We start from the raw sequence: 72,089 nt of genomic DNA on the forward strand, positions 1-72,089 counted from the left end.
TACTTCAACCCCTTGACGACAAAGGCCATATTATTACATTCTTGATCCACTAGGGATGTATGGAGAGGGCCCAGGAGCTAAGCTCCCTTCATATACGGTGTATTCCAGCTGTATAATACAGCCAGCACCCGCCGCTAACATTTTAGATACCGCATATCTAAATTGCGCAGACACCATCTTTGGCGATCTGCTGCAATGACAGCCGGGAGGCTAATAAAAGCTCTTATGCTTGTCATTACATTGGTTCTATTACTGCCATAGGCAGCATGTAATAGAAGTGAAGGGATTTTACCATTCACTACAATACATTAGTATTGTATGAGCGATCAGACCTTCTAGGGTTCAAGGTCCCCAGGGGGACTGACCGTAAAAGTAAAAAGACAGAGGGTGGGGCAAGGGATCTTCACTATTCGGTACACTCTTGGAGCCCATGGGCTCATTTCCCAAATTCCCTTTGTTTGTTTTTTTGACCTTTTTTGTCTCCCATGTTTCATGCTACACCCCTCTCGTTTTTTGTTTTTTTTTTTACTAGGGTTACTTAGATTTATTCTAGTTTTTCCTTCCCTTTCTTAAAGGGGCTCTATCATTAGATTTTCGGAATTTGAGATAAACATATGCCTGAATAGTCTTTAAAAAGGCTATTCAGGTGCTGCTAATCGTTTTAGAAAAGACCCCCTCCATTTTTATAATTTACCAGTAAAACGGATATGCTAATGATTCCCGCCATGCACCCTGGACATTCTGTGCACCCCTCCAGCGTCATACCTGCCTCACGCCCACCTCTGTTGCTTGTGCTCTAAGTCCTCCTCCCTGCGAGTAACCGCCTCCGGCGTGTATATTCTCGGCGGTAGTGAATTAAAATCTCTACGCATGCCTGAGTGCCATTTTCTTGTTTAGAACCAAATTGAAATCTCGCCACATGCCCGAGCGCCAATTTCTTGTGGAGAACTATGGAGTTCTCCACAAGAAAATGGCGATCGGGCATGCGTACTACATATGCGCAAGATTTCGATTCGCTACCACCGAGAATACACACGTTGGTGTCGGTTACTTGCAGGGAGGAGGAGGAGGACTTAGAGCGCAAGCAACAGAGGTGGGTGTGAGGCAGGTATGATGCTGGGGGGGAACAGGTAGGGACTTATTAGCATATCCATTTTACCAGTAAATCATAAAATCATGGGGGGGGGGGGTCTTTTCTAAAACGATTAGCAGCGCCTGAATAGCCTTTTTAAAGGCTATTCAGGCATAGGTTTATCTCAAATGCCGAAAATCTAATGATAGAGCCCCTTTAAGCTTTCTTCTTTCCTTCCCCGCTCCTTTTTTTATCTTCTTCTCCCTTATCCTCTCCCCCTGTCTTCCTCCATTCCCTTTCAGCGACAGTGGAAGCTTAATGTTTCGCTTCTTGATGATGGGACTGTCCTGGCTGACGTCAAGGCCCAATTGGAGGAGTATTTTGCGAGGGAAGAGATATCGGGGATTGATCCCCCCCACACACACACACACTGTTTGGGAGGCTCACAAGTGCTTGATCCACGGTATTCTGATGCAGCATGACTCTCGCTTGAAAAGAGAGCGTCAGGCTCACACTGCTAACACTCACATTGCTCACTCTTTGCTGCAATGCATCCTCTCTTTGGAGCTTCTCCATAAGCGCCAGGTTACTCCCGATGTCTACGCCCAGCTCTCTAATGAGGAACTGCGTACTTTTGCGCTTGATAAAGCTAGGGGTACTTTGGCTAAAAGCAGATGGCACTTTTACGAGTACGGTACGTAGTGTGGGCGTTCGCTGGCTAGGGCCCTGCGGGTTCACAGATCTTTTGCCTACGTCCCTTGCGTACGCTCGACTCAGGGCACCCAGGTGTATCAGCCTTCTGATGTAGCTGTTGCGTTCCGTGAATATTATGCATCCCTGTATTCGGTTGACTCAGATTCCCCTAATGTTTCCGAGACTGAGTTCCATGCTCATATTCACTCCTTTCTCCTCGTCGGGTCTCCCGACGTTGTCACCCACTGACTTAGAGATCTTGGAATCTTCTATAGTGGAGGAAGAGATTTCTTTGGCAATCTCTCGCATGGCTTCGGGTAAGTCTCTGGACGGCCTTCCTCTTGCCTATTATAAAAAACCCGGCCCCGAACTTAGACCTCGTCTGCTGAAAGTATTCAATTCCCTTGCCGACAGCTCGGACCTGTGCAGAGATTCCTTGCGGGCGCACATCGTGATCATCCCTAAGCCGGGCAAGGACCTTCTCCTTTGCCCAAGCTATCGCCCCTTATCACTTATCAATGTCCACCTTAAAAATTCTGGCCAAGATTCTTTCATCTCGTTTGTCCCCCCTGTTAGTTGATATTATCCACCCTGATCAGGCTGGATTCATGCCCGGTCGTGAGGCTAGGGACAACACTAGTAAAGCTATTAATCTCATTCATAGGGCTAGAATGTTGAACTCGCCTCTCGTGCTCCTTTCCACAGATGCCGAGAAAGCCTTCGACAGGGTTAATTGGCGATTTATGAAGGAGACTTTGCTGCATATCGGTCTTCAGGAGCGTATGCCGAGCTGGATTCTGGCTTTGTATTCTCTCCCGACCGAGATGGTCTTAGTAAACGGGTTGCTCTCTCAATCCTTTCCCATTCTAAATGGTACCAGGCAGGGATATCCCACGACTCCCCTAATCTTTGTTCTGACCCTTGAACCTTTTCTGCGGCATGTTAGGGCTAATCTGAACATCTCTGGTATTGCTCACTTTGCTTGTCTTTACAAAGTAGCGGCCTATGCAGATGACTTACTGTTCTTTCCTTCTTCTCCCCATGTCTCTCTGCCGGCCTTGATGTCAGCCTTCCAGGAGTACTCGGTGCTCTCAAATTTTAAGATAAACTTCTCAAACTCTGAGGCCCTCAATGTGACTCTTCCCACCCCACAGGATACCTCCTTGAGCCAATCCTTCCCATTAAGCGCCCTCTTTCCTTAAGTATTTGGAGATTTATCTCACTTCTGAACCGAAGGATCTCTTTCAGTGTAACTTCTCCACCAATACTGGCCTCTATCAGGGCTGAATGTAATAGGTGGTCCACTGGAACTTTCACCTGGTTTGGGAGATACACCATCTTCAAAATGAATATTTTACCTCGCCTCCTCTACCTAATGAAGACTCTACCCATCCGTATCGCTGTTCCTTTTCTTTGGTCTCTTACCTCCATTCAGTTGCAGTTTATCTGGTCGGGTAGACCCGTTAGAGTGGGCAAAGCTCTTCTCTTCCACCCTAAAAGTTGTGGTGGTCTATCTCTCCCGGACATGAAATCATATTATCTGGCTACCAATCTGGCACGCGTTGTTGACTGGTGTATGTAGAGTACGTCCAAGCCTTGGGTATGCATTGAGCAGGCATTCTCCTCAGTCCCGTTGCAGGTGGCTCCGTGGTTGGACCCTTCCTCTTAAACGTCCCTCTACTCGCTCCTAACCATTGGTCCCACTCTCTGGATATGTTCTAGAGGTTCCATTCGTTCCACCCTTCTCCCTGGGAACTCCTCCTTCTATCCTGTACTGGGTAATCCAGGGTTTTCTCCAGGACTTCTCGACCGAGTTTTCCACAACTAGTGTCGGCACAGGCTCTATTGCTTGTGCCACTTCCGACTACCTGTTGGCGTACATCGCCAGACCACCAAGCCTCTTCCGACTTACCTACCTTGAATGCATGGGGGAGATGCAACTCCGCCACTTCCTGAGTTCTCTTTCTGCCCCTGCGCAGTTTCGGTCTGAGCCCACGCCCTTGGAGATTTGTGTGGGGGATGGCCCCCTTCGTCATTCCCTTTCACTCACCTATCGACTCCTGATAGAACCCCCGGAGGAATTTGTGCCACTATTTATGCTGAAATGGGAGTCTGACTTGTCTCTTTCCCAGGATCAGAGGAGGCGTATCTTTCGTCTCTCACATGCTACCTCGATCAGCTCACACTACCTTGAGGCTAATTATAAAATTTTAAACCCATTGGTATAGGGTCCCTACGAGATAGCATACAATTTTTCCTCAGGTTTTTCCTTTGTGCTAGAGATGTGGTCAGGAAGAGGGTGACATGCTTCATGTTTTTTGGGCCTGAACTGTGTTGTCGTCCTTTTGGGATGGAGTCAAACGAATCACTCTACAACTCACTGTGACCCCACACCACTTAGGCCCTGCCTTGTTCCTCCTCAATCACTGCGAGTCTTCTGTGAAAGTGTATAAGCGCTCTCTACTTCGGTTTTTGGTCCTCTCTGCCCGAGCATGTATTCTGCTCTTTTGGAAGCGAGTCAAACCTCCTCCTCTGGATTTCGAAGGTCAATGAGATTATGTGAATGGAGAATCTTTCTTCTTTCCTGCACGGCATGACTGAAGCTTACACTAGAACAGAGGTTCTTAACCTTGTTTGAGGTACCGAACCCACCAGTTTCATATGCACATTCTCCGAACCCTTCTTTAGTGATAAATCAAATATGATTTTTTTCCAAATTCAAGACATAGGTATATATTTTTTTTACTGGTACACAAAATGAACCGTGCATAGGGCCTAGGGTTAGATCGAACCCTGGTTAAGAACCACTGCACTAGAACCTGGTTCTATTGGTTCGAGTTTCAGCACTCTGAGGAGTATTGGGCGCCTCTGGACCTTCCTCCTAGATCTGGATGGCGCACTTTGTTTGCGGTCACAAGTACCTGTTTTTCTTCACCATTGAATTTGATGTTTCTACCTCTTGTCTGGGGCCCATCAGAGGTGGATAATTTTGTTGGTCTGTCTTCTGTTCGCCCCTCCTTTTTTTTCTCTCTTCTTTTCTAATTTGCCTTTCTTCTTCTTTTTCCTTTCTACTCTTCCGTTCTCCCCACTACTGGCTCTTCCGGGGGTTTCCCCTGGTGGTTCAATGTCATTCTGTGTTATTGTCTACATTGTTGTTTATTTTATTGTGTCTATTTATGTCTTCTTACATTTTGGGGGCGTTTGTAGGCCCTGATGTTTGTTATTGTCTTTGAAAAAATTTGCAATAAAAAAAAAAGGTATAGAAGAAAGAAGAAATTCCTCAAGAACAGTGGCGGGATCAGAAAAAGAAAGGTAAGAGAAGAATAGCCTTTCTTAAAGCTATTCCTTAGTGTATTTAGTTAAAAATGGGATTCTAATAATAGAATCCCTTTAAATCTGCCCCTTCCCTAGATTTCCAAACTGAATAGAAAGTGATCAAACCATCAAATCTTTCCCAAAATGGTATAAATAAAAATGGCATCGTGCCCTGCTTAAAAATGCACAGCACCCAGCTCCATATATATATAAATATACAAAAGTTACAGGTGTCACAATATGGTGACACAAAAATCATTTTCTATCTTGCAAATTATTTCATTTTTTTAAAAACATTTGCTGACTTCCAGAATACAGGTTATGTCATTTTTACCACACAGAAAACGCCGTCAAAATTAAACCATTAGACATTGGTGTGAGTTTTTTCAGCTTCCCACTAAAGGATATTGAACGGTACCATTATAAAGTACAATTTGTCCCACAAGCAATAAGCCATCATGTGACTCTATGGACCAATAAAAAATAAATGATGGCTCTTGGAAGGTGGGGGGGGGGGGAGAAAAAAAAACCCTGATACGCAAAAACGAAAACTGGCTTGGTCTTTAAGGGGTTAAACACATCTCAGCCATTATAAAACTTAGAACAGTACAGTGGAGTCAAATGAAAAGAGATTCTCATCTTCTGTATAACACCAAGTTTACAGATTTTTCTGGATTATTTCCAGAGCCAACATCGGTTTAAAGCACGGCTGGAATTAGCATATTACTATGTAGCAGCTGCTCCCAATCCCGCATGATTTTTTGATACTAGTGATATCTCTGGAAATCATAAAGGTAGAACTGCAACCAAGAATCTCTTTTTCTATATTGCACCTAAAACAACTTTTTTATATTTCATAATGGCCGATGTAACTGCATAAAATGATTCCTAACAGGCTGTTTGAATGTTTCGGAACGCCGCTTTCACACTATCGAGTTTCGGACATGAGACTTGGTCAGTGTGTCCACAAGATTTACCAGCCTGGGATAGTATATTGCAAAGGCTCCTAGTGACATAGACAACTATAATACTACGGTAGGTATTGGTAGCACAGTGGTTTGCACTGCAGCCTTGCAGCGCTGGAGTCCTAGGTTCAAATCCTGCCAAGGGCAACATCTGCAAGGAGTTTGTATGTTCTCCCCGTGTTTGCGTGGGTTTCCTCCCACACATCAAAGACATACTGATAGGGAATGTAGATTGTGAGCCCTATATGGGACAGTGACTGACAATATCCGTAAAGCGCTGCGGAATATGATGGCGCTATATAAGTAAGCATAATAAATAAATAATAATAGGTGTCCTTCCCCCAGCATCATGCTCAGGCCAGTAAATTCAGCACACAGACAGACCGAGTTTAACACGTGAAACTTAGAAGATGTAAGAAGAGAGACCGCGGTCACAACAGGTAACACAGATCATGTAGGGGGCCATCCTTCACTTCGGCTCAAGAACCCGCAACGAGAAATAACAGCTGCGTGTCCGCAATGTGGGGCCTCGGCCTGAAGTACAGAAGTCACACTCCAGGGACGTTCCGTACAGATTGCGCCGCCCCGTTCCGCATGGACTGGGTCACCATGATAAATGGCGCCCCCTTCTGTAACACATCTCTATCACACTTTGCAGCATTTTGGGGTCCAGGTTGAGAATTGTGGCTGATCTGTCGGGGACTCACCCTCTATGCTGTCCACACACCCTAACAGGGTGCTGCTCATGAGACAAGCTAGTAGACCCCCTACCGCAGCCATGTTGAGTGATAATGGCGGCTCACTGTCTCTTTCATACACCCTTGTGGGCACACAATAGAACACTATGAGACTAAACATGAGCGCCCGGGAATCCTCCGCTATAGTAACCTCAACTCCTGTCTCCATAACAACCCAACTTCTATCAGGCCGCTAAAGAGAAGTGAAAGGTCACACTTCCGGCGTCTTAAAAGGCTCTGGCCACACCCACTTCCGCTTATTTCTTTCGGAGGCAGCTGTTCGCTCCGACCAATTAGCAACTTCCTTTCATTCCGTGCTCGCCTCGCCTTTATCCTGAGGCGTTAATGAAGACGGGCAGGTAAAAGACCAATCAAATCCTGGCTTAAAACCATAACGAGGCGGGTCCGTGTATTCTAAAATTCTATTGGCTAGGATTCCTAGAATGCTTAGATTTGGTCCAATCAGCGTAGACTATCGGTCGCACTGAGCTATGGAGGAGGAGCCCTGTGAGAGCGCAGAGGGGAACTTGACGACGGTCGTTATTGGTTAGTATTGCTAATAGGTCCCGCCCACTTTTCACTGTCTTGTGCTTTGATTGGTGATTGAACGCTGGCGAGTGATGTGGGCGGAGCGAGGAAAGAGTGGGACGTCATGAAGGAACTGACTGTGCGCTCCCCCTCCCCTACTCCTATTCTCCATGTGGACTTGCGCAAATTCTGTCACGTACCTCCGTTCTGTGCTCCTTACTTTACGTCATATAGCAAAGAGGGAGGAGAGCATTGCAGGAGAAAAAAAAAACCCGACAGGCAAATGCGGTCAGTCGGACGGAGAGTGACAAAGGGAAAGAGAACGAGCTGAAGGCGGAGACCGGGGCAGGAAACGGGAGACGTCTCCTCACTTCCCGCTGTTGTGACAGGAATCGCGGAGAATCCAGTCAGAGGCGGCGCCGAGCGGCCGTTATCTGCCGTGTGACAAGCCCGGAGAGCGCGAAGACACGGCCCGGGGCCGCACCGAACCGACCTCCACTCACGGCTAACGGGCTGATTGTGTGGCAGCGGGCCGCCGGGAAACAGTGTGAGGGCGCCCTGTCAGGAGGTGAAGGCCGGGCCTGGACCTGGGGAAGAAGCCGCCATGACCGCTGTGTGTGCACTGTCTCCTCCTTCATCTCGCCTGTAAGAGGCTGTCAGACCCCAGAGACCCCCCGACATTACTGGGCCCCCCAATATTACTGATCCCCTATACTGGGACCCCCAATATTACTGGGCCCCCCAATATTACTGATCCCCTGTCCTGGGCCCCCCAATATTACTGATCCCCTGTCCTGGGCCCCCCAATATTACTGATCCCCTGTCCTGGGCCCCCCAATATTACTGATCCCCTGTCCTGGGCCCCCCAATATTACTGATCCCCCTATACTGGGCCCCCCAATATTACTGATCCCCTGTACTGGAACCCCTAATTATCACCCCCTAGTTCTACAAGACCCCCACTTGGGTGGCCCCTCGGTGTCATTGGGCCTCTGCCATATGACACCACCACCAAATATCACTAGCTAAAATACTTGATATCTTATTGGAAGGACCCCCGACATAGGTAATACACCTGATACCTTATAGCAAGGACCCCCCCCCCCAGTATCATCTTATAGGAAGGGACCCCAATATCATTAATACACCTTATAACAAAGCCCCCATATCCTCCGTCCTAGGTCTATGACCCCCATCATCTGAAGGAAGCCTCCGCCTAGAGCTGCATCCTCTTGTCAGTGGGGTCCCTTTTATTTCCTGCTGTCCCCCCTCCCTCATGGGCTTGTGATACCCCCACATCTGCCGGAGGACGGACCCTGTGGGATGCTGGATACGAAGTGACCTGGACAGAAGGATACGGTGACTGTTACTGAATTCTAAAGGCCTCCTTTTCCAGAGTGGGGTGCGAGGTTTGCTGGTCGCCCTCCGGGAGCTTCATGTTTTTGTCCTCTATCCGGTTTTTATAACGACAAGAGAGACGCAGGAGGCGCAGCATGTCGGGGAGGCCGCGAACCACATCCTTTGCAGAGAGCTGCAAACCGGTGCAACAGCCGTCATCATTCGGCAGCATGAAAGTCAGCCGTGAGTACCCCAAATGTCCTGTCCCCTGTGAGGGGCGCCGTACTCTGCAGTGGTGGGCGCTCCTCACTGCCCGCTACCTTCTATGTGTCTAGTGATGTTACTATAAATACCGCATATAAACCGGTATATATACACATGTGACATTCACCCATTTGGAGTGGGGGCGCTCTGGTCCATACTATGTTACCATGGCAGAGGTGGCTGCGGTACAATGTAGCAGAGTGATTCCTGTCAGCTGCTACATGGTGTAGTGTGACCCAGCTCGCTGCAGCAGATGCGGTATAATAACCCCCCTCCCCTTTTATTTTTTTTCCTTTTCTTTTTTGACTTGGGATAATGGAGCATGAGGTGCAGATCTGTAGTTTTGTTGCAGTGTTTCAGAAATATGGGAATATTACCGGTTGGGAGATTAGCATAGACCCTGTATCATGAAACCCCCCCCCCCTCCTTCTGCCCTCCTCCTTTGCGTTCTGTATTACGGCACAGCTGACTTCGGCCACGGTCTCTTGTGAGGAGGAGCAGAATCCGCCATTGCTGCAGAGATGGTGACGGCAGCTGCACGGTTAATACTATGGTCGCCGCTCGGTGTCTTCATTGTGCAGCTGTCTCCTCCGGCTTGCAGACAGCCCCACCTTAAATGCAGGCTGCAGCACACAGCAGCGGCCGTGGTGGTAGATGAGCACCATTTTCCAGCAGCCTTCCTCCCAGCCGCCCCACCCTTTTTCACCTTCAATAGGCGGAAAGAATAGTGACCCCATAGCTGCAGATCTGTCTCTTACCCTTCCCATGCAGGAGAGGACTACCACCCCCCACAGCCACACATGAATCCGCCCCTCATTCACTCCTCACACATGTGACAGGGACCGCTGCAAACGCCACATTATACTGTGCATCATCCTTAAAGGGACGGCACAGGGAGGTGTCCATGATGGCAGTGTCCACTCAGTTCATTCATTTTCTGCACATGACAAATGAGGTTTTGTCTCCTCTGAATCCACTGGAGGCCGACGCTGCTGTTACTGGGGGAGACTCCATATTGTGGGAGTATATAGCGGTGTATTGGGAGGAGGAGGAGGTGTTATAACCCCGATAGTTCTCCTGTGTTGTACAGTTACATTCTTGTAATAGTCTTAGGGTGCTGCTGCTCTCCTTCTTCTGGTCTTAGCGCTCGGTGGGGTCACCGCCGTTTCTGCAGCTGATGGATTTCTTATGCTGCATATTCCCCATTAATTATTAATGATTCAGTAAAGGTCTGGAAGGGAATGTCTGCAGGCGACGTAACCTGGGGAGGGCCCGGGCCTTTCATCTTCATATTATGCAGCCCTGGTCTGGGCACCTCTCACCCCCACTTCTTGCTTTATAGAGGGGTTGTCACTGCTCCACCCCCTGCTGTCTGTGCACCATGACAGGAAAGCCTCGGATGACCACTGCAGTGAAAAATGGGCTTCTATAGTGGGAATGTTAGGGGGCATATTATAGGGTGTCTCCTATGGGGGGTATATTATACATATGGGGGTCTATTATTGGGGCATGTTATAGAGGGTAAACTATAGGACTGTTATAGAGTGTCTCCTATTCAGGGTCTGTTGTAGGGAGTATATTATAAGGGGTCTCATGTAAAGGGAATATTATAGGAGACAAATTAACATGTCCTTTGTTGAGGGGTCTCCTTTAGAGGTTCTGTTAAAGGGGGTATATTATAGGGTCTCCTGTAGAGAGAATGTTAGACAAGGTAAGGGGTCTGTTCTAGAGGGAAGTCTCCAATAGAGGGTTTTTTCTTAAGGGAGGTCCCCAACAGGGGTTCTATTCTAGACAGGTCTCCAATAGGGGCCTTATTCTAGAGGGAGGCCCCTATAGGTGCCCTATCCTATAGCAGTGTAGAACATGACCTGTCCTTATTCCTTAGACCTTGCCTCTTCACACTAAGGGTTTGGGGACACACAGGGATTGCAGTTTGGCGCAGGTTTCCAATACGTTGCTAATGCTTATACAATTTTTCAGGTAAATATAACTTACCTTCGGAACCCTGCGACCGGCGGGTATTTACCTGCAGATTTAAGTGGCCCTTTACAATCCTTTATATATATATATATGTATATATTCCAGTCTACCGCAGTTTTTGGCCTCAGTATGGATGGGTCTCGGCTGCCCGGGTCTCACTACATGCGACTATTTCTTAAGATCGTCATCCTCTTATCTGATTGGCAGTCACATGTAGTTGTCCCAGGGTTTTGATTGGGTGTAGTCATTAAGGGTCGCCTGCATTGAGGTGGATGATAACAGAGAGCAATAGATTATATTCAACTGGGCGGGAATTGGCCCCATGTGAAAATGATGGTGTCCCTCTGATTCCTGTCCCCTCTTCTTTTTGCCTCTTGACATCTTGGGCACATCCAGCTTCAGTTATAGTTACGGCCGTTGCGGTTGTTGTTCAGGCTCCATTTTGGCAGGACATTGGGGGTTAGGTGAATTCACTCCTCTGTGCTGCTGTCTGTGAATCGGAAGCCATAGTGGTGAAGCAGAGTTGACAGTCTCCGGTGATGCCGCCCTTGTCCTAGGATTCAGCAGATCTAGTCGGACCATTGTGGGCTTATGCTGGATTTATTACGACATGAAGTACAGAGATGGATCAGTAACTACTGACGATATGCAGTGGTTTAGTGACGGCTCACTGGTTGCCATTGTGGGCATCAGTTGGCCTCCCATTGCTAGCCTTTCTGATGCTTGCCTGTGTATATCCTGGGATGGAGGCCTAGAGCTGTATGTATCCTGCTGAGTAGTGGTGTGCAGCCTGGGGGACGACAACTTCTAGCATGACCCCAAAGCCATCATTTCTGTAGGGCAGTGGTCTGTATGCTGTGACTTGTAGCTGATGACAGATTACTTTCCCAGCATGCTCTGACTGGCACTTTCACTCTCTATTGTCCTGTTGCTCTCATGGCACGCTGGGAGTTGTAGTGTGTTGGCGGGTGCTATAGACGACCATGTATAGGGTTGGTTGGGGGAGGCAGCCATCTTTACACCCTATTTCTGAAGCCCTCTCTTGCCTGGCTCCTCCTTACCTGCCCTGAGTGGATTGTCTGCCGCAGCCTCAGCTGGCTTTAGGACACCGTGACGCCATCTTTTCAGACGGTCTGAGGTCACAGATCACTCACAGGCTATGACTGGATCAGATCATTACCGGAGTGTCATCCATGAGTCACATTTCCGCCTGAGTTTTGGACGCCCGCCATCTATATAATAAACTCTGCTCCTCCCACTTCAGCTATTTTAGTTGTCTTTCAGTTGCTGCTCAGTCGTACGTTACCTAAACCGGTTCATAACCTTCAGGAGACTCTGCACCATGAGAACAGGGACCAAGACTGAGGCTGATGTCACTGCACCCGATGTGATGACATCATCTTATGTACAGCTGGAGCTAATGTCACCTGATATAAGGCTGGAGCTGATCGTGTCACTGCATCACCTAATGGGAGGCTGGAGTTCATGATGTCACTGCATACCATGTGACAATGTCATCTCATATGAGCCTGGAGCTGATGATGTCACCCAATGTGAGGCTGCAGAGTGATGTTTCTTCTAAATTCAGCCGGGGTCCTGGACCTCACTAACAAGGCGGGGGTGTACGGTGGTTTTTGGGGATTTGAGGGTCAGTCTGATAGAAGTGAAGGCAGCTATTTAGGATGTAGAATGATCCATATAAAAGATATATAGACAGTAAATCTTCCCTGATCGTTGTAGCTCAGTAAGATAAAATGGCGACAAAATTGTGACAGTGAAGTGCGTGCGGAGATGGCGGTAACTTGCGCCTTTTAGTAGATTTACTTGGAACAACTTTCCATGTAATGGTTGAGGTCGGGTCACTTCATATTTATATGGCCGCCATCGGGAAGGACACAGCAAGTTAGGTTACCACATGTCTCTTTAGGGTTTGGCGCATGTAGAAATTCAATAGATAAATGGCGTAAGTGAACAATGGTGTGGTGAACCATTCGGCCTGTCATTGAAGGGTTAATTGTAATCTCCGCTGATGATCTGCCGATCCCAGTGAATGGATTTCCTGTTGTTCTGTTTGTACGGGGCGTCCTCTTTGTGTTTCTTGGGGAGGGGACAATGGCTCTTTAGATGTTGGGGGTCATGGCTGGGGCTAACTATTTTGGGGTTTTGTTTGCGTGAGAAATGTATTAAAGGTTTTTTTGATTGTCTTTATGTTATAGGGTTTGGGCGGAGTGTATCAGAGGCCTCTGTTGTCTGCGGGACCTGGCCTGCTGGGACTTGTGGTTCTACAGCTATTATAGGCACCACACGGGGAGTCCGGCAGAGTCACATTGACTTGTCATTGGTTTTTGTGGCTACCTTTAGAATTTGTGTGTTCATATCGCTCTGTACAGGGGCTGTGCCCATATGGTATTCTGTTCTTAGTGTATGCTATATACTCGGGTTCAGCAACCTTCAGCTGCTGCAAAACTACAACTCCCAGCATGCTCCATTGATTTCTGTAGGAATTCAAAAAACAGCTGAGCAAGTCTGCTGGGACGTGTAGTTTCACAACGAGAAGGTGCCCAACCCCCATCAAAGGCGCAGTCAGGTTCTCCCACCGAAACTTCAGACTGGAAGCCGTGCTTCCTATTGTTCCCCTGATCTGCAGTGCTGTGTAATCCCCCTCCCCCACACAGACCTGTTCAGCACATTCACCAGGGTAATAAGGTTCACACAGGCCGATGACCGCAGCACTGCTGCCGCCACTTACGTAATACGCAGCCGCTCGTATCTCCTTCCGCTGGGTCGGCCTGTAGTTTGCAGATGTCCGATCCATTCAGCTGATATTTGCTTTACTTATTAATGGACTTTTTTTTTTTTCTTAGAAGTTAATTCTGAGGCTACCCATATACTGTATATAGCCTTGAAGAGCAGGGGAAGCCAACAGCTGCTCCCTAGAGTCTGGACATCAGGGTGGCCATGATATGAAGACCTCCCCCATGTAGACCTCTATATAGTCCCTGTGTGCTCATACCGCCGGTCACTTCGCCTTCTTGAGGTTTCCTTAATAGTCATTTAGAAGATGTAGAATTTATTATCTGGTTGACGTTTTGTACCCGGGCCTAGTACCCAGTGATGGGATGAGCGTGCCAACTGCCCCTGTAATTCTCCCCCCACCCTCCCCTTTGGTGACCTCTGTTCCCCATTTACAGATACCAGTAGGGGGCATCAGGATTGCCATGTGGAGGAAAAGACTGTGTGTAATGGCTGGGCTGTGGATGCCAGGCAGATCTGCACCGACCGCCGCTCCGCGCCACATCTGGGTCTGTTTGTCAAAATGAAAAGGAAGTGGCTCAGCTGAGAACTCAGTATATACCAGTGGAGGAGGATGACGCTGAGTATATACTACTGGAAGAGGAGAAGAAGCCCACTGAGTATATACTACTGGAGGAAGAGGATGCCACTGAGTATATACTGCTGGAAGAGGAGAAGGACGCTGAATATATACTACTGGAGGAGAAGGTGGGCACTCAGTATATAGTGTTGGCCAAAAGTATTGGCACCCCTGCAATTCTGTCAGATAATACTCATTTTCTTCCAGAAAATGATTGCAATCACAAATTATTTGGTATTATTATTTTCATTTAATTTGTCTTCAATGGAAAACCACAAAAAGAATTGTCAAAAAGCCAAATTGGATATAGTTCCACAGCAAACATAAAAAAAGGGGGTGGACAAAAGTATTGGCACTGTTTGAAAAATCATGTGATGCTTCTCTAATTTGTGTAATTAACAGCACCTGTTACTTACCTGAGGCACTTAACAGGTGGTGGCAATAACTAAATCACACTTGCAGCCAGTTGTAATGGATTAAAGTTGACTCAGCCTCTGTCCTGTGTCCTTGTGTGACCACATTGAGCATGGAGAGAAGAAAGAAGACCAAAGAACTGTCTGAGGACTTGAGAAGCAAAATTGTGAGGAAGCTTGAGCAATCTCAAGGCTACAAGTCCATCTCCAAAGACCTGAATGTTCCTGTGTCTACCGTGCGCAGTGTCAGTAAGAAGTGTAAAGCCCATGGCACTGTGGCTAACCTCCCTAGATGTGGACGCAAAAGAAACATTGGCCAGAGATTTCACCGCAATATTGTGCGGATGGTGGATAAAGAACCTCGACTAACATCCAAATAAGTCCAAGCTGCCCTGCAGTCCGAGGGTACAACAGTGTCACCCCGTACTATCCAGTGTCAGCGTCTGAATGAGAAGGGACTGTATGGTAGGAGACCCAGGAAGACCCCACTTCTTACCCAGAGACATAAGCCAGGCTGGAGTTTGCCAAAACTTACCTGAGAAAGCCAAAAACGTTTTGGAAGAATGTTCTCTGGTCAGAGGAGACAAAAGTAGGAAAAGGCCTCAACATAGAGTTTACAGGAAAAAAAAGAGGCCTTCAAAGAAAAGAACACGGTCCCTACAATCAGACATGGCGGAGGGTCCCTGATGGTTTGGGGTTGCTTTGCTGCCTCTGGCACTGGACTGCTTGACCGTGTGCATGGCATTATGAAGTCTGAAGACGACCAACACATTGTGCAGCATCATGTAGGGCCCAGTGTGAGAAAGCTGGGTCTCCCTCAGAGGTCAGGGCTCTTCCAGCAGGACAATGACCCAAAACACACTTCAGGTCAGCACTAGAAAATGGTGGTGAGAGAAAGCCCTGGAGACTTGTAAAGTGGCAGCAATGAGTCCAGCCCTGAATCCCATAGAACACCTGTGGGGGAGGGGGAGAGATCTCTTGGGGGCAGTTTGGAGAAGGCCCTCTTCACATCTCAGGGGGGACCTGGAGCAGGAGCCAAAGAAGAAGGGTCTAAGATTCCAGCAGAGCCTTGTAAGAAACTCATTGCTGGTTAGCGGAAGCGGTTGTGCGCAGTTATTGTGTCTAAGGGTGCATGCACACTACGTAACGCCGGGCGTGTATGAGAGCCGTACACGCCGGCATTACGGCAGACTGCCGAACACTTCCCATTCACTTCAATGGGAGCGCTCGTAACAGCGGCGTTTACGAGCGCTCCCATTGAAGTGAATGGGAAGTGTTCGGCAGCCCTGCTGTAACGCCGGCGTGTACGGCTCTCATACACGCCCGGCGTTACGTAGTGTGCATGCACCCTAAAGGTTGTGCTGCCAAGTATTAGGCTGAGGGCACCAATACTTTTGTCCGGCCCATTTTTGGAGTTTTGTGTAAAATGATCAATGATGTGACTTTTTTTTTCATTCTCTTTTATGTTTTTTCATTGCAAGCAAAATAAATGAAGATATTACCAAAGAGTTTATGCTTGCAATCATTTTCTGGAAGAAACTGAGTATTATCTGACAGAATTGCAATGGTGCCAGTACTTTTGGCCAACACTGTATACTTCTGGTGGAGGAGGCCGCTTGGTGTATACAACTTGAGGAGGAGGCCACTCTGTATATACTAGTGAATGAGGAGAAGGCCGCTCAGCATATAATAGTGGAGGAGGAGGGGGAGGCCGATGAGTATATACTACTAGAGGAGGCCGCTCAGTGTATAAGATAATCCTTTAACAGTCCCACTATGGGGAAATTCAGTGTGTTATAGCAGCCTGGATAATACAGTAATTCAAGAAAGATTACAGTTCATAGCAGATAGAAAAAGATTCTAGGAGTCATAGCAGCTAGGAAGTAAAAAAATAAAAATCATTTAGTAGGATCATTTAGTTCTCTGTGCCGAGTGTCTCCGCTTGGTCTGATGTTGATTATACAGCCTGACCACAGTTGGAAGGAAGGACCTGCGATAGCTCCGTCTCACACTTGGGGAGAAGCAGTCGGTCACTGACAGTACTAACAAGTTCTATCAAGGTCTCATACATGGGATGGGATTTGTTCTCCCGCATGGAGGTCACCACAGACAGTATCCTTCTGTCACCCACCACCTGTACTGGGCCCAGGGGGCTCCCCAGGACAGAGCTGGCCCTCCTGATCAGCCTGTCAAGTCTATTTCTGTCCCTGGTTGATATATTACTCCCCCAGCAGGCCACTCTGAAGAATATGGCGGCTGCTACCACAGAATTGAAAAAGTCCCTAAGAAGTGTCCTCTGGACTCCCGGCCCTCGGCCTCCTGATCAGGTAGAGTCTGCTGTGGCCCTTTCTGTGCAGCGCCTCCAGGTGATCGGCCCAGTCCAGCTTATTATTGAGGAGCACAACCAGGTACTTATAGGTCCTATCTCATTGCCTGTCCCCTGGATGTCCACTGGATTTGGGCACTCCTCCACTTACTAAAGTCCACCACCATCTCCTTGGTCTTCTCAGCATTAATCTGTGGTGGTTCCGCTGACACCAATCCACAAAATCCTGGTTTAAGTCTCTGTACTCCCTGTTGTCTCCGTCTGCAATGAGGCAGACTATAGCAGAGTCATCGGAGTACTTCTGTAAGTAACAGCTGGATGAGTTGTACCTAAAGTCAGCAGTGTACAGTGTGAACAGGGGCAAGAACTGGACCTTGTGGTGCCCCCGTACTACAGATCACAGTGTCAGACACACAGTCCCGGGCTCTCACATACTGAGGGCGGTTTGTCAGGTAGTCTAGGATCCAGTTGGACAGGTGATGGTCCACACCACCAAGGTTCAGCTTCTCCCTCAGTAGCCCTGGCTGAATGGTGGTGAACGCACTGGAGAAGCCACAGGACATTATTCTCACAGTGTTCCCGGGTTTCTCCTGTTGAGAGAGAGCTCTATGAAGAAGGTGGATGATGGCGTCATCTACCCCAATGCCTGGCCGATAGGTGAACTGGAGGGGGTCCATGGCAAGGCTCACCAGAGGCCGGAGATGTGCCCGGACCAGTCTCTCTAATATATACTACTGAGGAGGAGGATGCCCCTTGGTATATACTACTGGAGGAGGATGAGGAGGCCACTGAGTATATACTACTGGAGGAGGAGGAAGCCGCTGAGTATATACTATTGGAGGAGGATGAGGAGGCCACTGAGTATATACTACTGGAGGAGGTGGAGGCCACTGAGTATATACTACTGGAGGAGGTGGAGGCCACTGAGTATATACTACTGGAGGAGGTGGATGTGCTGAGTATATACTACTGAGGAGGAGGATGCCGCTGAGTATATACTACTGGAGGAGGTGGATGCCACTGAGTATATACTACTGGAGGAGGTGGATGCCACTGAGTATATACTACTGGAGGAGGTGGATGCCGCTGAGTATATACTACTGGAGGAGGAGGATGCCACTGAGTATATACTACTGGAGGAGGTGGATGCCACTGAGTATATACTACTGGAGGAGGTGGATGCCGCTGAGTATATACTACTGGAGGAGGAGGATGCCACTGAGTATATACTACTGGAGGAGGTGGATGCCACTGAGTATATACTACTGGAGGAGGTGGATGCCGCTGAGTATATACTACTGGAGGAGGTGGATGCGCTGAGTATATACTACTGAGGAGGAGGATGCCACTGAGTATATACTACTGAGGAGGAGGATGCCGCTGAGTATAAACTACTGGAGGAGGTGGATGCCGCTGAGTATATACTACTGAGGAGGAGGCTGCTCAGTATATACTAGTGGAAGAGGAGGAGGCTGCTCGGTATATACTACTCCCTGTCCTCCCCTTTGGTGACCTCTGTTACCCATTTTTTGAGAAATGGGTACAGATACCAGTAGGGGGCATCAGGATTCCCATGTGGAGGAAAAGACTGTGTGTAATGGCTGGGCTGTGGATGCCAGGCAGATCTGCACCGACTGCCGCTCTGCCACAAAATAAAGTGGCTCGTCTGAGGACTCAGTATATACCAGTGGAGGAGGATGACGCTGAGTATATACTACTGGAAGAGGAGAAATATAGTACTAGAGGAGGAGGAGGCCGCTCGGTATATACTAGTGGAGGAGACCGTGCTATACGTACAGAGCTAGGCTAAGGTTTTAGGGAAGTCTGGCTCATTTGCTGCAGTAAGAAAGCTTATAGAAATAAAAGGGTTAATAGTTTACTTTTGTGAATGAAAGGAGGAATATAAATGCCATCAATATTTGGTGTGACCTTTGCCCCTTGGAGGAGGAGTCCTGGAAGTGATGATACCCCCACAGATATAACCCTGATCTCATCATCGTCCAGTCTGTCTCGGGTGACTTGTAAATATAGTAGGATTGGATAAGCAACATCCACCAAAGATCTGTGCATAGTTTTCCAAGATGGCGACAGGAACAATCTCCCTACCAAAAACTGCACCTAGAAGAAGACAAAGGTCGAAGATCATACCAAATTTTGATGGGATTTAGATTTCCCTTTTTTTCATTGACCGGAATAATCTATGTATAAGGAAAATGTTTGTTTTTGTACCGTGTTAGCCAGTGGGTATGAAATATAAAAAACCCAAAAAACTTGCAAGTCTTCAGTAGCCTTTTTTAATGGCTAACTCATAATGATGACAGAATATGACGTTTCGAAGCTCCCGGCTTCTTCTTCAGATATATCTAAAAACACTTTCTGAAAGCTGCATATTTATGTACAACAGGACACATAGGGATAGGATTTCAAGAGGCTTATTACTATATACATATAAAAACAAATAATCAGTTCCCAGGTTCTTTATCTTTATGGCTGTCTTAGTTCAGTGATTTGTATAGGATGCCATGAACCCATGTGAAAGGTTCATTCCACTATCCAGAGTGTTAAATAGGGTCATGCACTTGTACTCCTAAATCCGTCTCTGTTTCCTTGATTTAAAATTCCCTCTTAAAATCAAAATTTTTATGTCATTGGTGATATTATGATCTTCCTGGCAGAAATGTTTTGGCCCGGGAAGGTCCAGTCTTTGTTCTCTAATCGTATGGCGATGTGAATTGATTCTCATTCTAAGCTGCTGTCCGGTCTCTCCAACATACAGATTTTCAGTGGGACATTTGGTGCACATTATTAAATACACTACATTAGGTGTGTTACAGGTGAACGTACCTGGGATTTTATATTCCCTGTTAGAGTTTGGGATCTCTGTCCTGTCAGTGGTCAGTATGTGAGGGCAGGTTTTGCACCTTTTCTGTCCACATGGGAATGTTCCTGAGTTAGTTGGCGGTGACCGTGAGCTGCTGACAACCAATATGCAGCCTTCAGAAATTGTTTTTAGTTATATCTGAAGAAGAAGCCGGAAGCTTCGAAACGTTCTATTCTGTCATCATTATGAGTTAGCCATTAAAAAAGGTATCATCTACTGAAGACTCGGAATAATCTATTAACCCTTCTATTTCTGGAAACTTTCTTACTGCCCAGCAATAATTTTTTTTGCCATACCTGCCTTAAACTTTTCCACAGTACCGTGCCCCTGGGGGAGGGGGCTTGGGACACATAGCTGGGGGTGTTCTTCCCCTTATCGGCCATTATGGAAACAGACAGAGTCTCTCTGCATGTCGTTACAGCACTCTGAGAATTGTTGTGACATCTGTCTGAGGGGGAATCGTCCTCCGTGGGCCCGGCTGCACATACATGGTCTTGTCTTCTTAGCCCCCTCTAGCGCCTTCCACAGGTGGAGTTGTATGCGGTGCGTGCTGCCATATTGGGTAGTGTAGTAAATGGACCACAGCAGTGCTGGCTGGCTACCTGGTCACGGCTCTGAATAATACAGTAGGACAGGATGGCACCTGGGCACATCTGGGTAACACGCGCTTGTACACAATGAATGGGTGGAGTTATCCTGTGAGCTACATGCAGGAATGTGACATGTGCGGTGACTTCACTGGAGAGGATTTGTGTCACCCATGTGCACCGCATTGCACCTGGACGGTGATGAGTCAGGCTGTAAACAAGGGGATGACTGACACGTGCACTGGCAGGTCCGGCGGGTACAGGCGGGTGCTGTCACTGTGTATGATGTGGTGACTGTAGTTCTGCCGTGTCTCGGATGCATCAGGCCTGGGTTATGCGGGGATTTATGCTGCTGCGTTTTTTAGGTTTGAGTCATGTAAGTGTCTTGTTCTGACCTTGTATTGTGAGGCCGTTGCTGCTGCCCTGTGTGCACAACATCCTATGACAATCTCTCATGGGTAGATGTGGTACATGTAGTGCTGGGGTCCCCTCCGGTGGTCTGGGGGGTGCTGTGCCCCTGGCATGTCTTGCTCTCAGTGTAAATAACACAAGACATATAGATGTGCGGTGCGTTCTTGGTAAATGTCTCCATTTTAGTCATCTATAACACAACAAGCAGCTTTGGCTGACACCAGCGAACTTGTCTGACTATTCACCTGAGATTAATAAATGATGCCGCACTTAAAGGGCCAGTGACCACAGAACTGCTTGTGGACATAGGTGGAACAGGTACTATATATGACTCCTTACTACAGCACAAGTAGGTCTCGCAGGTTGTTTTGGGGGTCCTATGGAGATGCTTTGTATGTTGCTGGATTTAGGGACTGTGTCCTTTACCACTTGTCCTGATGACAGTTCTGTAAGCCGTGACTAGGAGGCCGCAGAGTGATCTGGATGCCTGAAAATCTGACGTTCTGTTACCTCCAAGGTGCGGCGCCATCATCCTAGGGGTTTGTATGTTGGTGCTGTGAATCTCATTGTGTAGACCTGGGGTGTCTTCGCCTGTTTCTGGCTTCCATGTTGGCTCTCTGCCATACCGGTGTAGTAGGGTCTGATGTAGCGCTGTGCACCTGCTGCAGCTTGACTGTACGGTCTGCCCTCCTCGTGCTGCCGCCGCCGCGCCGCCGCTCTCTGGCATGTTTGTCCCTCAGATGTTTTGTGTTAGCGGCAGAGCTTGGAGGGGTTTCCAGGAATTCTCTGTGCATTGTGTACAGGGCAGAGCCAGGAAGTAGGAGGCAGCCATTGCCAGCCCCCGGTGCCCCCGACATCTGCCGAGCTCTGTCAGGAGCAGTCACTCCATAGATTGATGTGTTGCAGGTGCGGCTTTGTTGAGGAGCGTTCAGACAATGCGTTTAAAACCACGTCAGAAATCTTTGCACGTTTTAGCTATGGTTTTTGATGCAGTTGGACTTTGTAAATACATTTTTACATGTTTCACCTATAAAAGCGAAAAAACTAAAATCAAACACGCCGTGTATAAGAGACTTATAGATCTGTTCATCTTGGCTTTCTAAATTGTGACTAGAATACTATAACCACAGTGTAGACTGACACAGGCTGAGCAGTGCAGCGGGTGGTGTGGCAGGGATTTTAAAGGGACCGTGACTTTTAACCTCATAGGAGAGCGTGAGCGTTATGTACGGAGCGGCTCATTCTGCTTTCTAACCTCAGAATGGAGGCTGTGTAACATTTACACTCAGACTGACCTATGACCTGGTTTGGCTTGCACAGCTGATAGGTGTGTTACAGTGTATCGCTGCAGGCTGTGGCTCTGGAGTGTTTGTGTGCCTGTCTCTTTAAGGATGTTGGGTGTACTACTCTCCAGTCCTCACCTGGTTTTCTCTGGCACTCTCCACAGGGTTTTTGGTTTCTTGGGATTGCCATTTTGCTGTGTCATGTCTCCAGCCTGTCCTTCTGTCTGTTCCTTCTGTCGCCCCGGGCATGTGACGTGCTTTTATAATCCCCCCCCTTCCTTCCTGGGCACCTTTCACCCACTGGTAATCATTCCATTAATGCAGTTAAAAATTACCCTGTAATCTGCAGCTATAGCTCCGGGGTCAAGGATGGAGGGTCAGAGCAAAACCTCTGCGTGTGATAGTACCTATAGAAGCCCTGACCCCGATTTATAGGGCCAGTAACCCTCACAGCACTGGAGATATGGGGCCTAAGGTAAAGGTTGTGGGGCAGGTTAGGTTTCATCCTATATCCAGCAGGTTTAGGAGCTGTGTACCAGCTTGCTGGTTGTCGGGTCCTGTTGTGTGGGGAGCCATTACAAGTCTTTGCTTTGTGGGTGTTGGGGATCCCTATTGTTTACCCTGCCTGATGCTGTATCGCTGTGTCTAGGGGTGCAGGGGACGCCGCCTGGTGCGCTTCTTCCTGTTATTGAGGATGCAGGGCTGCAGCGGGTTTGATGTCTCAGGAATGCGCCCGGACAGCAGACGCTTTGTCTTCTTCATCCTCAGCCGGGTGGGCTGTGTCTGAGGCCTGCGAGACACGTGGTAGGATCATCCCACTGATGTTCCCGTTACCACCACGCTGTGGGCAGCCACATGTGTGGATGAGACGTGTTGTGGAACTGTCATGTCCGCTCAGGCTTCTGTAATCTAGATCTACTGAATATATGACAATGTCTGTAGAGCGCTGCACTATATGATGGCGCTATACAAGGAAGCAAAACAAAAATCTGACTTTGCACCCGGTGTGGTTTGTATTGACTGCTGTACACAGTTCTGTCTAATGCTGGACTTTCTTCTTGGGCAGAGTTCTGGCAGGAGATTCTGGTGATCTGGGATCTGATTTGATTGTATGTTGTGGGAATTACTAAATCTGTCCGTATCTCGGCACCGTTCTCTTGCACGCTGGTGTTGTTCGGGGTGTCCGTCCATTCCCTGCAGACACCTGCTCTGATGCTACTGCAGCCTCCATGTTGGCTGCCCCTCCCCCAGTCCTCGTGGTCCCCTCTCCTGAAGATCAGCTTTGGATTAAGTGATGTTTGTCACTAGTAACCCTTTCACATCCTGCTGCCGTCCTGTTACATAAAGCTACTTCATGTCATTAGCCGGCTGACCCGGCGCCCTGCGTGGTGCGGTATTTTCCAGCTGTGCCCACCAGGAGATGGAGATCTGTAGCTAATTAGTACCAAGCAGGGTAAGATTGCCCATGGAGCCCGCCCAGCTCTGGCACACTGTGTCCTCCTCAGCTGTCTCTATGGCCATTTATCTGTTTCCGGGAAAGCTGAGTGACAACCAATATAGACACCGTTATCGTTCCCACAACCCTGAATAGTAACAAGTACAGACTTACAGGTTGTCATGCTGTTTTCCCAGAGTTGTTGTTTTTGATTTTTGGGCACCCCAAGGTGATTGGACCCCTACCCTCCCCTCCATCTATAGCCAAGGATTTCTGAGGGGTCTGACTGCCAACTGCTGTCACTCATCTACGTCTCTCCCTATCGGTCACTGCTCCATGCTCCTAGGCGGCTGTTCAGACTGCTCTAGACAAACAATAGGCAGATTTTGTAGGTGAATCTCTTGTTCATGTAATGTTGGCAAATGGCTTTCCTTATACTCTAGTCACTTCCAAAGCTGTGTCTCAGATTCTGCAGTCCCCCTCATAGCTGTGTTCTGCATTGTGCCATCTCCTCTATCCGGCTAGCTTCTGCGCCTCGTGCCTTGCTGATGTGCTGCAATGTTGGAGATGTTCTCAGATAGCGGGTGTACAGGACCTAATAAGTCTGCTCCCATATAGCTGTGAGGCGCTGCAGTGGCCCTGTGTGCTGGAGGGATCAGCCCCCCTGATCTGGCCGTGCGGCCGCCCCTCACTGCACCCAGGGTTTCTTCTTGTGGTTTTGTTTCTTTTCTTCATTTCTTGCACATTTCTCACCTTATGTTGCTTTTGTTTTTCCTAGGAGACAAAGATGGCAGTAAAGTTACCACTGTGGTTGCCACCCCGGGGCAGGGTCCGGACCGACAGCAGGAGGTCAGTTACACAGACACCAAGGTGATTGGCAATGGCTCCTTCGGCGTGGTTTACCAGGCCAAACTCTGTGACTCGGGGGAGCTGGTGGCCATTAAGAAGGTTCTGCAGGACAAGAGATTCAAGGTAAGCGCATGTGGCCGACAAGTCTCCCCAAGTAACATCCTAACTCATAAGGTGCTCAGTCTAATGCCTGGAGGAACCATAGTGAGGTGCAGTGTGTTGAGCACATGGTACCCTAGTCTGTGCACCCCTGAGCTTTATTCATATAGTCACAGCTGTTGTGTGGGGCTCCTTGGGGTTGCCCCCCCCCCCCCCCCCCCCCACTCATGACCTCTCCTAAGCTTAGACCATCTATATGGAAGTGCCAGAAATTCCTTTAAAGACGACCTTTTGTGTCCTCGCGAAAGTCCGGTTTTATATACTGCTAGAAAGCAGACAACGTGCGTCCATACAGCCTAGCGATGACGCTGAGCTATGAGGAACGCCCGTCTGACAGTGGGGAGAGATCTGTGTGATATTATCTCCTCCACCGGGGCACATACCGGGAAAGCCGACGCTGAATTTGGGCTTTCTAGGGGTAAATAAAACCGCACTTTCATGAGGGCACACGTAATTGTGATGAGGTGCCGCTCTCCGCAGTGTGATCACATGACTTATTGTATTGGTTTCTTTGATGGGTCCTTGTGTGTGGTTGTCCTGGACATGTCCCTATAAAACTAGTGCACATTCCTCTTCTGAAATACTCTGTGCTGCATCACTACCACGTCAAAAAGCCGTATGAAATGTGGTTTTGCCCCCAGTGTTGTGTCTGGCTCTGCCACTTTTCCTCCTGTGGGGGCAGTATTTTGCTGAGTGGTCACTGACTGCTCCACTTCTGGCCTGTGTTCGTGGTGCGCTGACGTGGGCGGCCGCGTCGCTGCTATTAATATGCATGTTGTGTAATAGACGCTGGTTGATTTGTGACATGCTTGAAATGGGTCCAGACGCTCTCCCCTCCTCCTCCGCCGCCTCAGCTTTGTCTTTCCTTGTGGCAGTGAAGGTTCAGTGCCAGGGATGCCAAGACCCGGGAATAGCTGCAGAGGGGGAGGGCCAGGTCTCTGGTTTCAGTTGTGGGCCCCTCTTTGCCCCCTTGGTTCGGGCCATCAGCTCAGAGATCAGTTGTTAGTAGGTGTTTTCTGCAGGACATACATGGACCGGCCCTTGGCGTCTGCTCCCCCATTGTCATGTCCATAGTACACTGGGTATTGTCTTAGACATGGCCTCAGACATACAGAAAGCTGTCAGGGGGGGAGGGGGGGTGACTTTAGTCCCATGCAGGCCATGGATGCAGTGCTCTCTACTGCAGACTGGTTGCCAGTGACTAAACCTGTGCCGATTGGGAGCCATATTTGCCACTTGGACGCTGACGTTCATCCATATTCCATGTCTATAGAGCTGAGAGAGCTGCCCTATACATGGATGTGTAGTCAGTTGTGATATGAAGTCTTTGCTTCTCCCATAGATTGTGTTGTGGGTGGGGGGTGACCCCGTGAGGAGGGGGTTTCTGGCAGTCCTGGTTATGCAGCGCTGTGCCAGAATTAGGGCAGCGGAGTAATAACAAAAGCTTTTAATATGCAGCTCCCCTCCATCCAGGACGTGTGTGACCTCTGTGACCACAGCTGGAGCTGCAGATCCTGAGACGTGACAGACCCCGCAGCAGCCTCCTGTGAGGAGGAGACGCTGCACCTGAGGGAGATATGGCGGGAGCTGTCTGTACATGACAACTAACCGAGCACACTGGGAGCTGCAGGCGAGATATGCAAAGCAATATGGAGGCTGGGGATAAGTGCGGATATAGGGGTGCAGGTAATAATGGGCTGTGGATAAAGGGGTACGGGGCTGGGTGTCAGTTCAGATAATAATGGGATGCGGGGATGGGGATTAGTGGGATTAATGGGGTGCAGGGTTTGGGGATTAGCGAAATTAATGGGATGCAGGGATGGGGATTAGCGGGATTAATGGGGTGCAGGGATGGGAATTAGTGGGGTTAATGGGGTGCAGGGCTGGGTATTAGCGGGCATTAGTGGGGTTAATGGGGTGCGGGGCTGGGGTTAGTGCAGTTAACGGGGTGCGGGGCTGGGGATCAGTGCAGTTAATGGGGTGCGGGGCTGGGGATCAGTGCAGTTAATGGGGTGCGGGGCTGGGGATCAGTGCAGTTAATGGGGTGCGGGGCTGGGGATCAGTGCAGTTAATGGGGTGCAGTGACTGTTGTTGGGACCGGTGCAGTTCATTGGGTGTAGTGTGTGGGGTTTGGGGCAGTTATTGGGGTGGGTTTGAGGTGTGGAGTGGTTCCTTTGCTCTCAGGCCTTGCAGCTAATGATGTAGCGGAGGCCGCGGTGACATCCGGGGGCAGCAGCTGGGGTCGGACACATTGTAGCAGGGGAACAGCTGTGAGGACAGACAAAGCCTCGGCAGCCAGACCCTTCCCCCACTCCTCACATCCCTCACAGATCTGGAGCTGGGACAAAGGAATTCACGCAGGTCACATGTCAGGCAGAGAGCGCCTTAACCCTTTCTTGCCGGGACACTACTTAGTCACGTGGAGACTTCTCTGTCTGGCACTGGGGTGGGGTGGGGGCGACTTATCGGGTGCTCGTTGATGGTTTTCAGGCTGTGTTCAGCTTGCACATTGGAACAAACCTTCAGCCATATGAAGAGCTCAGACAAGATTTTATAACTGAGCTTTATTTACAGAAAAATGCAGTGACGCGTATATGGCGTATACAGTGTCTACTACTGTATGTGGAAGTGGCGTGTGTACACATTAGGGCAAGTGATGGGCACAGGAGGGGGGAGGGTTAATCTGTCTTTTTACAGTCTCTCTCTTTCCAAACATGTGCTTCCCCTTAGTGAGGTCTTCAGGACCCCCTTTAACCAATATACACCCGAAAAAGGGTGAAAAAATAACCCGCTGCCCACCTAGTACTGACCTCACTGGGGAAATGGCCACACACGAGATCCTGTGGGACGCTGCAGTTGTTGGTCCCAGTCATTACAGTCCTGGTAGCCCGGGTCTTGGTCCTGGCGGCTGCTGATGTTGAGACCTGAGCTTCATGGATGTTGGTCCTCCAGACATGCATTGTGTGAACAGACCCTGAGAGCTGTGAAATGCCTTATTTGTCCTGTGGGGGCGCTGCAGGGGAACTGAGCAGCTGCTGCTACAGATTGTAGCTGGTCTCTGAGGGTAGAGGCGCGCTATCATTTTTTTAATCACAGGATGAGTGGACAACCCATTTTAGGAGGGGGGGGGGGGGGTTTTGTTTTTTTTGTGCCGGGTTATTGTGACATGTTCTCTGTGTCCTCACTGCAGGGTTATGTGCAGTGCTCGGCTCCTGTGTGTATTGGGTCATGTATGATGCCAGGTCGTCTCTTCTCTACCAGCGTTTGTTCTGGGTTTCAGGCAGATGTTATTTTTATTCCATGTTGTGTTTGTGCAGAGCAGGTGACTCCAAAATCCATGGTGGTTATTGGGCCCCTACTCCTTGTGTAGACTAATCTTCAAAGCAGCCGGGAAACAGCCGCCCCCTCGCTGTGCAGCCACAAGTCACATGATCACAGGCTCCCTGCCGCACACCATGTGCTGGAGATTAGTAAGGTGGTAGTGAAGGCTGGCGAATACGCAGCCGGGAAATGGAGGCCGCAGGGCTGGCAAATATGCAGAAGGGAGGTGGAGGCCACGGGGCTGGCGAATACGGATGGGGTGGAGATGGAGGCCGCAGGGCTGGCGAATACGCGGCCGGGAAATGGAGGCCGCAGGGCTGGCAAATATGCAGAAGGGAGGTGGAGGCCATGGGGCTGGCGAATACGCAGGAAGGGGGGGAGATGGAGGCCGCAGGGATGGCGAATACGTAGGGGGGAAGATGGAGGCCGCAGGGATGGTGAATACGCAGGAAGGGGGGGAGATGGAGGCCGCAGGGCTGGCGAATACGCAGGAAGGGGGGGGAGATGGAGGCCGCAGGGATGGCGAATACGTAGGGGGGAAGATGGAGCCCACAGGGTTGGCGAATACCGGGGGGGGGGGGGGGGGAGAGGTGGAGGCTGCGGGGCTGGCGAATACAATATTAGAGATTTAGTGATGTTTTTGGGATTCTGTCTGTCTGTCATTTAACCTCTACCTGCACTTCTGGACATTGTATGCATTGCTGTTCCTCTCCATGACCTGTGGCGCCCCCTGCTGCCGCCTTCTCACTACTCTTTCCGGTCGGTGCGGTTCTGCCGCCGTGTCTTACTATCAGCTATAATTACTTTTTATAAGCTTTGGCTCACCGTCATGGCCTAAAATAGCAGGAAGTGATGACACCGCGCGTGTAAGATGTAAATCCCTGTCCCGTGGCCGCCATAGGGCCATGGGCTGAAATCTTCATTGTATCATAGAATTTCTTCCCTCAGCTTTGTTGCCGGCGGCCGCGTGTCCGCGGGATGAGAGGGATTACCTGATGTTTTATTAATGGCGGCTTCTATTTTTGGGGACAGTTTTAGATCCTTGTGTAATAGACTAATAATACTGAACCTGTTGTATATGGAGGGTGGGGGCGGGGATGTTACAGGCGCTGCAGCACATTCATGGACTTGCCAACCTCGTCTACACATGATGATTGTGTATTGGAAGTATCTGTGAATAAGAACATTGTGACATTCTGTCCCGACCTTAGATGCCTCACAGCTGAGGGTTTGTAACCATTGTAGTCAGTCTAGACAGATGCAGTTGTGAGAACAGAATTAAATCAGAAAGCCCAGGCTAGCCGAGATCTTGTCAGTGATGAAGAATGACTTGCCCTTGTTACCTGTGTGGTTGAGGTCAGTGCTGCCCATCACAGATGTTTCCATAGACCCCCGGTCCACCTACCTCATACCCCAGAGCGGTCACCCAGCACGCTGCGTCATTGACATCTGCTCTGAATACATCATTTACTGTGCTGGACTCCTGACACTTTGTCACTGACTGAAGATGATTATTTGATTATTGATATACATCATTTTTTTTTTTTTTTTTTTTTAGAACCGAGAGCTGCAAATAATGCGGAAGCTGGATCACTGCAACATCGTGCGACTCCGCTACTTCTTTTATTCCAGCGGTGAGAAGGTGAGGAGAATAAAGGGGAGGTGACAGGTGTAATATGTGATGTATCCTGGATGTGACGGGCGTAATATGTGATGTATCTGAGAGGTGTAATATGTGATGTATCCGGGATGTGACGGGTGTAATATGTGATGTATTCTGGAAGTGACAGGTGTAAAATGTGATGTATTTGGGAGGTGTAATATGTGATGTATCTGTGAGGTGTAATTTGTGATGTATCCTGGATGTGACGGGTGTAATATGTGATGTATCCTGGATGTGACGGGTGTAATATGTGATGTATCTGGGATGTGAAGGGTGTAATATGTGATGTATCTGGGATGTGAAGAGTGTAATATGTGATGTATCTGGGATGTGAAGGGTGTAATTTGTGATGTATCTGGGAGGTGACAGGTGTAATATGTGATGTATCCTGAATGTGACGGGTGTAATATTTGATATGTCTGGGATGTGACCGGTGTAATGTGAGAAGTATCTGGGAGGTGACGGTGTAACATTGATATATCTGAGATGTAACAGATGTAATATATGATGTATCCGCGATGTGACGGGTGTAATATGTGATATATCTGGGATGTGACGGGTGTAATATGTGATATATCCAGGATGTGACGGGTGTAATATGTGATGTATCCGGGATGTGAAGGGTGTAATATGTGATGTATCTGGGATGTGAAGAGTGTAATATGTGATGTATCTGGGATGTAAAGGGTGTAATATGTGATGTATCTGGGAGGTGACGGTGTAACATTGTATCCGAGATGTGACGGATTTAATATGTGATGTATCCGCGATGTGACGGGTGTAATATGTTATATATCCAGGATGTGACGGGTGTAATATGTGATATATCCGGGATGTGAAGGGTGTAATACGTGATGTATCTGAGATGTGACAGGTGTAATATGTGATGTATCTGGGATGTGACGGGTGTAATATGTAATGTATCTGGGATGTGACGGGTGTAATATGTGATGTATCCGGGATGTGACGGGTGTAATATGTGATGTATCCGGGATGTGACGGGTGTAATATGTGATGTATCTGGGATGTGACGGGTGTAATATGTGATGTATCCGGGATGTGACAGGTGTAATATGTGATGTATCTGGGATGTTACGGGTGTAATATGTGATGTATCTGGGATGTGACGGGTGTAATATGTGATGTATCCGGGATGTGACAGGTGTAATATGTGATGTATCTGGGATGTTACGGGTGTAATATGTGATGTATCTGGGATGTTACGGGTGTAATATGTGATGTATCTGGGGCATGACGGGTGTAATATGTGATGTATCCGGGATGACAGGTGTAATATGTGATGTATCTGGGATGTGACGGGTGTAATATTGATATATACAGGATGTGAAGGGTGTAATATGTGATGTATCCGGGATGTGACGGGTGTAATATGTGATGTATCTGGGGCATGACGGGTGTAATATGTGATGTATCCGGGATGTGACGGGTGTAATACCTGTATGTGATGTATCCAGGATGTGACGAGTGTAATATGTGATGTATCCAGGATGTGACTGGCGTAACGTGATGTATCCGGGATGTGACGGGTGTATTATGTGATGTATCTGGGATGTGACGGGTGTAATATGTGATGTATCCAGGATGTGACTGGCGTAACGTGATGTATCCGGGATGTGACGGGTGTAATATGTGATGTCTCCGGGGTATGATGGGTGTAATATGTGATGTATCTGAGATGTGACGGGTGTAAATTGATATATTCGGGATGTGACGGGTGTAATATGTGATGTATCCAGGATGTGACAGGTGTAATATATGATGTATCTGCGATGTGACGGGTGTAATATATATATATATATGCAGGATGTGACGGGTGTAATATGTGATGTATCCGGGATGTGACGGGTGTAATATGTGATGTATCCGGGATGTGACGGGTGTAATACCTGTATGTGATGTATCCGGGATGTCACAGGTGTATTATGTGATGTATCCGGGACGTGACGGGTGTAATATGTGATGTATCCAGGATGTAATATGTGATGTATCCAGGATGTGACTGGCGTAACATGTGATGTATCCGGGATGTGACGGGTGTAATATGTGATGTATCCAGGGTATGATGGGTGTAATATGTGATGTATCTGGCATGTGACGGGTGTAATATGTGATGTATCCGGGATGTGACGGGTGTAATATGTGATGTATCAGGGATGTGACAGGTGTAATATGTGATGTATCTGGGATGTGACGGGTGTAATATTGATATATACAGGATGTGACGGGTGTAATATGTGATGTATCCGGGATGTGACGGGTGTAATACCTGTATGTGATGTATCCGGGATGTGACGGGTGTAATATGTGATGTATCCGGGATGTGACGGGTGTAATATGTGATGTATCCAGGATGTGACGGGTGTAATATGTGATGTATCCGGGATGTGACTGGCGTAACATGTGATGTATCCGGGATGTGACGGGTGTAATATGTGATGTATCCGGGATGTGACGGGTGTAATACCTGTATGTGATGTATCCGGGATGTCACAGGTGTATTATGTGATGTATCCGGGACGTGACGGGTGTAATATGTGATGTATCCAGGATGTAATATGTGATGTATCCAGGATGTGACTGGCGTAACATGTGATGTATCCGGGATGTGACGGGTGTAATATGTGATGTATCCAGGGTATGATGGGTGTAATATGTGATGTATCTGGCATGTGACGGGTGTAATATGTGATGTATCCGGGATGTGACGGGTGTAATATGTGATGTATCAGGGATGTGACAGGTGTAATATGTGATGTATCTGGGATGTGACGGGTGTAATATTGATATATACAGGATGTGACGGGTGTAATATGTGATGTATCCGGGATGTGACGGGTGTAATACCTGTATGTGATGTATCCGGGATGTGACGGGTGTAATATGTGATGTATCCGGGATGTGACGGGTGTAATATGTGATGTATCCAGGATGTGACGGGTGTAATATGTGATGTATCCGGGATGTGACTGGCGTAACATGTGATGTATCCGGGATGTGACGGGTGTAATATGTGATGTATCCGGGATGTGACGGGTGTAATACCTGTATGTGATGTATCCGGGATGTCACAGGTGTATTATGTGATGTATCCGGGACGTGACGGGTGTAATATGTGATGTATCCAGGATGTAATATGTGATGTATCCAGGATGTGACTGGCGTAACATGTGATGTATCCGGGATGTGACGGGTGTAATATGTGATGTATCCAGGGTATGATGGGTGTAATATGTGATGTATCTGGCATGTGACGGGTGTAATATGTGATGTATCCGGGATGTGACGGGTGTAATATGTGATGTATCAGGGATGTGACAGGTGTAATATGTGATGTATCTGGGATGTGACGGGTGTAATATTGATATATACAGGATGTGACGGGTGTAATATGTGATGTATCCGGGATGTGACGGGTGTAATACCTGTATGTGATGTATCCGGGATGTGACGGGTGTAATATGTGATGTATCCGGGATGTGACGGGTGTAATATGTGATGTATCCAGGATGTGACGGGTGTAATATGTGATGTATCCGGGATGTGACTGGCGTAACATGTGATGTATCCGGGATGTGACGGGTGTAATATGTGATGTATCCAGGGTATGATGGGTGTAATATGTGATGTATCTGAGATGTGACGGGTGTAAATTGATATATTCGGGATGTGACAGGTGTAATATATAATGTATCTGGGGTGTGACGGGTGTAATATGTGACACATATGGGTGATTTTATTCTTTTTTTTTTTTTTTTCCCCTCTTCCTTTCCTAGAAAGATGAGGTCTACCTAAATCTGGTGCTGGACTATGTTCCCGAGACTGTGTACAGAGTGGCCAGACATTACAGCCGAGCCAAGCAGGCGCTCCCCATGATCTACGTCAAGGTAAATATTGGTGGCACAGCGCACCCACCACCATACTTTACAGCATTGTAGATGAGCTCTGATCTCTATATGCCCAGTTGACACCCTCACCCATTCTGCATGTTATATACTGCATGTTATATACTGTGTGAACTACAATATCCTCTTTATTGATCCTACTCCTATAACCTATGGGAAATGCAATGCAACATCAACAGAATGGGTCCTGCTGCTCCCTAGATTAAAGGGGTTGTACCAGCTATTGCCACCTTTGATGAGATAGCTTTGTTATCATGGGGGGGTGGGTGCCAATAGTTAGGGCTAGTTCACACGTGAGTATAAGGGGAGGTTTTTGACAGCGGATTTCGCGTCCAAAACCTGCCCTTATAATGGTGGTCTATGGAGACCGCCGGGCTTCTGTTCTCCGCTAGCGGCGAGCTGCTGCTAGCGGCGAAAAGAAAGGACATGTCCTTTCTTCAGGCGGAAGCCGCGCAGGCTCAGCCGCGCGGCTTCCGCCCCCGGCAGCTCCCTCCTATGTCGGCTCATTCATTTGAGCCGACAGCAGAGGGTTAAGCCGCGACAGCGATGGTCGCGGCGGGCGGGTTTTGACAAGAGAGAGACGCGGCTCGACGCGTCTCTCTCTCTGTCAAAACCCGCGCGGGCAGTTCACGTGTGAACTAGCCCTTAGAGCTCCCCCAATCATGACATTATACCCAATCCAATTGACATGGAATAACTTCTGAGTTGGTACATCCCCTTTAATGTAGGGATCCATTATGATTCCAAGGATGGGTCCAGTTCCATCATTCTCATGTTGGAGTGACTGTGATCTTCATTTGTTCTCTGTGGCAGCACCAGGGACAGTCACAGGGCAGCACTTGCCGGTCTCCAACGCTCCTATTGAAATGAATGGTGCATTACATAGGCTGCCCAATCAACACTACATATAGAGCAAAGCAGTATTATGGCAGTGCTCTGTATTAGGTGGGTGAGGAGACCACTGGGCAGTATTATGGCAGTGCTCTGTACTAGGTGGGTGAGGAGACCACTAGGCAGTATTATGGCAGTGCTCTGTACTAGGTGGGTGAGGAGACCACTAGGCAGTATTATGGCAGTGCTCTGTACTAGGTGGGCGAGGAGACCACTAGGCAGTATTATGGCAGTGCTCTGTATAGGGCGGGTGAGGAGACTACTAGGCAGTATTATGGCAATTCTCTGTATTAGGTGGGTGAGGAGACTACTAGGCAGTATTATGGCAGTGCTCTGTATTAGGTGGGTGAGGAGACTACTAGGCAGTATTATGGCAGTGCTCTGTATTAGGTGGCTGAGGAGACCACTAGACAGTATTATGGCAGTGCTCTGTACTAGGTGAGTGAGGAGACTACTAGGCAGTATTGTGGCAGTGCTCTGTATTAGGTGGGTGAGGAGACTACTAGGCAGTATTGTGGCAATGCTCTGTATTAGGTGGGTGAGGAGACCACTAGGCAGTATTATGGCAGTGCTCTGTATTAGGTGGGCGAGCAGACCACTAGGCAGTATTATGGCAGTGTTCTGTACTAGGTGGGTGAGGAGACCACTAGGCAGTATTATGGCAGTGCTCTGTACTAGGTGAGTGAGGAGACCACTAGGCAGTATTATGGCAGTGCTCTGTATTAGGTGGGTGAGGAGACTACTAGGCAGTATTATGGCAGTGCTCTGTATTAGGTGAGTGAGGAGACCACTAGGCAGTATTGTGGCAATGCTCTGTATTAGGTGGGTGAGGAGACTACTAGGCAGTATTGTGGCAATGCTCTGTATTAGGTGGGTGAGGAGACCACTAGGCAGTATTATGGCAGTGCTCTGTATTAGGTGGGTGAGGAGACCACTAGGCAGTATTATGGCAGTGTTCTGTATTAGGTGAGTGAGGAGACCATTAGGCCGTATTATGGCAGTGCTCTGTATTAGGTGGCTGAGGAGACCACTAGACAGTATTATGGCAGTGCTCTGTACTAGGTGGGTGAGGAGACCACTAGGCAGTATTATGGCAGTGCTCTGTATTAGGTGGGTGAGGAGACCACTAGACAGTATTATGGCAGTGCTCTGTACTAGGTGGGTGAGGAGACCACTAGGCAGTATTATGGCAGTGTTTTGTATTAGGTGAGTGAGGAGACCATTAGGCAGTATTATGGCAGTGCTCTGTATTAGGTGGGTGAGGAGACCACTAGGCAGTATTATGGCAGTGCTCTGTACTAGGTGGGTGAGGAGACCACTAGGGAGTATTATGGCAGTCTTCTGTATTAGGTGGCTGAGGAGACCACTAAGGAGTATTATGGCAGTGCTCTGTATTAGGTGGGTGAGGAGACTACTAGGCAGTATTATGGCAGTGCTCTGTATTAGGTGAGTGAGGAGACCACTAGGCAGTATTATGGCAGTGCTCTGTATTAGGTGGGTGAGGAGACCACTAGACAGTATTATGGCAGTGCTCTGTATTAGGTGGCTGAGGAGACCACTAGGCAGTATTATGGCAGTGCTCTGTATTAGGTGAGTGAGGAGACCACTAGGCAGTATTGTGGCAGTGCTCTGTATTAGGTGAGTGAGGAGACTACTAGGCAGTATTGTGGCAGTGCTCTGTATTAGGTGAGTGAGCTGACCACTAGGCAGTATTGTGGCAGTGCTCTGTATTAGGTGGCTGAGGAGACCACTAGGCAGTATTATGGCAGTGCTCTGTACTAGGTGGCTGAGAAGACCACTAGACAGTATTATGGCAGTGCTCTGTACTAGGTGGGTGAGGAGACCACTAGGCAGTATTGTGGCAGTGCTCTGTATTAGGTGGGTGAGGAGACCACTAGGCAGTGTTGTGGCAGTGCTCTGTATTAGGTGGCTGAGGAGACCACTAGGGAGTATTATGGCAGTGCTCTGTATTAGGTGGGTGAGGAGACCACTGGGCAGTATTATGGCAGTACTCTGTATTAGGTGGCTGAGGAGACCACTAGGCAGTATTATGGCAGTGCTCTGTATTAGGTGGCTGAGGAGACCACTAGGGAGTATTATGGCAGTGCTCTGTACTAGGTGGGTGAGGAGACCACTAGTCAGTATTATGGCAGTGCTCTGTATTAGGTGGGTGAGGAGACCACTAGGCAGTATTATGGCAGTGCTCTGTACTAGGTGGGTGAGGAGACCACTAGGCAGTATTATGGCAGTGCTCTGTATTAGGTGGGTGAGGAGACCACTAGACAGTATTATGGCAGTGCTCTGTACTAGGTGGGTGAGGAGACCACTAGGCAGTATTGTGGCATTGCTCTGTACTAGGTGGGCGAGGAGACCACTAGGCAGTATTATCGCAGTGCTCTGTATTAGGTGGGTGAGGAGACCACTAGGCAGTATTATGGCAGTGCTCTGTATTAGGTGGGTGAGGAGACCACTAGGCAGTATTATGGCAGTGCTCTGTATTAGGTGGCTGAGGAGACCACTAGGGAGTATTATGGCAGTGCTCTGTATTAGGTGAGTGAGGAGACCACTAGGCAGTATTATGGCAGTGCTCTGTATTAGGTGGCTGAGGAGACCACTGGGCAGTATTATGGCAGTGCTCTGTATTAGGTGGCTGAGGAGACCACTAGGGAGTATTATGGCAGTGCTCTGTACTAGGTGGGTGAGGAGACCACTAGGCAGTATTATGGCAGTGTTTTGTATTAGGTGAGTGAGGAGACCATTAGGCAGTATTATGGCAGTGCTCTGTATTAGGTGGGTGAGGAGACCACTAGGCAGTATTATGGCAGTACTCTGTACTAGGTGGGTGAGGAGACCACTAGGCAGTATTATGGCAGTGCTCTGTATTAGGTGGGTGAGGAGACCACTAGGCAGTATTATGGCAGTGCTCTGTATTAGGTGGCTGAGGAGACCACTAGGGAGTATTATGGCAGTGCTCTGTATTAGGTGAGTGAGGAGACCACTAGGCAGTATTATGGCAGTGCTCTGTATTAGGTGGCTGAGGAGACCACTAGGCAGTATTGTGGCAGTGCTCTGTATTAGGTGAGTGAGGAGACCACTAGGCAGTATTGTGGCAGTGCTCTGTATTAGGTGAGTGAGGAGACCACTAGGCAGTATTGTGGCAGTGCTCTGTATTAGGTGAGTGAGGAGACCACTAAGCAGTATTATGGCAGTGCTCTGTATTAGGTGGCTGAGGAGACCACTAGGCAGTATTATGGCAGTGCTCTGTATTAGGTGGCTGAGGAGACCACTAGGGAGTATTATGGCAGTGCTCTGTATTAGGTGGGTGAGGAGACCACTAGGCAGTATTATGGCAGTGCTCTGTATTAGGTGATTGAGGAGACCACTAGGGAGTATTATGGCAGTGTTCTGTATTAGGTGGCTGAGGAGACCACTAGACAGTATTATGGCAGTGCTCTGTACTAGGTGGGTGAGGAGACCACTAGGCAGTATTATGGCAGTGTTTTGTATTAGGTGAGTGAGGAGACCATTAGGCAGTATTATGGCAGTGCTCTGTATTAGGTGGGTGAGGAGACCACTAGGCAGTATTATGGCAGTACTCTGTACTAGGTGGGTGAGGAGACCACTAGGCAGTATTATGGCAGTGCTCTGTACTAGGTGGGTGAGGAGACCACTAGGGAGTATTGTGGCAGTCTTCTGTATTAGGTGGCTGAGGAGACCACTAAGGAGTATTATGGCAGTGCTCTGTATTAGGTGGGTGAGGAGACCACTGGGCAGTATTGTGGCAATGCTCTGTATTAGGTGGGTGAGGAGACTACTAGGCAGTATTGTGGCAATGCTCTGTATTAGGTGGGTGAGGAGACCACTAGGCAGTATTATGGCAGTGCTCTGTATTAGGTGGGTGAGGAGACCACTAGGCAGTATTATGGCAGTGCTCTGTATTAGGTGGGCGAGGAGACCACTAGGCAGTATTATGGCAGTGTTCTGTATTAGGTGAGTGAGGAGACCATTAGGCAGTATTATGGCAGTGCTCTGTATTAGGTGGCTGAGGAGACCACTAGGCAGTATTATGGCAGTGTTCTGTATTAGGTGAGTGAGGAGACCATTAGGCAGTATTATGGCAGTGCTCTGTATTAGGTGGCTGAGGAGACCACTAGACAGTATTATGGCAGTGCTCTGTACTAGGTGGGTGAGGAGACCACTAGGCAGTATTATGGGAGTGCTCTGTATTAGGTGTGTGAGGAGACCACTAGGCAGTATTATGGCAGTGCTCTGTACTAGGTGGGTGAGGAGACCACTAGGCAGTATTATGGCAGTGCTCTGTATTAGGTGGCTGAGGAGACCACTAGGCAGTATTATGGCAGTACTCTGTATTAGGTGGCTGAGGAGACCACTAGGCAGTATTATGGCAGTGCTCTGTACTAGGTGGGTGAGGAGACCACTAGGCAGTATTATGGCAGTGCTCTGTATTAGGTGGCTGAGGAGACCACTAAACAGTATTATGGCAGTGCTCTGTACTAGGTGGGTGAGGAGACCACTAGGCAGTATTATGGCAGTGCTCTGTATTAGGTGGGTGAGGAGACCACTAGGCAGTATTATGGCTGTGCTCTGTACTAGGTGGGTGAGGAGACCACTAGGGAGTATTGTGGCAGTCTTCTGTATTAGGTGGCTGAGGAGACCACTAAGGAGTATTATGGCAGTGCTCTGTATTAGGTGGGTGAGGAGACTACTAGGCAGTATTATGGCAGTGCTCTGTATTAGGTGAGTGAGGAGACCACTAGGCAGTATTGTGGCAATGCTCTGTATTAGGTGGGTGAGGAGACCACTAGGCAGTATTATGGCAGTGCTCTGTATTAGGTGGGTGAGGAGACCACTAGGCAGTATTATGGCAGTGCTCTGTACTAGGTGGGTGAGGAGACCACTAGGCAGTATTATGGCAGTGCTCTGTATTAGGTGTGTGAGGAGACCACTAGACAGTATTATGGCAGTGCTCTGTATTAGGTGGCTGAGGAGACCACTAGGCAGTATTATGGCAGTGCTCTGTATTAGGTGGCTGAGGAAACCACTAGGGAGTATTATGGCAGTGCTCTGTATTAGGTGAGTGAGGAGACCACTAGGCAGTATTGTGGCAGTGCTCTGTATTAGGTGAGTGAGGAGACCACTAGGCAGTATTGTGGCAGTGCTCTGTATTAGGTGGCTGAGGAGACCACTAGGCAGTATTATGGCAGTGCTCTGTACTAGGTGGCTGAGAAGACCACTAGACAGTATTATGGCAGTGCTCTGTACTAGGTGGCTGAGGAGACCACTAGGCAGTATTGTGGCAGTGCTCTGTATTAGGTGGGTGAGGAGACCACTGGGCAGTATTATGGCAGTGCTCTGTATTAGGTGGCTGAGGAGACCACTAGGCAGTATTATGGCAGTGCTCTGTATTAGGTGGCTGAGGAGACCACTAGGGAGTATTATGGCAGTGCTCTGTACTAGGTGGGTGAGGAGACCACTAGGCAGTATTATGGCAGTGCTCTGTATTAGGTGGGTGAGGAGACCACTAGGCAGTATTATGGCAGTGCTCTGTACTAGGTGGGTGAGGAGACCACTAGGCAGTATTATGGCAGTGCTCTGTACTAGGTGGGTGAGGAGACCACTAGGGAGTATTGTGGCAGTCTTCTGTATTAGGTGGCTGAGGAGACCACTAGGCAGTATTATGGCAGTGCTCTGTATTAGGTGGCTGAGGAGACCACTAGGGAGTATTATGGCAGTGCTCTGTATTAGGTGAGTGAGGAGACCACTAGGCAGTATTATGGCAGTGCTCTGTATTAGGTGGGTGAGGAGACCACTAGACAGTATTATGGCAGTGCTCTGTATTAGGTGGGTGAGGAGACCACTAGACAGTATTATGGCAGTGCTCTGTACTAGGTGGGTGAGGAGACCACTAGGCAGTATTGTGGCAGTGCTCTGTATTAGGTGGGTGAGGAGACCACTAGGCAGTATTGTGGCAGTGCTCTGTACTAGGTGGGCGAAGAGACCACTAGGCAGTATTATGGCAGTGCTCTGTATTAGGTGGGTGAGGAGACCACTAGGCAGTATTATGGCAGTGCTCTGTATTAGGTGGGTGAGGAGACCACTAGGCAGTATTATGGCAGTGCTCTGTATTAGGTGGCTGAGGAGACCACTAGGGAGTATTATGGCAGTGCTCTGTATTAGGTGAGTGAGGAGACCACTAGGCAGTATTATGGCAGTGCTCTGTATTAGGTGGGTGAGGAGACCACTAGGCAGTATTATGGCAGTGCTCTGTATTAGGTGGCTGAGGAGACCACTAGGGAGTATTATGGCAGTGCTCTGTATTAGGTGAGTGAGGAGACCACTAGGCGGTATTGTGGCAGTGCTCTGTATTAGGTGAGTGAGGAGACCACTAGGCAGTATTGTGGCAGTGCTCTGTATTAGGTGAGTGAGGAGACCACTAGGCGGTATTGTGGCAGTGCTCTGTATTAGGTGAGTGAGGAGACCACTAGGCAGTATTGTGGCAGTGCTCTGTATTAGGTGAGTGAGGAGACCACTAGGCAGTATTGTGGCAGTGCTCTGTATTAGGTGAGTGAGGAGACCACTAAGCAGTATTATGGCAGTGCTCTGTATTAGGTGGCTGAGGAGACCACTAGGCAGTATTATGGCAGTGCTCTGTATTAGGTGGCTGAGGAGACCACTAGGCAGTATTATGGCAGTGCTCTGTATTAGGTGGCTGAGGAGACCACTAGGGAGTATTGTGGCAGTGCTCTGTATTAGGTGGGTGAGGAGTCCACTGGGCAGTATTATGGCAGTGCTCTGTATTAGGTGGCTGAGGAGACCACTAGGGAGTATTATGGCAGTGCTCTGTATTAGGTGAGTGAGGAGACCACTAGGGAGTATTGTGGCAGTGCTCTGTATTAGGTGAGTGAGGAGTCCACTGGGCAGTATTATGGCAGTGCTCTGTATTAGGTGGCTGAGGAGACCACTAGGCAGTATTATGGCAGTGCTCTGTATCAGGTGGCTGAGGAGACCACTAGGGAGTATTATGGCAGTGCTCTGTATTAGGTGAGTGAGGAGACCACTAGGCAGTATTATGGCAGTGCTCTGTATTAGGTGGGTGAGGAGACCACTAGACAGTATTATGGCAATGCTCTGTATTAGGTGGGTGAGGAGACCACTAGGCAGTATTATGGCAGTGCTCTGTATTAGGTGAGTGAGGAGACCACTAGGGAGTATTATGGCAGTGTTCTGTATTAGGTGGCTGAGGAGACCACTAGACAGTATTTTGGCAGTGCTCTGTACTAGGTGGGTGAGGAGACCACTAGGTAGTATTATGGCAGTGCTCTGTACTAGGTGGGTGAGGAGACCACTAGGCAGTATTGTGGCAGTGCTCTATACTAGGTGGCTGAGGAGACCACTAGGGAGTATTATGGCAGTGCTCTGTATTAGGTGGCTGAGGAGACCACTAGGCAGTATTATGGCAGTGCTCTGTACTAGGTGGCTGAGGAGACCACTGGGCAGTATTATGGCAGTGCTCTGTATTAGGTGGCTGAGGAGACCACTAGGGAGTATTATGGCAGTGCTCTGTATTAGGTGAGTGAGGAGACCACTAGGGAGTATTGTGGCAGTGCTCTGTATTAGGTGAGTGAGGAGTCCACTGGGCAGTATTATGGCAGTGCTCTGTATTAGGTGGCTGAGGAGACCACTAGGCAGTATTATGGCAGTGCTCTGTATTAGGTGGCTGAGGAGACCACTAGGGAGTATTATGGCAGTGCTCTGTATTAGGTGAGTGAGGAGACCACTAGGCAGTATTATGGCAGTGCTCTGTATTAGGTGGGTGAGGAGACCACTAGACAGTATTATGGCAGTGCTCTGTATTAGGTGGGTGAGGAGACCACTAGGCAGTATTATGGCAGTGCTCTGTATTAGGTGAGTGAGGAGTCCACTAGGGAGTATTATGGCAGTGTTCTGTATTAGGTGGCTGAGGAGACCACTAGACAGTATTATGGCAGTGCTCTGTACTAGGTGGGTGAGGAGACCACTAGGTAGTATTATGGCAGTGCTCTGTATTAGGTGGGTGAGGAGACCACTAGACAGTATTATGGCAGTGCTCTGTACTAGGTGGGTGAGGAGACCACTAGGTAGTATTATGGCAGTGCTCTGTACTAGGTGGGTGAGGAGACCACTAGGCAGTATTATGGCAGTGCTCTATACTAGGTGGCTGAGGAGACCACTAGGGAGTATTATGGCAGTGCTCTGTATTAGGTGGCTGAGGAGACCACTAGGCAGTATTGTGGCAGTGCTCTGTATTAGGTGGCTGAGGAGACCACTAGGGAGTATTGCTGATGCGCTGTGTACATTGTGGTCATGCTTTTCCTTGTCCTGTCTCCCCAGTTGTACATGTATCAGCTGTTTCGCAGTTTAGCCTACATCCATTCCTTTGGGATTTGTCATCGAGACATCAAGCCACAGAATCTGCTGCTGGACCCCGACACGGCTGTGCTGAAGCTTTGTGACTTCGGCAGGTAAGTGGCCGCCTATCATACTGCCATCTGTCTGTGCTGTGTAAAACTGTGCCATGATGAGAGGCCGGGTGGTAATGGAGCTGTGTGTCCAGCAGCTGGGTCTATAGAATATGGAGATTAGAGTGTGAGCTTCCTGGACAAGCATGATGAGAGCTGGCATGCAGGATGAATAGATATAGTGTGAGAATCCTGTGTCCTGCTATCACCTCTGTATGTGACGGCTGTGGGTTTGTGTCTGACTAGTTCAGCTCCACAGAGGCTGAACTACAAGTTTCACTTTGACGCCCAAATTTTATAACCACAAGTGTCACAAATATTAGACTGCCAGGATACAGGGGGTTATACCTGGTGATACAGAACCGGTGTGTGTATGTATGTATATGTATATTTATACACACACACAAGGATATGTGACTGCGATATATACTATGACCACAGATGTCACATGTTCTACACAGGAGGATATGTGACTGATATGTGCTATATATACTGTGACTACAGACGTTACATACAGGAGGATATGTGACTGGTATGTATACAGTGAATACAGACATCGCATGTTATATATAGGAGAGTGTGTGTGTGTGTGTATATATATATATATATATATATATATATATATACAGTCCTATGAAAAAGTTTGGCACCCCTATTAATCTTAATCATTTTTAGTTCTAAATATTTTGGTGTTTATAACAGCCATTTCAGTTTGATATATCTAATAACTGATGGACACAGTAATATTTCAGGATTGAAATGAGGTTTATTGTACTAACAGAAAATGTGCAATATGCATTAAACCAAAATTTGACCGGTGCAAAAGTATGGGCACCTCAACAGAAAAGTGACATTAATATTTAGTAGATCCTCCTTTTGCAAAGATAACAGCCTCTAGTCGCTTCCTGTAGCTTTTAATCAGTTCCTGGATGAAGGTATTTTGGACAAACAATTCAAGTTCAGTTAAGTTAGATGGTCGCCGAGCATGGACAGCCCGCTTCAAATCATCCCACAGATGTTCAATGATATTCAGGTCTGGGGACTGGGATGGCCATTCCAGAACATTGTAATTGTTCCTCTGCATAAATGCCTGAGGATTTGGAGCGGTGTTTTGGATCATTGTCTTGCTGGAATATCCATCCCCGGCGTAACTTCATCTTCGTCACTGATTCTTGAACATTATTCTCAAGAATCTGCTGATACTGAGTGGAATCCATGCGACTCTCAACTTTAACAAGATTCCCGATGCCGGCATTGGCCACACAGCCCCAAAGCATGATGGAACCTCCACCAAATTTTACAGTGGGTAGCATGTGTTTTTCTTGGAATGCTGTTTCTTTTTGGACGCCATGCATAACGCCTTTTTTTATAACCAAACAACTCAATTTTTGTTTCCAAAATGAAGCTGCCTTGTCCAAATGTGCTTTTTCATACCTCAGGCAACTCTATTTGTGGCGTACGTGCAGAAACGGCTTCTTTCTCATCACTCTCCCATACAGCTTCTATTTGTGCAAAGTGCGCTGTATAGTTGACCGATGCACAGTGACACCATCTGCAGCAAGATGATGCTGCAGCTCTTTGGAGGTGGTCTGTGGATTGTCCTTGACTGTTCTCACCATTCTTCTTCTCTGCCTTTCTGATATTTTTCTTGGCCTGCCACTTCTGGGCTTAACAAGAACTGTCCCTGTGGTCTTCCATTTCCTTACTATGTTCCTCACAGTGGAAACTGACAGGTTAAATCTCTGAGACAACGTTTTGTATCCTTCCCCTGAACAACTATGTTGAACAATCTTTGTTTTCAGATCATTTGAGAGCGGGCTGTCCATGTTCGGCGACCATCAAACTTAACTGAACTTGAATTGTTTTGTAGAAAGAAATGGTCCAAAATACCTTCATCCAGGATCCAGGAACTGATTAAAAGCTACAGGAAGCGACTAGAGGCTGTTATCTTTGCAAAAGGAGGATGTACTAAATATTAATGTCACTTTTCTGTTGAGGTGCCCATATTTTTGCACCGGTCAAATTTTGGTTTAATGCATATTGCACATTTTCTGTTAGTACAATAAACCTCATTTCAATCCTGAAATATTACTGTGTCCATCAGTTATTGGATATATCAAACTGAAATGGCTGTTGCAAATACCAAAATATTTAGAACTAAAAATGATTAAGATTAATAGGGGTGCCCAAACTTTTTCATAGGACTGTATATGTGTGTGTGTGTGTATGTATATCTCTCTCTCTCTATACATATATATATATATATATATATATATATATATATATATATATATATATACACACACACACACACACACACACACACACACACACACACACACACACACACACACACACACACACACACACACATACACACACACTGACTACAGACATCACATGTTCTATACAAGAGGATATGTATCTGGTATATGCTATATATACTGTGGGTACAGACGTGTTCTATACGGAAGGATATGTGATTTGGATATGACATATACACTTTGACTACAAACATCACATGTTATATGCAGAATATGTTACTAGTGTATGATACATTTATTGCTACTATAGACATCACATGTTCTATACAGGAGGATACGTGACTGGGGTACGATATACTTAATTTATCACATTGTGGTAATTTATTTGGTCATTTCTTCTTTCTTACAGTGCAAAGCAGCTGGTCCGTGGGGAACCCAATGTCTCCTACATCTGCTCTCGGTACTATAGGGCTCCAGAGTTGATCTTTGGGGCCACTGATTACACCTCCAGCATAGGTAAGTTGTCCTGAGGTACTCTTATTACCCGTATATACTCGAGTATATGCCGACCCGAATATAAGCCGAGGCCCCTAATTTTACCACAAAAAACTGGGAAAGCTTATTGACTCGAGTATAAGCCGAGGGGGGAAATGCAGCAGCTACTGGAAAATTTCAAAAATTAAAATGGTCGGAGTTTTTGGGTGCAGTAGTTGCTGGGGAAGGGGAGGGGGTATTTTGGTTGTCTGTCTGCCCCTTCCCTGAGCTTTAGGACTGGGTTTTTTTCTCCCACTTGGAATTCAGCCTGGCTGTGTATAGGGGATCTGCAGTGCTCCTATTAATCCCTTCCTGATGGAACAGGAGCACTGCAGATCCCCTATATTCAGTAGGACCGGGCACTGTCTGACACAGGGATACCTAATGTGTTTGTGTTTCATAGTAATTTTCTACTTTTATATGTATTCTAGGGAAAGGAGGGATTTACAACTTTTATTTTATTATATTTTTTTTAAGCTCTTTTTTTTTCTCACTATTTTATGGGAGATTATATACATTATTATTGCAGCTGGTCATAGCCCCCCCCCCCGCCCCACCAAAAAATAAATATATACACTCACCGGCCACTTTATTAGGTACACCATGCTAGTAACGGGTTGGACCCCCTTTTGCCTTCAGGACTGCCTCAATTCTTCGTGGCATAGATTCAACAAGGTGCTGGAAGCATTCCTCAGAGATTTTGGTCCATACTGACATGATGGCATCACACAGTTGCCGCAGATTTGTCGGCTGCACATCCATGATGCGAATCTCCCGTTCCACCACATCCCAAAGATGCTCCTCTATTGGATTGAGATCTGGTGACTGTGGAGGCCATTGGAGTACAGTGAACTCATTGTCATATTCAAGAAACCAGTCTGAGATGATTCCAGCTTTATGACATGGCATTGCATTATCCTGCTGAAAGTAGCCATCAGATGTTGGGTACATTGTGGTCATAAAGGGATGGACATGGTCAGCAACAATACTCAGGTAGCTTTGGCGTTGCAACGATGCTCAATTGGTACCAAGGGGCCCAAAGAGTGCCAAGAAAATATTCCCCACACCATGACACCACCACCACCAGCCTGAAACGTTACCGATACAAGGCAGGATGGATCCATGCTTTCATGTTGTTGACGCCAAATTCTGACCCTACCATCCGAATGTCGCAGCAGAAATCGAGACTCATCAGACCAGGCAACGTTTTTCCAATCTTCAATTGTCCAATTTCGATGAGCTTGTGCAAATTGTAGCCTCAGTTTCCTGTTCTTAGCTGAAAGGAGTGGCACCCGGTGTGGTCTTCTGCTGCTGTAGCCCATCTGTAGCCTCAAAGTTGGACGTACTGTGCGGCGTTCAGAGATGCTCTTCTGGCTACCTTGGTTGTAACGGGTGGCTATTTGAGTCACTGTTGCCTTTCTATCAGCTGGAACCAGTCTGGCCATTCTCCTCTGACCTCTGGCATCAACAACGCATTTCCGCCCACAGAACTGCCGCTCACTGGATGTTTTTTCTTTTTCGGACCATTCTCTGTAAACCCGAGAGATGATTGTGCGTGAAAATCCCAGTAGATCAGCAGTTTCTGAAATACTCAGACCAGCCCTTCTGGCACCAACAACCATGCCACGTTCAAAGGCACTCAAATCACCTTTCTTCCCCATACTGATGCTCGGTTTGAACTGCAGGAGATTGTCTTGACCATGTCTACATGCCTAAATGCACTGAGTTGCCGCCATGTGATTGGCTGATTAGAAATTAAGTGTTAACGAGCAGTTGGATAGGTGTACCTAATAAAGTGGCCGGTGAGTGTGTGTGTGTGTATATATATATATATATATATATATAATTATAAAATAAAAAAATTTATTTGCTTGACTCGAGTATAAGCCGAGGGGGGCTTTTTCAGCACAAAGACTGTGCTGAAAAACTAGGCTTATGCTCGAGTATATACGGTACATTTTGATGACAGATGAGCCAAAGTTAGCCAAGAGTTGTGACTTAACTTGATGACCTCTCTAATGCGGTGGGGGAGAGCTGCTGAAACTGCCTGTAGCCTTACAGTGAGGAGGAGGTGGTGCAGAGATCTGCTTGGGTATATAGAAGATTCCCACCTTACATTATATTTGTCATATTAGAAAGAATAAGATGAGATGGAGGAGATTAGAAGATGAAGTGCGGTCAGCAGGGTTCACGGTATTGCTCTGCATGTGCCCCAGGGCACAGAAACTGTTCCTATGAGTAATGTCCTCTCTGGCCATTAAAGGGGAGCTCCACTGTCACAGCTGCTTTTATCAGCTTCTGCAATGCAGTGTAGTATTTGCAGTCAGAGATGTAGTGATGATGTGAGTGAGCCCTGAGCAGCTCCATGGTGTCCCTTTATACTGTAAATCCTCCCTGCGTTATATGAGGGGCTGCAGCTGTAAGGGGGTGTTCACACCTAGGAATTCAACACTGAATTTGAGGCAGAAACTGTCTCAAAATCCGCCTCAAATAATTCTGCTGTTCGCTTCAGTGGGAGGCATCACAGATTTTTTTCTGCTTGGAGGAGGCATATACCACCTTTTCTATTGATGAGGAATTTGGCAAAAATGCGGAGGCACTGCTCTCCAAATTTAGTGTCAAACTCCTCCGTGTGATTTCACCTCCACTCAAATCCAGAGCTGCCACATTTTTTGGTCAACTGATTTCGTAGGTGGCAGAATCTTGCTGTGCTGCATTGTGGGAGATGTAGTGCATGCTGTGGGTGCTGATGGCTTCCCTGGCACCAGTCACACCTGACAGTTTTTCTCTCCTTCCTCAGATGTGTGGTCAGCGGGCTGTGTGCTGGCGGAGCTCCTCCTGGGTCAGCCCATCTTCCCTGGAGACAGTGGTGTGGACCAGCTGGTGGAGATTATCAAGGTGAGCGCTGCGGCGTCCAGTCATGTCACATGACACGTCAAAACTAGGAGGAAGTAATCTTATAAACTGTCTCAATACCTTGTATACTGTGTGACCTCACGTCCTCTCTTGTATACTGTGTGACCTCACGTCCTCTCTTGTATACTGTGTGACCTCACGTCCTCTCTTGTATACTGTGTGACCTCACGTCCTCTCTTGTATACTGTGTGACCTCACGTCCTCTCTTGTATACTGTGTGACCTCACGTCCTCTCTTGTATACTGTGTGACCTCACGTCCTCTCTTGTATACTGTGACCTCACGTCCTCTCTTGTATACTGTGTGACCTCACGTCCTCTCTTGTATACTGTGTGACCTCACGTCCTCTCTTGTATACTGTGTGACCTCACGTCCTCTCTTGTATACTGTGTGACCTCACGTCCTCTCTTGTATACTGTGTGACCTCATGTCCTCTGTCTCTTGTATACTGTGTGACCTCACGTCCTCTGTCTCTTGTATACTGTGTGACCTCACGTCCTCCTCTTGTATACTGTGTGACCTCACGTCCTCCTCTCGGCCTCCTGTATACTGTGTGACCTCACGTCCTCCTCTCGGCCTCCTGTATACTGTGTGACCTCACGTCCTCCTCTCGGTCTCCTGAATACTGTGTTACCTCACGACTTCTTCTCGGTCTCCTTTATACTGTGTGACCTCCCTGTATAGTTTAGGGGGTCCTGCATGGTTTATTCCTTGTGGTATAATCTGCAGGGCCCCTGCCCTATGTTGCCCTCTAGTCAGTGGTGAACCTAGCTTCTCTGTTGCATGAGGCGGACGATCAAAAGACAGTGCTACTCACCTCTCCGGGATCCGATGTTAATCCTAGTAGGCTTCGGGCCTATATGGTAATGTCCCAGACGTCACATGGTCTGGGATATTACCATATAGGTCCAAGGCCTCTGCTAGCAGTAACAGCCTGTTGCCATACAGGCTCAAAGCCTGTGCTAGAAGTAATAGGCTATTACTATACAAGGGGAAGCGGGGGCGACAGTGAGTAGTCCCGGGCAGGTAGGTAAATAGGCTGGGGATACTCCAGCAGGTAGCGGCCTATTATAAAAAAAAAAAAAAAAAATTATTGTACTTACCGACCGTGTCGTTGCTTCTGCTGCCACCTCCTCATCACCCGGCAGTAAGATGTCTGCGTCCAAGCATAGGTGGCTTGATGACGCCCCCTGTGCTGAGACGCAGAGGTCTAAACCAGCGCAGGAGAGGGGCCGTTCGGGTTGTTTTAAGAACAGCCCTTCTTCTGTGCTGGTTTAGGGGGGAAAAGTTTAAAAAAAAAAAAAAAAAAGGCCGCGGCTGCCGCCCCCTCCGGAGTGCCGCCTGAGGCCATTGCCTCACCTCGCCTCATTAGAGGTGTGACGCTGCCTCTAGTGTACTCACATGAGATTACTCCGCTGCTGCTGCTGCTGATCACAGTGTGATGTAGTGAGAGAGGACATGGGTTATTTCAGATGGTGTCTCCCCCTCCACATCAGGACCAGGTGGGTCATAGTCCGGCAGTGCATGCTTCGTCTTTTGTGCACTCATTTCTGCTGGTGTCAGTCTCTTGTCATTCGGGCGTGTTCAGGCCTTGCTCTTCGCACAGTGGCGTCATCCTGGAACTAAATTTAGAGCAGATCTTACACTTGAGAGCATCTTACGTCTGTGCCACAGGGGGTATAAGAGCCGACTCTGAATCACACGGCTGCATTTAGAATGTTGCTCTGCAGTTGAGGTCACTACATCAGTGAGATGTAGCAGAGCCGAGCAGCCTCTGTACAGTCAGGGCTTGGTTGTGTCTTGTATGATGCGGATCGGAGATACAGGGGGAGTCTGTCCTCAGTCATGGACTCACCCCCTTTCCCTCCCACTATTAGGTAGACTGGCTGCTGAGGCTTCTGGGAGCTTGCCTTTGTTGTCCAGTGACTGGCGGCAGACACGCATACTTGTCATCTTTAATCCATTCCCCCTCACTGGTCCTCTCTCTCTAGGATCCTCGTGTCCCACTAGAGGTGGCCTGACCCACTTTTCTCAGACACTGGTCTCCTCATCAGTCCCCTGACCATGGCTGTGCTTTGTCCTCGGTATCGATGACTTCATTGAGGTGTGACTAAGTTTGGGTCGCTCTTGCAGGTCACCGCCCATCTCCACGTATAACCCCTTTTGCATTTTTTTGCAGGTCCTGGGCACACCGACACGGGAGCAGATCCGAGAAATGAACCCCAACTACACAGAATTCAAGTTCCCTCAGATAAAGGCGCACCCCTGGACTAAGGTGAGAGCCACGAACGATGGCTGTGTGTACCTGACATCTGCGGAGTCTGACACCCCAATTCTGGTGTGGAAGAAAAGGTGTCAAGAAGAGAGTATATCTGGGAGGGAGGGTTGGGGGCAATGTATATCCCTGCTCCGTCCTCTCCTCACCATCTCATTGACTCTTTCCATCTTCTTGCATTAACAACCCCCCCACCCCTCCCCTTCCATGTCATCCGCTCCATGATGAGGATTCACGAGCTGCACACTCAGTCAGATCTGTTTCTTTTTTTTTTTTTTCTTTTTTTTTTTTTTTAAAGGGTTATGTCTTTTTGCAGGTTTTCAGAGCTCGGACTCCCCCGGAGGCCATTGCACTATGCAGCCGGCTGCTGGAATACACACCCACCGCCCGTCTCACCCCGCTGGATGCCTGTGCCCACTCCTTCTTTGATGAGCTGCGAGACCCCAACCCCAAGCTCCCCAATGGCCGCGAATTCCCGGCACTGTTTAACTTTACCACTCAAGGTAGATATGGCAATGTGAAGGGCGTGCAAACTTATGAGACGTTATGGTCCAAATTTAAAGACATGGCCCTATATTCCTGATCAACTAACATAAGTCAGAATGGGTAAAAAAAAAAAAACGGTACTAAGCCTGTACCTCACCAGTGTCCCACCACTCCCTTTCTGATGTCTACAAAAGTGGGTCACTGATGTGAGACAGGATGTAGACACTGGCAAGAATAGGAGTCCGGCCCTTCTTGGAGGTCCTGCCCTTCTTGGAGGTCCGGCCCTTCTTGGAGGTCCGGCCCTTCTTGGAGGTCCGGCCCTTCTTGGAGGTCCAGCCCTTCTTGGAGGTCCGGCCCTTCTTGGAGGTCCTGCCCTTCTTGGAGGTCCTGCCCTTCTTGGAGGTCCGGCCCTTCTTGGAGGTCCGGCCCTTCTTGGAGGTCCGGCCCTTCTTGGAGGTCCGGCCCTTCTTGGAGGTCCGGCCCTTCTTGGAGGTCCGGCCCTTCTTGGAGGTCCTGCCCTACTTGGAGGTCCGGCCCTACTTGGAGGTCCGGCCCTTCTTGGAGGTCCTGCCCTTCTTGGAGGTCCGGCCCTTCTTGGAGGTCCGGCCCTTCTTGGAGGTCCGGCCCTTCTTGGAGGTCCGGCCCTTCTTGGAGGTCCTGCCCTTCTTGGAGGTCCTGCCCTTCTTGGAGGTCCTGCCCTTCTTGGAGGTCCGGCCCTTCTTGGAGGTCCTGCCCTTCTTGGAGGTCCGGCCCTTCTGACACTTTTTTTTTCACCTCATTTACAGAACTGTCAAGCAACCCCTCCCTATCGTCTATCCTAATCCCGGCTCATGCTCGGAACCAAGCCTCTGTGTCCACCCCCACGAATGCCACAGCAACATCAGGTAAGACGGCCCTTCTGTCCACTGCATGCCCGGCATTAGTAATAAGTGGTGTCTGTCAAATACAGCCCTGATGTGGATGGGAAAACCAATATCCCTGGTGGACTAGGACAACGACTGGGATAATTTGTGTATCTTTGATGCTCTCCTCCTCCTGATAAGGGATTTTGCTAGTGTTGAGCGAATAGTATTCGAATCCTAGTTGCGAATACCTTGCTCCCATGGGAATGCAGCGGTGCCGGCTGGCGCTTAACCCCTTCGCAATCGTCCGCTCCCATGCATTACTATGGGAGCTGTGTTATTCGAATTTAGGATTCGAATAATATTTGCCCAACACTAGTTATTGCGTCTTCTCTGCAACCAGAGACTAAGGATAAATATTCATGTATACTGTGGCAGGCTGAGACAGAGAAGGGGTAGGGCACTATAGGAGATATTGCTGTCGCTTTAGGACTCAAGGGTTAAAAGAGTATTCCCATCTCTCACATTTATAAATGTCTGATAGATGGAAATGCATAAATGCCTGAGATTGGAGTCATTGCCTTCCAGGTTGTGCTGTGTGGTAGCATAAGGGGTTAATATCTATGGCCTAGGGCAGAAAAATAGGTTAATATCGGTGTCCCTGTGACCTAGACTACATGGATTGTGGCCATTTCTACCTGGTGTCCAGTGGATTTTGCACCTCTGGGCTCCATCACCGTGATGGTCACCCCACCGTTGCTTTAAAGGGATCCTATCATTCACATTTTTTCTAAGTACCACATCGGAATAGACTTAAGAGAGGCTATTCTTCTCCTACCTTTCGTTGTCTTCACCGTGTCACCATTCGCCTACAATCCCGGTTCTTGTCTGTATGTAAATTAGCTCTCTCGCAGCACTGGGGGCCGGCACCAGCGTTCAGACAGCACTGGGGGCAGCCCCAATGATGCGAGAGAACTCTCTCCAGCGCCGCCTCCATCTTTGTCAGGAACGGCCTCTTCATTCTCTTCTTCCGGCGGTGTCTTCTTACTTCTAGGCTTCGGGCAGAGCAGACTGCGCATGCCCACAGGCCCCGAGAAAATGCGCGCTTACAATACTATGCAAGCGGCCATTTTCTCGTGGCCTATGGGCATGCGCAGTCTGCTCTGCTCAAGGCCGGAGGGCTCAGAAGTTACAAGCCACCGCTGGAAGAAGAGGCTGAAGAGGAGGCGGCGCTGGAGAGAGTTCTCTTGCAGCATTGGGGGCGCCCCCAGTGCTGCGAGAGAGCTAATTTACATACCGATGAGAACCGGGATTGTAGGCGAACGGCGGCACTGAGAAGACAAGGAAAGGTAGGAGAAGAATAGCCTTTCTTAAGGCTATTCCAACGTGGTACTTAGAAAAAATGTCGTCTGAGTGATAGGATCCCTTTAAAGAGATTATTTTTCAGTTTTATTAATATTTTTCTCCTTCTGTTCTTCTCATCTTAGACTCGAACTCCGGAGACCGCGGGCCGACCAACAACGCAGCCTCCGCCTCAGCCTCCAACTCCACCTGAGCCAATTATCGAAGCATGTTCCGCGCACGGATGAGAAGGAAACGGGCAAAGTAGCAAGAGGGTGGGGAAAGAGAGAGGGGTGGCGCCCCCCCTGGTGTCCCTGGACTCTTCCACCAAACACTGGCCACATTTATCAAGACAAAAAAAAAAAAAAATCTATATATATATATCTATATATATATAAACTGTAAAGGAAGCGCCATCTTGTGGATTTTAGTGGTTCAGTTTTTTATTATTATAATTATTATTATTGTTATTTAACCTTGTAAAATATCTATAAATATCGCAGGATTCGCTTTTTTTTTTTTTTCCTGTAATTTTTTAATTTTTTTTCCTTTAATTTTTTTTTTTTTTTTTTTTTTTTTTTTAAATCTCACTCCATCGGAGTTTTCTTAGTGAGAGGGGGAGGGGTCCTCCTGCCTGTTCACCGGCCCCAGTGGAGGACGACTCGCTGCTTGGGGCCTTGTCTGTCCGTGTAGCTTTTATTTTGCTGTAAATTGTGCGGTCAGCGGGGGTCGGGGGCCGGCTCCTCCCATCATCACACCGGATTGAATCTCGGAGTGCCTTATTGTCTGAGACCTGTGACCGCTCCTCCCCGCTGTGCACAGCGCCCCCCACATTCTCCTAGGGCTGCCTGATTTCTTTTTGTTTTTCTTTGTTTCTATGTATTTTTGTTGCTTTCCTGTTGTAAATTTTGCCAAATTTGCTGGGGGTGGGGTCGGATGTGTATGTAGCTTTTCATTGGCTGCTTTACCGGCCTCTGTGATTGGTTGGCTCAGATGGAAGGGAGGGGCCTCACTATGTAATAAGGACATTATACCTCCGCCCCTTCATGCTGCTTCCATGGGCATTAACTGTTTGCTGGCTGGACTCCTGTCGCCCCCACGTGGTGTTCCGTTTCCATTCAGCAAGAGGACAGTGGCCATTAACCTTTTCAGTGCTGTGGCCGGGGGTGTCCCTTTCATGACTTAGCTGTCCGTTACTCTAGGATTAGGGGTGAACCTAGAGCATGTCGGACAGAATCTTTGGCACTGTGCACATCATGGACGTACCTGCTTCATTACTGTGCACCCCCTGCTGGAATCTGCATCAGGGAAAAGCCCCCCTTAATGTGGCTGTCTTCTGTACGCACCCCATATACATCCTGCCAGTTGGTAGGCTTTTCCAGGTTTTTGCGCAGTCGCCTGCTCCTGCCTCCACAAGTCCGGGGTATGATGCTGTCCAGCTGGTGGCGCTCTGCCCACTCCCTGAAACTACGGTACATTCGCATCTGTTCTGTTCTCTGTTGTCAGCTCGTGTCCAGTCCGGGGTTAGTTATTCATTGTCCGGGCACCTGACCTCTGACAGGGTATTTATGGAGGAGGACAGGGCCACTTGAACCTCCTCATCATAACTTATCTCTAGTCACAGTCAAAGCTGCACTCGACTTATTCTGGTTTCCTCCTGCTTGCATTGTGCTTGGCCTAGAGCATGTTGTGCTGCAGTGCATTATGGGTGGCACAGTCTGTATGCCGGGCACGGGAGTATTTATAATGCAGTGCATTATGGGCTCTCACCTAAGCTGTAACGGGATGTCTATCGGCACAGTGCAGCCTTGGATGTAATTGGAGTATGAGGCATGAACGTGATTGAACCTGCGCAATGCTGGGGAGTGTCAGAGTAGACACAGAGCACGCAGATAGGATGGGCTATGTCACCCCCACCAGCCATGAAAGGGTTAAGTGGCCAAAGATTTTTTTTTTTTCCTCCCTGGCTTAGCCTCACCCCATCTTTTTTGTGTCATGTGATGTCCCCGATAAAAGCACAGTGCATGTACTGGATGAGCGGGAGGCTCCACGTCAGTCTGGGGGGGGGGGGGGGGAGGGTGTCGCAAGCTGAGGCCGCGGTGTCGCGCTCTGTGTCATTGTATATTATTTTTGTCATGTGCAAAAAACGCAATAATTTTAATTTTTTTTTTTTTTTTTTTTTACATTTTTGTTATGAAGTCTTACGTGACGCGGGTTGTAAAGGGACGTGAGTGGCGGTGTGCCCCAGAATGTCGCCTACAGCTGTGATTCTTCTATAGATTATATATATACATATATATATATATTTTTTGCTTTGCCTGTAATATCGCTTTAACGTGTGTTTTCTGATGGATAACTCGGCGAGCAACCTCGAATCAGCCGGGAGGAGTCCGTTATATGTGTAGAAAAAAAACACAAAAAAAAAATTTCAAAAATCAACAAAAGCAAAAAAAAAAAAAAAAATCCAAAAGTTTCCACCCGGCAGCGGTTACTGCGAGTTCTGCATTCACGGTCAGAGAGAACGTTACTACTACTTGAATGCCTTGGTGACTGAACACAACAGATCTTGTACTTGTGGCCCCGGCGGCGCGGCGCGGTCACCTTCTATATATAGATTTCTTTTTTATTTTATTATGTCAGACAGTTCTGATGCGGAATGTTCTATGGCCGCCTCTACAGCCCCCCCTCCCCCTATGGCCGCCTCTACAGCCCCCCGCCCCCCCTTCTTCCCCTCTTTGTAAATACATTTTGTTCTGTGTGACACAATTCCGGAAATAGTTACCTGGTATCTGTAATTTGCATTAAATAAAAAAAACCGTAGGTTTAGTCTGGAAATGAAATAATAAAAAAAAAAATCAAAAATATACAAAAAAAAAAAAAAAAAGCAAAAACCACAGGAGTGTATGTTCGTGTGTCCAGAAGGTGTGGTGGTTGCAGCATGCTGTGTGACTTGTGTCCTATACGAGGGCTGTTGGGAGAGGGGGTGAAGTGACGGTGCTGGAGATGGGGGTGGTTGTGTGCGTTGTGGGTCGGGAAGGTACAGGGCGCTGACAAGTGTCTTCTGTACATGGGGGGTCCTGACCCTCCCCTGATGGCAGATATTGGGTGCCAGAAGGACCAGGGGTGTTGGATCCGTCAGGAGATAAGCGGCTGCCAGGGCATTAGGGCCTGTCAGCTGTTTATTGGCTGCTCACTGTTGGAGCAAATGGGGAGTGACTGTTCCGTCTCTCACAATGCACTGCAGCAACATGGTGGGGAAATGGTTAAAGATTTTGTCTAGGAGAAATGTTTTCTTGTAAGGAGGCCGGGAAGGTGAAAGAAAAAAAAAAAAATTACACTATCCCCACTCCCCTGTCCCTGCCGCTCTGGTGTCTCCCACCGTCTGGTCCTGCTGCTCCGGGGTCTTGTTGTGGCAGAAGTCGCTGCGGCACAACACATGGGACATACAGTGACGTCCTGGATCCTCTTCTAGGCCGAGTGGCCCCTGTGGTCAGGTTTGGAGGAAATTTCTGCCAAAACAAGACCCCGCAGCAGCAGAACTGGTCCATGCTGAGACAGGCGAGTATGGGGTGGGTTCTTTTTTTTTTTTTTTTTTTTTTTCACCTTTAACCAGAGCTGTTGCTTTAGATATGACTGGAGTATGGAGATTAGATGGTGGAGTTCAGGGGAAGAGAAGACAAAGCACAATCCTGATTTCTGGACACTGTCTTAAGAGTAATTGGGTCTGACTGCTCAGTACAACTTCTGTGGACTCTCCTTGCTACGGGCGGCCTGGTGACGGCTCAGTACAACTTCTGTGGCCTCTCCTTGCTACGGGCGGCCTGGTGACGTCTCAGTACAACTTCTGTGGCCTCTCCTTGCTACGGGCGGCCTGGTGACGTCTCAGTACAACTTCTGTGGCCTCTCCTTGCTACGGGCGGCCTGGTGACGTCTCAGTACGACTTCTGTGGACTCTCCTTGCTACGGGCGGCCTGGTGACGTCTCAGTACGACTTCTGTGGACTCTCCTTGCTACGGGCGGCCTGGTGACGGCTCAGTACAACTTCTGTGGACTCTCCTTGCTACGGGCGGCCTGGTGACGTCTCAGTACGACTTCTGTGGACTCTCCTTACTACGGGCGGCCTGGTGACGTCTCAGTACAACTTCTGTGGACTCTCCTTGCTACGGGCGGCCTGGTGACGTCTCAGTACAACTTCTGTGGACTCTCCTTGCTACGGGCGGCCTGGTGACGTCTCAGTACAACTTCTGTGGACTCTCCTTGCTACGGGCGGCCTGGTGACGTCTCAGTACAACTTCTGTGGACTCTCCTTACTACAGGCGGCCTGGTGACGTCTCAGTACAACTTCTGTGGATGACTTTTTTTTTTTTCTTTTTAAACTACAGATGACTAGTAATCTGTAAAGAAAAAAGCTAAGCAGAGGCTGCACTGAGCAGAAGAAAATATCAGAATTTTTAAATTTACACCTCCGAAGAACAGTGACGATACAGACAGATAAGTGGTACTGTGCACTGTCCATATGTACAGAAGAAGAGCAGATACTGAGAATGACACTCAGTATATAGGAAAAGAGAAGTGGTACTGTGCACCGTCCATATATAAAGGAATAAGAGAAGGTGTACTGTGCAATGTTATTTATAGGGAAAGAAAACTGCAATTATACCTTTCTCCACATGATGGCAGCAAAGGCGAAGCTGCAGTAGAAGTAATCATTGCTTTACAAAAGAAACAGATCATGACCATAGAAAAGAAAAACAGCACAGTGATGTGTTCTGGGTAGGGTTCCAATGCCTCTAAAACTGCTGCATACAGATTATACAGTCACCACTAGGGGGAGCTCACTACATACAGATTATACAGTCACTAGGGGGAGCTCACTACATACAGATTATACAGTCAACACTAGAGGGAGCTCACTAGATACAGATTAATATACAGTCACCACTAGAGGGAGCTCACTACATACAGATTATACAGTCACCACTAGGGGGAGCTCACTACATACAGATTATACAGTCACCACTAGAGGGAGCTCACTAGATACAGATTAATATACAGTCACCACTAGAGGGAGCTCACTACATACAGATTATACAGTCACCACTAGGGGGAGCTCACTACATACAGATTATACAGTCACCACTAGAGGGAGCTCACTACATACAGATTATACAGTCACCACTAAAGGGAGCTCGCTACATACAGATTATACAGTCACCACTAGAGGGAGCTCGCTACATACAGATTAATATACAGTCACCACTAGAGGGAGCTCGCTACATACAGATTAATATACAGTCACCACTAGAGGGAGCTCACTACATACAGATTATACAGTCACCACTAGAGGGAGCTCACTACATACAGATTATACAGTCACCACTAAAGGGAGCTCACTACATACAGATTATACAGTCACCACTAGAGGGAGCTCGCTACATACAGATTAATATACAGTCACCACTAGAGGGAGCTCGCTACATTCAGATTATACAGTCACCACTAGGGGGAGCTCACTACATACAGATTATACAGTCACCACTAGAGGGAGCTCACTACATACAGATTATACAGTCACCACTAAAGGGAGCTCGCTACATTCAGATTAATATACAGTCACCACTAGAGGGAGCTCTCTACATACAGATTATACAGTCACCACTAGAGGGAGCTCACTACATACAGATTATACAGTCACCACTAAAGGGAGCTCACTACATACAGATTATACAGTCACCACTAGAGGGAGCTCGCTACATACAGATTAATATACAGTCACCACTAGAGGGAGCTCGCTACATTCAGATTATACAGTCACCACTAGGGGGAGCTCACTACATACAGATTATACAGTCACCACTAGAGGGAGCTCACGACATACAGATTATACAGTCACCACTAGGGGGAGCTCACTACATACAGATTATACAGTCACCACTAGGGGGAGCTCACTACATACAGATTAATATACAGTCACCACTAGAGGGAGCTCGCTACATACAGATTAATATACAGTCACCACTAGAGGGAGCTCGCTACATACAGATTATACAGTCACCACTAGGGGGAGCTCGCTACATACAGATTATACAGTCACCACTAGGGGGAGCTCACTACTTAAAGATAACAAACATGAGGACCCATCTTTGCTCGGGTATATTTCATTTTTTGTTTGTGTAGTGGCCCCATAAGAATTGCCCGGTACACACTGGTGTATTTTGTATGTTGTTTGTGTGTATGTCCGTAAGCATCATGTGTATCTCATTTTGGTTATCAGTGAAAAAAAAAAAAAAAATCCTGCGATCGGTTGTTATGGATACCTGGAGAAAAGCTGTGTGAATGTGACCTTGTGTAACAGTGTCATATACAGCGCCTTGCCCCTTTAAAGCTGACATACAGCAGTGATGAAAAATGGCTGGGTTGCTATGAAAACCTGGAGTATAACGAATGTGGGGTACTGTGTGGAGAGGCGCGTATGTAATCCCCCGGCGTGTGGTACTGTGCATACGCGCGTATCTAATCTGATGCGTGCAGTTGGAATATGAGTGAAAGACTTGCAGGTTCGTATTGGCTACTGGGGGGAGAGGACTTGAGGCCTCATATTAAACCTTCCCAGACACCTGAATTATCTGTGTGCCAAATTTGGTGATCGATCCAGTCGTTTAGCCACACAAGAAGAACAGACAGAAATCCATTTTTATAATATAGAGAGATACAGTCACCACTAGGAGGAGCTCACTACATACAGAATACACACTCTCCCATAGGGGGTGATCCTTACAGATACATTATACAGTTAATCCAAAGGGGAATAAATGCATTCAGCTCCTGGGCTTCCCTGAGTGGTAACCTGTAAATAAACAGGTTGCAGTCAGCTCTTGGGCTCCCTCTAGTGGTGAATGTATATAAACAAGCTGCAGTCATCTCTGGGGCTCACGAGTTCCCTCTAGTGGTGACTGTATATAATCAGTCTACAGTAAGCACGTGGGCTCCCTCTAGTGGTGACCGTGTAGAAATAGTCTGCAGTCAGCTCCTGGTCTTCTTCTAGTGGTGACTGTATATAATCAGTCTGCAATCAGCTCCTGGGCTCCCTCTAGTGATGACTGTATATAAACAGTCTGCAGTCAGCTCTTGGGCTTCCTCTAGTGGTGACTGTATATAAACAGGCTGCAGTCAGCTCCTGGGTTCCCTCTAGTGGTGACTGTATCTAAGCAGTCAGCTCCTGGGCGGCCTCTAGTTGTGACAAAATAAACAGGCTGCAGTCAGCTCTTGGGCTCCCGGGTTCCCTCTAGTGGTGACTGTATATAATCAGTCTGCAGTCAGCTCCTGGGCTCCCTCTAGTGGTGACTATATATAAAAAGGCTGCAATCAGCTCTTGGGCTTCCTCTAGTGGTGACTGTATATAAACAGTCTGCACTCAGCTCCTGGGCTCCTTCTAGTGGTGACTATATATAAAAAGGCTGCAAGGGGCCACACAGTGGCTCAGTGGTTAGCACTGCAGCCTTGCAACGCTTGAGTCCTGGTGTTCAAATCCCGCCAAGGGCATAAAAACCATCTGCAAGGAATTTGTATGTTCTCCCCGTGTTTGCATGGATTTCCATCCCATATTCCAAAAAAGACATAATGAAAGGGAAAAATGTACATTGTGAGCTCTGTGTGGGGCTCACAATCTACATTAAAAAAAAAAGGCTGCAGTCAGCTCTTGGGCTCCCTCTAATGGTGACTGTATATAAACAGGCTGCAGTCAGCTCCTGGGCTCTCTCTAGTGGTGACTGTATATAAACTAGCTGCAGTCAGGTCCTGGGCTCCCTCTAGTGGTGACTATATATAAAAAGGCTGCAGGCAGCTCTTGGTCTCCCTCTAGTGGTGACTGTATATAAACAGTCTGCAGTCAGCTCCTGGGCTGCCTCTAGTGGTGACTAAATATAAAAAGGCTGCAGTCAGCTCTTGGGCTTCCTCTAGTGGTGACTGTATATAAACAGGCTGCAGTCAGCTCTTGGGCTGCCTCTAGTGGTGACTGTATATAAACAGGCTGCAGTCAGCTCTTGGGCTCCCGGGTTCCCTCTAGTGGTGACTGTATATAATCAGTCTGCACTCAGCTCCTAGGCTCCCTCTAGTGGTGACTATATATAAAAAGGTTGCAGTTAGCTCTTGGGCTTCCTCTAGTGGTGACTGTATATAAATAGTCTGCAGTCCGCTCCTGGGCTCTCTCTAGTGGTGACTGTATATAAACAAGCTGCAGTCAGCGCCTGTGCTCCCTCTAGTGGTGACTATATATAAAAAGGCTGCAGTCAGCTCTTGGGCGTCCTCTGGTGGTGACTGTATATAAACAGGCTGTAGTCAGCTCCTGGGTTCCCTCTAGTGGTGACTGTATCTAAGCAGTCAGCTCCTGGGCGGCCTCTAGTTGTGACAAAATAAACAGGCTGCAGTCAGCTCTTGGGCTCCCTAGTTCCCTCTAGTGGTGACTGTATTTAAATAGTTTGCAGTCAGCTCCTGGGCTCTCTCTAATGGTGACTATATATAAACAGGCTGCAGTCAGCTCTTGGGCTTCCTCTAGTGGTGACTGTATGTAAAAAAGCTGAAGTCAGCCCCCTTGCTCCCTCTAATGGTGACTGTATATAAACAGTCTGCAGTCAGCTCTTGGGCTCCCAGATTCCCTCTAGTGGTGACTGTATATAATCAGTCTGCACTCAGCTCCTAGGCTCCCTCTAGTGGTGACTATATATAAAAAGGCTGCAGTCAGCTCTTGGGCTTCCTCTAGTGGTGACTGTATATAAATAGTCTTCAGTCAGCTCCTGGGCTCTCTCTAGTGGTGACTATATATCAAAAGGCTGCAGTCAGCTCTTGGGCGTCCTCTAGTGGTGACTGTATGTAAACAAGCTACAGTGAGCTCCTGGGCTCCCTCTAATGGTGACTGTATATAAACAGGCTGCAGTCAGCTCCTGGGCTCTCTCTAGTGGTGACTGTATATAAACAAGCTGCAGTCAGCTCCTGTGCTCCCTCTAGTAGTGACTATATATAAAAAGGCTGCAGTCAGCTCTTGGGCTTCCTCTAGTGGTGACTGTATATAATCAGCCTGCACTCAGCTCCTGGGCTCCCTCTAGTGGTGACTATATATAAACAGGCTGCAGTAAGCTCCTGGGCTCTCTCTAGTGGTGACTGTATATAAACAAGCTGCAGTTAGCTCCTGTGCTCCCTCTAATGGTGACTGTATATAAACAGTCTGCAGTCAGTTCTTGGGCTCCTGAGTTCCCTCTAGTGGTGACTGTATATAATCAGTCTGCACTCAGCTCCTAGGCTCCCTCTAGTGGTGACTATATATAAAAAGGCTGCAGTCAGCTCTTGGGCTTCCTCTAGTGGTGACTGTATATAAACAGGCTGCAGTCAGCTCCTGGGCTCTCTCTAGTGGTGACTGTATATAAACAAGCTGCAGTCAGCTCCTGTGCTCCCTCTAATGGTGACTATATATAAACAGGCTGCATTCAGCTCTTGGGCTTCCTCTAGTGGTGACTGTATATAGACAGGCTGTAGTCAGCTCCTGGGTTCCCTCTAGTGGTGACTGTATATATACAAGCTGCAGTCAGCTCTTGGGCTGCCTCTAGTTGTGACTGTATATAAACAGGCTGCAGTCAGCTTTTGGGCTCCCGGGTTCCCTCTAGTGGTGACTGTATATAATCAGTCTGCACTCAGCTCCTGGGTTCCCTCTAGTGGTGACTATATATAAAAAGGCAGCAGTCAGCTCTTGGGCTTCCTCTAGTGGTGACTGTATATAAACAGGCTGCAGTCAGCTCCTGGGCTCTCTCTAGTGGTGACTGTATATAAACAAGCTGCAGTCAGCTCCTGTGCTCCCTCTAATGGTGACTATATATAAACAGGCTGCATTCAGCTCTTGGGCTTCCTCTAGTGGTGACTGTATATAGACAGGCTGTAGTCAGCTCCTGGGTTCCCTCTAGTGGTGACTGTATCTATGCAGTCAGCTCCTGGGCGGCCTCTAGTTGTGACAAAATAAACAGGCTGCAGTCAGCTCTTGGGCTCCCGGGTTCCCTCTAGTGGTGACTGTATATAATCAGTCTGCACTCAGCTCCTGGGCTCCCCCTAGTGGTGACTATATATAAAAAGGCTGCAGTCAGCTCTTGGGCTTCCTCTAGTGGTGACTGTATGTAAACAAGCTGCAGTCAGCGCCTGGGCTCCCTCTAATGGTGACTGTATATAAGCAGTCTGCAGTCAGGTCTTGGGCTCCTGGGTTCCCTCTAGTGGTGACTGTATATAATCAGTCTGCACTCAGCTCCTAGGCTCCCTCTAGTGGTGACTATATATAAAAAGGCTGCAGTCAGCTCTTAGGCTCCCTCTAGTGATGACTGTATATAAACAGTCTGCAGTCAGCTCTTGGGCTCCCTCTAGTGGTGACTGTATATAAACAAGCTGCAGTCAGCTCCTGTGCTCCCTCTATTGGTGACTATATATAAAAAACGCTGCAGTCAGCTCTTGAGCTTCCTCTAGTGGTGACTGTATATTAACAGTCTGCAGTCAGCTCTTGGGCTTCCTCTAGTGGTGACTGTATACAACAGGCTGTAGTCAGCTCCTGGGTTCCCTCTAGTGGTGACTGTATCTAAGCAGTCAGCTCCTAGGCGGCCTCTAGTTGTGACAAAATAAACAGGCTGCAGTCAGCTCTTGGGCTCCCGGGTTCCCTCTAGTGGTGACTGTATATAATCAGTCTGCACTCAGCTCCTGGGCTCCCTCTAGTGGTGGCTATATATAAAAAGGCTGCAGTCAGCTCCTGGGCGTCCTCTTGTGGTGACTGTATATAAACAAGCTGCAGTCAGCTCCTGTGCTCCCTCTAGTGGTGACTATATATAAAAAGGCTGCAGTCAGCTCTTGGACTTCCTCTAGTGGTGACTGTATATAAACAGGCTGCAGTCAGCTCTTGGGCTCCCTCTAATGGTGACTGTATATAAACAGTCTGCAGTCAGCTCTTGGGCTCCCTGGTTCCCTCTAGTGGTGACTGTATTTAAATAGTCTGCACTAAGCTCCTAGGCTCCCTCTAGTGGTGACTATATATAAAAAGGCTGCAGTCAGCTCTTGGGCTTCCTCTAGTGATGACTATATATAAAAAGGCTGCAGTCAGCTCTTGGGCTTCCTCTAGTGGCGACTGTATGTAAACAAGCTACAGTGAGCTCCTAGGCTCCCTCTAATGGTGACTGTATATAAACAGGCTGCAGTCAGCTCCTGGGCTCTCTCTAGTGGTGACTGTATATAAACAAGCTGCAGTCAGCTCCTGTGCTCCCTCTAGTGGTGACGATATATAAAAAGACTGCAGTCAGCTCTTGGGCTTCCTCTAGTGGTGACTGTATCTAAGCAGTCAGCTCCTGGGCGGCCTCTAGTTGTGACAAAATAAACAGGCTGCAGTCAGCTCTTGGGCTTCCTCTAGTGGTGACTGTATATAATCAGTCTGCACTCAGCTCCTGGGCTCCCTCTAGTGGTGACTGTATATAAAAAGGCTGCAGTCAGCTCTTGGACTTCCTCTAGTGGTGACTATATATAAAAAGGCTGCAGTCAGCTCTTGGGCTTCCTCTAGTGGTGACTGTATATAATCAGTCTACACTCAGCTCCTGGGCTCCCTCTAGTGCTGACTATATATAAAAAGGCTGCAGTCAGCTCTTGGACTTCCTCTAGTGGTGACTGTATATAAACAGGCTGCAGTCAGCTCTTGGGCTCCCTGGTTCCCTCTAGTGGTGAATGTATTTAAATAGTCTGCACTAAGCTCCTAGGCTCCCTCTAGTGGTGACTATATATAAAAAGGCTGCAGTCAGCTCCTGGGCTCTCTCTAGAGGTGACTATATATAAAAAGGCTGCAGTCAGCTCTTGGGCTTCCTCTAGTGGTGACTGTATGTAAACAAGCTACAGTGAGCTCCTAGGCTCCCTCTAATGGTGACTGTATATAAACAGGCTGCAGTCAGCTCCTGGGCTCTCTCTAGTGGTGACTGTATATAATCAAGCTGCAGTCAGCTCCTGTGCTCCCTCTAGTGGTGACGATATATAAAAAGACTGCAGTCAGCTCTTGGGCTTCCTCTAGTGGTGACTGTATATAAACAGTCTGCAGTCAGCTCTTGGGCTTCCTCTAGTGGTGACTGTATATAAAGAGTCTGCAGTCAGCTCTTGGGCTCCCTGGTTCCCTCTAGTGGTGACTGTATATAATCAGTCTGCACTCAGCTCCTGGGCTCCCTCTAGTGGTGACTATATATAAATTGGCTGCAGTCAGCTCCTGAGCTCTCTCTAGTGGTGACTGTATATAATCAATCTGTAGTCAGCTCGTGGGCTCCCTCTAGTGGTGACTATATATAAAAAGCTGCAGTCAGCTCCTGGGCTCCCTCTAGTGGTGACTGTATATAAACTAGCTGCAGTCAGGTCCTGGGCTCCCTCTAGTGGTGACTATATATAAAAAGGCCGCAGGCAGCTCTTGGTCTCCCTCTAGTGGTGACTTTATATAATCAGTCTGCACTCAGCTCCTGGGCTCCCTCTAGTGGTGACTATATATAAAAACGCTGCAGTGAGCTCTTGGGCTTCCTCTAGTGGTGACTGTATATAAACAGTCTGCAGTCAGCTCCTGGGCTGCCTCTAATTGTGACTGTATCTAAACAGGCTGCAGTCAGCTCTTGGGCTCCCTGGTTCCCTCTAGTGCTGACTGTATTTAAATAGTCTGCAGTCAGCTCCTGGGCTCTCTCTAGTGGTGACTATATATATATATATATATATATATATATATATATATATATATAAAAAGGCTGCAGTCAGCTCTTGGGCTTCCTCTAGTGGTGACTGTATATAAACTAGCTGCAGTCAGGTCCTGGGCTCCCTCTAGTGGTGACTATATATAAAAAGGCCGCAGGCAGCTCTTGGTCTCCCTCTAGTGGTGACTGTATATAATCAGTCTGCACTCAGCTCCTGGGCTCCCTCTAGTGGTGACTATATATATATAAAAAGGCTGCAGTCAGCTCTTGGGCTTCCTCTAGTGGTGACTGTATATAAACAGTCTGCAGTCAGCTCCTGGGCTGCCTCTAATTGTGACTGTATCTAAACAGGCTGCAGTCAGCTCTTGGGCTCCCTGGTTCCCTCTAGTGCTGACTGTATTTAAATAGTCTGCAGTCAGCTCCTGGACTCTCTCTAGTGGTGACTATATATATATAAAAAGGCTGCAGTCAGCTCTTGGGCTCCCTCTAATGGTGACTGTATATAAACAGTCTGCAGTCAGTTCTTGGGCTCCCGGGTTCCCTCTAGTGGTGACTGTATATAATCAGTCTGCACTCAGCTCCTAGGCTCCCTCTAGTGGTGACCATATATAAAAAGGCTGCAGTCATCTCTTGGTCTCCTTCTAGTGGTGACTGTATATAATCAGTCTGCAATCAGCTCCTGGGCTCCCTCTAGTGATGATTGTATGTAAAAAGGCTGCAGTCATTTCTTGGGCTTCCTCTAGTGGTGACTGTATATAAACAGGCTGTAGTCAGCTCTTGGGTTCCCTCTAGTGGTGACTGGATCTAAGCAGTCAGCTCCTGGGCGGCCTCTAGTCGTGACAAAATAATCAGGCTGCAGTCAGCTCTTCGGCTTCCTCTAGTGGTGACTGAATATAATCAGTCTGCACTCAGCTCCTGGGCTCCCTCTAGTGGTGACTATATATAAAAAGGCAGCAGTCAGCTCTTGGGCTTCCTCTAGTGGTGACTGTATATAAACAGGCTGCAGTCGGCTCCTGGGCTCCCTCTAATGGTGACTATATACACTTACCGGCCACTTTATTAGGTACACCATGCTTGTAACGGGTTGGACCCCCTTTTGCCTTCAGAACTGCCTCAATTCTTCGTGGCATAGATACAACAAGGTGCTGGAAGCATTCCTCAGAGATTTTGGTCCATATTGACATGATGGCATCACACAGTTGCAGTCGCAGATTTGTCGGCTGCACATCCATGATGTGAATCTCCCGTTCCACCACATCCCAAAGATGCTCCTCTATTGGATTGAGATCTGGTGACTGTGGAGGCCATTGGAGTACAGTGAACTCATTGTCATGTTCAAGAAACCAGTCTGAGATGATTCCAGCTTTATGACATGGCATTGCATTATCCTGCTGAAAGTAGCCATCAGATGTTGGGTACATTGTGGTCATAAAGGGATGGACATGGTCAGCAACAATACTCAGGTAGGCTTTGGCGTTGCAACGATGCTCAATTGGTACCAAGGGGCCCAAAGAGTGCCAAGAAAATATTCCCCACACCATGACACCACCACCACCAGCCTGAACCGTTACCGATACAAGGCAGGATGGATCCATGCTTTCATGTTGTTGACGCCAAATTCTGACCCTACCATCCGAATGTCGCAGCAGAAATCGAGACTCATCAGACCAGGCAACGTTTTTCCAATCTTCAATTGTCCAATTTCGATGAGCTTGTGCAAATTGTAGCCTCAGTTTCCTGTTCTTAGCTGAAAGGAGTGGCACTCGGTGTGGTCTTCTGCTGCTGTAGCCCATCTGCCTCAAAGTTCGACGTACTGTGCGTTCAGAGATGCTCTTCTGGCTACCTTGGTTGTAACGGGTGGCTATTTGAGTCACTGTTGCCTTTCTATCAGCTCGAACCAGTCTGGCCATTCTCCTCTGACCTCTGGCATCAACAACGCATTTCTGCCCACAGAACTGCCGCTCACTGGATGTTTTTTCTTTTTCGGACCATTCTCTGTAAACCCTAGAGATGGTTGTGCGTGAAAATCCCAGTAGATCAGCAGTTTCTGAAATATTCAGACCAGCCCTTCTGGCACCAACAACCATGCCACGTTCAAAGGCACTCAAATCACCTTTCTTCCCCATACTGATGCTCGGTTTGAACTACAGGAGATTGTCTTGACCATGTCTACATGCCTAAATGCACTGAGTTGCCGCCATGTGATTGGCTGATTAGAAATTAAGTGTTAACGAGCAGTTGGACAGGTGTACCTAATAAAGTGGCCGGTGAGTGTATAAACAGGCTGCAGTCAGCTCTTGGGCTTCCTCTAGTGGTGACTGTATATAATCAGCCTGCACTCAGCTGCTGGGCTCCCTCTAGTGGTGACTATATATAAAAAGGCTGCAGTCAGCTCTTGGGCTTCCTCTAGTGGTGACTGTATGTAAACAAGCTGCAGTCAGCTCCTGGGCGGCCTCTAGTTGTGACAAAATAAACAGGCTGCAGTCAGCTCTTGGGCTCCCGGGTTCTCTTTAGTGGTGACTGTATATAATCAGTCTGCACTCAGCTCCTGGGCTCCCTCTAGTGGTGACTATATATAAAAAGGCTGCAGTCAGCTCCTGGGCTCCCTCTAGTAGTGACTATATATAAAAAGGCTGCAGTCAGCTCCTGGGCTCTCTCTAGTGGTGACTGTATATAAACAAGCTGCAGTCAGCTCCTGGGCTCCCTCTAGTGGTGACAGTATATAAAAAGGCTGCAGTCAGCTCTTGGTCTCCTTCTAGTGGTGACTGTATATAATCAGTCTGCACTCAGCTCCTGGGCTCCCTCTAGTGGTGACTATATATAAAAAGGCTGCAGTCAGCTCTTGGGCTCCCTCTAGTGGTGACTGTATATAAACAGGCTGCAGTCAGCTCTTGGGCTTCCTTTAGTGGTGACTGTATGTAAACAAGCTGCAGTCAGCTCTTGGGCTCCCGGGTTCCCTCTAGTGGTAACTGTATATAATCAGCCTGCACTCAGCTTCTAGGCTCCCTCTAGTGGTGACTATATATAAAAAGGCTGCAGTCAGCGCTTGGGCTTCCTCTAGTGGTGACTGTATATAAACAAGCTGCAGTCAGCTCCTGTGCTTCCTCTAGTGGTGACGATATATAAACAGTCTGCAGTCAGCTCTTGGGCTCCCTCTAGTGGTGACTATATATAAAAAGGCTGCAGTCAGCTCTTGGGCTTCCTCTAGTGGTGACTGTATATAAACAGGCTGCAGTCAGCGCTTGGGCTCTCTCTAGTGGTGACTGTATATAAACAAGCTGCAGTCAGCTCCTGTGCTCCCTCTAGTGGTGACAGTATATAAAATGGCTGCAGTCAGCTCTTGGTCTCCCTCTAGTGGTGACTATATATAAAAAGGCTGCAGTCAGCTCTTGGGCTTCCTCTAGTGGTGACTGTATATAAACAAGCTGCAGTCAGCTCCTGTGCTCCCTCTAGTGGTGACTATATTTAAAAAGGCTGCAGTCAGCTCCTGGGCTCTCTCTAGTGGTGACTGTATATAAACAAGCTGCAGTCAGCTCCTGTGCTCCCTCTAGTGGTGACTATATTTAAAAAGGCTGCAGTCAGCTCTTGGGCTTCCTCTAGTGGTGACTGTATATAAACAGGCTGCAGTCAGCTCCTCTGCTCCTTGTAGTAGTGACTATATATAAAAAGGCTGCAGTCAGCGCTTTGGCCTCCTCTAGTGGTGACTGTATATATACAGTCTGCAATCAGCTCCTTGGCTCCCTCTAGTGATGATTGTATATAAACAGGCTGCAGTCAGCTCTTGGGCTGCCTGTAGTGGTGACAGTATATAAACAGTCTGCAGTAAGCTCTTGGGCTCCCTTTAGTGGTGACTGAATATAATCAGTCTGCAGTCAGCTCCTGGGCTTCCTCTAGTGGTGACTGTATATAAACAGGCTGCAGTCAGCTCCTGGGCTCTCTCTAGTGGTGACTGTATATAAACAGGTTGCAGTCAGGTCCTGTGCTCCCTCTAGTGGTGACTATATATAAAAGGCTGCAGTCAGCTCTTGGGCTTCCTCTAGTGGTGACTGTATATAAACAGTCTGCAGTCAGCTCCTGGGTTCCCTCTAGTGGTGACTGTATATAAACAAGCTGCAGTCAGCTCTTGGGCTCCCAGGTTTCCGCTAGTGGTGACTGTATATAATCAGTCTACAGTAAGCTCCTGGGCTCCCCCTAGTGGTGACTGTATATAAACAGACTGCAGTCAGCTCTTAGGCTCCCTCTAGTGGTGACTGTATATAATCAGTCTGCAGTCAGCTCTTGGGCTTCCTCTAGTGATGACTATATAATCAGTCTGCAGTCAGCTCTTGGGCTTCCTCTAGTGGTAACTGTATATAAACAGACTGCAGTCAGCTCCTGGGCTCCCTCTATTGGTGACTGTATATAATCAGTCTGCAGTCAGCTCTTAGGCTCCCTCTAGTGGTGACTGTATATAATCAGTCTGCAGTCAGCTCCTGGGCTCTCTCTAGTGGTGACTGAATATAATCAGTCTGCAATTAGCTCTTAGGCTCCCTCTAGTGGTGACTATATAATCAGTCTGCAGTCAGCTCCTGGGCTCCCTCTAGTGGTGACTGTATATAATCAGTCTGCGGTCAGCTCTTGGGCTCCCGGATGCCCACTAGTGATGACAGTATATAAACAGTCAGCAGTCAGCTCTTGGGCTCCCTCTAGTGGTGACTGTATATAATCAGTCTGCAGTCAGCTCTTGGGCTCCCAGGTTTCCGCTAGTGGTGACTGTATATAATCAGTCTACAGTAAGCTCCTGGGCTCCCTCTAGTAGTGACTGTATATAAACAGGCTGCAGTCAGCTCTTGGGCTTCATCTAGTGGTGACTGTATGTAAACAAGCTGCAGTCAGCTCTTGGTCTCCCGGGTTCCCTCTAGTGGTAACTGTATATAATCAGCCTGCACTCAGCTCCTAGGCTCCCTCTAGTGGTGACTATATATAAAAAGGCTGCAGTCAGCTCTTGGGCTCCCTCTAGTGGTGACTGTATATAAACAGGCTGCAGTCAGCGCTTGGGCTTCCTCTAGTGGTGACTGTATATAAACAAGCTGCAGTCAGCTCCTGTGCTCCCTCTAGTGGTGACTATATATAAACAGTCTGCAGTCAGCTCCTGGGCTCTCTCTAGTGGTGACTGTATATAAACAAGCTGCAGTCAGCTCCTGTGCTCCCTCTATTGGTGACAGTATATAAAATGGCTGCAGTCAGCTCTTGGTCTCCCTCTAGTGGTGACTATATATAAAAAGGCTGCAGTCAGCTCTTGGGCTTCCTCTAGTGGTGACTGTATATAAACAAGCTGCAGTCAGCTCCTGTGCTCCCTCTAGTGGTGACTATATTTAAAAAGGCTGCAGTCAGCTCTTGGGCTTCCTCTAGTGGTGACTGTATACAACAGGCTGCAGTCAGCTCCTCTGCTCCTTCTAGTAGTGACTATATATAAAAAGGCTGCAGTCAGCGCTTTGGCTTCCTCTAGTGGTGACTGTATATATACAGTATGCAATCAGCTCCTTGGCTCCCTCTAGTGATGATTGTATATAAACAGGCTGCAGTCAGCTCTTGGGCTGCCTGTAGTGGTGACAGTATATAAACAGTCTGCAGTAAGCTCTTGGGCTCCCTTTAGTGGTGACTGAATATAATCAGTCTGCAGTCAGCTCCTGGGCTTCCTCTAGTGGTGACTGTATATAAACAGGCTGCAGTCAGCTCCTGGGCTCTCTCTAGTGGTGACTGTATATAAACAGGTTGCAGTCAGGTCCTGTGCTCCCTCTA

The 72,089-nt window shown here is 48.1% G+C and overlaps 1 protein-coding gene across 3 annotated transcripts; it reads left to right on the forward strand.

The window, feature by feature from the left end:
• Nucleotides 1-7,559: 7,559 nt before the first annotated feature.
• GSK3B (glycogen synthase kinase 3 beta) lies at nucleotides 7,560-56,558 on the forward strand. Of its 3 annotated transcripts, none has more exons than XM_075263353.1 (12): nucleotides 7,560-7,955; nucleotides 8,492-8,891; nucleotides 24,380-24,573; nucleotides 29,489-29,572; nucleotides 33,388-33,498; nucleotides 42,799-42,929; nucleotides 45,600-45,706; nucleotides 48,525-48,622; nucleotides 50,819-50,914; nucleotides 51,213-51,417; nucleotides 52,186-52,284; nucleotides 53,730-56,558. In XM_075263353.1, the coding sequence occupies exons 2-12, from the start codon at nucleotides 8,804-8,806 to the stop codon at nucleotides 53,795-53,797; spliced, it is 1,281 nt and encodes a 426-aa protein (XP_075119454.1). In that variant the 5' UTR covers nucleotides 7,560-7,955; nucleotides 8,492-8,803; the 3' UTR covers nucleotides 53,798-56,558. The 3 variants fall into 3 exon arrangements, with proteins under 3 accessions (XP_075119454.1, XP_075119455.1, XP_075119456.1); XM_075263354.1 differs by having other exon boundaries at nucleotides 7,560-7,923; XM_075263355.1 differs by having other exon boundaries at nucleotides 7,561-8,891; nucleotides 51,231-51,417.
• Nucleotides 56,559-72,089: the final 15,531 nt, after the last annotated feature.

Source organism: Leptodactylus fuscus, chromosome 2 (genome assembly GCF_031893055.1).
Source record: "Leptodactylus fuscus isolate aLepFus1 chromosome 2, aLepFus1.hap2, whole genome shotgun sequence".
NCBI lineage: Eukaryota > Metazoa > Chordata > Amphibia > Anura > Leptodactylidae > Leptodactylus > Leptodactylus fuscus.

What these genes read in the sequence shown, in the direction of transcription:
- GSK3B (XM_075263353.1), top strand. Translation starts at nt 8,804, where the DNA reads ATGTCGGGGAGGCCGCGAACCACATCCTTTGCAGAGAGCTGCAAACCG. An exon ending in TGCAGGACAAGAGATTCAAG is followed by an intron (nt 24,574 to 29,488) that starts GTAAGCGCATGT and finishes TTTTTTTTTTAG; the next exon opens with AACCGAGAGCTGCAAATAAT. An exon ending in TCCCCATGATCTACGTCAAG is followed by an intron (nt 33,499 to 42,798) that starts GTAAATATTGGT and finishes CTGTCTCCCCAG; the next exon opens with TTGTACATGTATCAGCTGTT.